General features: G+C 43.8%; 4 protein-coding genes and 1 long non-coding RNA gene across 13 annotated transcripts in view; 1 reads left to right on the forward strand and 4 right to left on the reverse strand.

Moving 5' to 3' along the window:
- Positions 1–11781: 11781 nt before the first annotated feature.
- cyld (cylindromatosis (turban tumor syndrome)) lies at positions 11782–24275 on the reverse strand. Of its 4 annotated transcripts, none has more exons than XM_085907842.1 (17): positions 23921–24275; positions 22841–23376; positions 21516–21827; positions 20527–20632; positions 19917–20018; positions 19547–19663; positions 17858–18246; positions 17469–17634; positions 17167–17308; positions 16713–16835; positions 16533–16624; positions 16396–16462; positions 16030–16162; positions 15500–15608; positions 15200–15318; positions 14279–14495; positions 11782–13270 (listed from the first exon to the last, which is right to left on the reverse strand). In XM_085907842.1, exons 2-17 carry the CDS (start codon positions 23330–23332, stop codon positions 13086–13088), a joined length of 2871 nt encoding a protein of 956 aa, XP_085763968.1. In that variant the 5' UTR covers positions 23333–23376; positions 23921–24275; the 3' UTR covers positions 11782–13085. The 4 variants fall into 4 exon arrangements, with proteins under 4 accessions (XP_085763968.1, XP_085763970.1, XP_085763969.1 ...); XM_085907844.1 differs by lacking the exon at positions 23921–24275 and adding an exon at positions 23867–23886; XM_085907843.1 differs by lacking the exon at positions 23921–24275 and adding an exon at positions 23561–23670.
- Positions 24276–24717: 442 nt separating this feature from the next.
- Positions 24718–29272, reverse strand: nod2 (nucleotide-binding oligomerization domain containing 2). The gene is made up of 10 exons (XM_085907291.1): positions 28720–29272; positions 28499–28622; positions 26599–28342; positions 26445–26528; positions 26277–26360; positions 26112–26195; positions 25964–26047; positions 25311–25394; positions 25152–25235; positions 24718–24837 (listed from the first exon to the last, which is right to left on the reverse strand). Exons 1-10 carry the CDS (start codon positions 29245–29247, stop codon positions 24765–24767), a joined length of 2973 nt encoding a protein of 990 aa, XP_085763417.1. The 5' UTR covers positions 29248–29272; the 3' UTR covers positions 24718–24764.
- A 5667-nt stretch (positions 29273–34939) lies between these two features.
- On the reverse strand, positions 34940–53085 carry nkd1 (NKD inhibitor of WNT signaling pathway 1). 2 transcript variants are annotated; one of them, XM_085908452.1, is made up of 10 exons: positions 52847–53085; positions 52713–52745; positions 52449–52552; positions 41574–41625; positions 39113–39201; positions 38737–38832; positions 37431–37578; positions 36774–36855; positions 36527–36675; positions 34940–36165 (listed from the first exon to the last, which is right to left on the reverse strand). In XM_085908452.1, the coding sequence occupies exons 1-10, from the start codon at positions 52869–52871 to the stop codon at positions 35630–35632; spliced, it is 1314 nt and encodes a 437-aa protein (XP_085764578.1). In that variant the 5' UTR covers positions 52872–53085; the 3' UTR covers positions 34940–35629. The 2 variants fall into 2 exon arrangements, with proteins under 2 accessions (XP_085764578.1, XP_085764579.1); XM_085908453.1 differs by having other exon boundaries at positions 36527–36660; positions 52847–53075.
- Positions 53086–66242: 13157 nt separating this feature from the next.
- On the reverse strand, positions 66243–69330 carry LOC147059535 (uncharacterized). Its single transcript, XR_015065616.1, has 3 exons — positions 69206–69330; positions 66866–66931; positions 66243–66612 (listed from the first exon to the last, which is right to left on the reverse strand). It is a non-coding gene; the product is annotated as an uncharacterized LOC147059535 (long non-coding RNA).
- Positions 69331–69710: 380 nt separating this feature from the next.
- Positions 69711–70250, forward strand: part of brd7 (bromodomain containing 7) — a 5379-nt gene continuing 4839 nt past the window's right edge. For all 5 annotated transcript variants that reach the window (XM_085907172.1, XM_085907173.1, XM_085907175.1 and 2 more), the window contains exon 1: positions 69711–69864. In XM_085907172.1, coding sequence (XP_085763298.1) covers positions 69816–69864 — 49 coding nt within the window. In that variant the 5' untranslated portion in view covers positions 69711–69815. The remainder of the gene's footprint in view (positions 69865–70250) is intronic.

The raw sequence follows: 70250 nt of genomic DNA on the forward strand, positions 1-70250 counted from the left end.
CCCGCCACCATCACTACCAGCCTTCCTTCCATCCCTCATGACATTTTGCAAAAAACGCAGTACAAAGAGGGGGGGGGGGGCTTGCGAGGGGGCTCCCGGGGTGCTTCCCATGATTGCCGCTGCTTAAAACGCTGTCAGCGCTGTCAGGAATAACAGTGATTTATCTCCATAGCACTTTATGGAACTTGGTGTTTTGTATCAAAAAAAAAAAAAAGGAGGGGGTACAAATGCTACACCCCAATCAATCATGTTTTGATTTTTATATAAAACACACACGGCAAAAGAAGATGGTGTAAATCACACCTGGATGGCGCATCCTGTCATCATAGTACTGATTGAAACAGAAAGCAGACTTCCACCAAAGACCTGTCGGCGGCGCTATTGAGGCCATCAAAAGAGCCAACTGTCATAATGATGGATGCTGAGGGAAATTTCACTTCATTGGCAGAAACGTCCTCACAAGATTTGAACTGCCAAGTGTTATCACTTTGTTACCCTTCTGACAAGTACAAATGAAGAAATTAGAAACGTGAGTTCTGACCGGTGAAATCTCGCTAGGATGTCTCACAAAAGTTTTAAAAAAAGAAAAGAAGAAGGTCAAGAAGGACAAGTTTAAAAAGCATTAAGAGTTTTTCTTGTCAACCTTTGAGTTTTAGCCTGATGAATTGCACACATATTAGGCGGCCTGTCAGCTGGAGTGGTCCTCTGAGCAAAATGAACCTTTTTTTTTTTTCTGTCCTCCTGTTTTTCCCCTTTTCAGCTTTGCAAACACTATTTGAGATTTAGTGCAAACATTTGAGCGTCGGCCTCGCTTGTATTGACTGCCCTTTGACAAGCGTAATCCTTTTCTTCTCTGCAGTCACTTCCACCGCGCGATCAATCAAGGGCGTCAATGATGCCCCCCGCGGGCCGCTATGAAGTGCAAGACGCCGAGCGTTCGATCGGCGGCGGCCAGCCACCTTGCCGACTTTCGCCATAATATCGTGATTGATTCATCTTCAAAGATATCTTAAGTGGTTGGCTGGATGGGCTGGTTTTTTTTTTTTTTTTTGGTCTACTGCAGCCCTTTTCATTACCCCCGCTCGCCATCCTTTAAAACTGCAACACGCATCAAAACTGGTAAATACACAGCTTTTGCTTTTCTTTTATTTATTTGATTTATTCCTCTGCTTTCAACTTTGAAAGACAATAAAGTAGAAAGGAAGTGCTCTTTGAACACCGATTGGGTTTCACCACTACAAAGTAGAAGGAGGATAAAAATGGAAAAGATTCATCTGCTAAGAAACAGACTTTTGTGCTGGCCGTATTCTTGATAAAAAATGTTTTTTTTTAAAAAAGACCAAACCAACTACATTAAATAGAATGGAAGATCTAAGGTCCATCACATAATGGACGCCTCACATTTGTTGGTTTAGAAAGAAAATATATGCACAAATTATCCTTCCATCATCCGAACTGCTCAATTTTTTTTCTATAAAAAGAAAACAACACAATTTTCCCAGTGGGAATACTTTTAATAAAATCTCATTATTATGTACATTTTTCAAAAATGAACAAAATTTATTTTTGTTAAATATTACATTAAAATAATTAAACATTTTTAATGTAAATCTATTTCAATGAAAAATAAATCTAAACATATTGGAATAAATTTGATTCCTAGGCAAACTTCCTACATTTGGAAATAATTATTTCAAATAATGTTTTCATTAACTTAAATTCAGTTTAAATCTAATTTTCAAAACATACATTCAATTAAATTGAATTACTTTGACTTCTAAAAACATTTCATGATAAATGCATTGAATAAAAATAAAATTTTAAGGAGCCACCTTGCACTTTATTTAGCACGTCCGTCTCACAGTTCAGAGGTTAGGTTTAGGGTTCAGAGGTTAGATTCTGGGTCCGGCCTTTCAGTGTGAGTTTGCATGGTCTCCCCGTGCCTACGTGTGTTTCCTCATTATTATCATCTATTGTTCTTACCATGACAAAAAGATATTTATTGAACAATGTCTATTAGTGTGCTGATAAAGCCTCCACTAGGAATCCAAATGATTCTGCCGCCACCTGACATTTAATGCGACTGTCACGCGTGTCAAGCGAGTAACACAGCTTCCATCCTGGTGCTCTTTTGTCAGCGAATATGAACGGGATGAGAGCATTACAAGGCACAAGTGAAGGCCACACAAAGGCGGCCCACGGTATGAAGGCAAGTGTAGTCATTACAGCAACAGGCGACGGTGTCACTGACCTCCGGATTGGACTATCTTGTCTCTTTTGTGTCGTCCCATTGCAGCGCGCTCATTGAATGAAATCTTTTCACTTGGCCTCTCTTAAAAAATGTCTGCGCTATTGAGAGCCACTGAAGCATAGTTCTTTTTTTTTTTAATGCCCCCACCCCAAGCTGCCCCCCCCCAGTCTTACTGGGAGGTATTTCATGAACAGCTGGGTCCCGGGAGAGGAGAGGTTAGTGAAAGAGGCGCACTGTGTATAATTCAATAATTATCAGGTGTGTGTGTGTGCTCCCCGAGTGCCCCCCCCCCCCCCCCCCCCCCGAGACCCCCACTATTGGCAGGTGTCAGGTGACAGACAGGCCGTGTCACTGGCTTTCTATTGGAGCGGTCACACTTGCTCCCGACATTAACATAAGCCGATGAGAAACACGTCTGCTGGAGACAAGCACAAACCTCAGCGAGCAATTGCAAAAATGAGGCGGAAACCGCAACAAAAAGATGACTTACACACGTACCGGTCCATTTTGTGCTAGCATCAGTATTATGTCAGCATGTCTGCGGCTCTTTATGCATCAAGCAGCCGTTGCACTGTGGTTACACTTGAATACATGACTGCACTCTTGAAGGTACATTACAGGTAAGTGGGACACTCGGAATTTGTCGTAAATGATGTCCACGCAATGTTGTAAACAAGAACTTAAGGATGGTCTGTAACACTTAGCTCCATGTTTAACATTCTACTTGGAAAATAGTTGAGTAAGCTTGTTGCGGTCTACTCACGTCTGCAAATGGGTTGGAGCATAATGCAGGAGGGCGAAGGAGAGAGAGATGCCAGTGCTTGGGGGGAGGTATCAGCGGTGGGAGGTGCGGTACGAGCCTGGCTCTGTCGGGCTGGGTGGCGGATTTTTTCCAGCTGTGCCCATCTGAGGGGAAAAGCAGACGTTAGTTTGCAGTCTCCACAGTCAATTGCTTCCCTGCAAGAGGTCACTGTGATCACAGACTCGTGATGGAACCTATGGAGAACTTGCTTTGTAAACACGGCTTGTTTGTTATGTGAAGAGATACTGGGGAATGAAAGTCATAGATTTTTAGAAGGGAAAACTTAATATTAAGAAATACTTAAGTTATGGTCGGGGGGGGGAAAAAAAATCAGGAGATGATGGAGTTATTATATTCTTAGAATAATTCACAATATAAAAAAAAGAACTAAAAAATGTTTGAATGAAAATGTATATTTTTTTTGTTTGTTTTGAAAAAATGTAATTTCACAACTATTGAGTCTATACTATGAGAACAAAGTATTTTCAGTGCTAATTTTGAATAGATAACATCAACAAAATGCTACAGCGCCATCCACTGGATGTGTTGGGGCACTGCTCCCTTTGCCCCTCATGCAAAATTACCACTGTGAAATCCAAATCATATGTTTGTCTGCTGGTGTGCAAAGTAAACCTCGTGCAGTCACAACTAAGGTGTCGCTTCGGTCCCCCGGAGCCAGAGGGGACCCCGAGGAGACGCGCTATTGATCGGCGGTGGCCAAGAAAGCCAGTCGCCATCAAAGTCGTGACGGTGGAACTGTACCTCATCGATCCCGCCCTATTATTAATGGAGGAGGGCTCCACCGTTAGACCCTCTTGACGCTTCCCACGCTGACATGACAATCAGGCAGATTATACCCAACACAATTATGATTGATATTATCCCATTACGCCTGCCACGACAAGTTCCCTTGTCGAATTCCTTCGCTGGGAACAAGGAAGTCAACAGGAAGTCAAATATCGGAAAGGATATCGCATGAAGTAAACTAAAATTGATATTAACCACACGTTTTATTGCCTCCCTCGTAACCTCGAAAAATCTTATGTCCTAAAGTCAGGACACTGTAGACTTAACACACTGTACCAAGAGTACTTAAGTGAGAGGCTAAGTGTAATTGCGAGTACATATTTCCTCATAAACCATGAGGAGAACATTAAAGCTCTAATAAGAATGTTAGTTTTGCTAATGAATTGGACATTAAAATGGAACTGTGGTGCAGATGCAGATTTAATCCAATTTGCTGCGATAATTGGAGACTGAAAAATTCCCCAGAAAAGACCCCTGGCAGCAGCTAGCCAGCCGAGCCATAAATCGCTGTCATCCTAACAAGACAAGACGGGAACCAATTGGAATGATTTTTCTTTTCCTCTGAGCAGATGATCACTGAGAACTGAGTGGAAAATGAATTTGACCGGGTTTGTTGTTACACTTTAAGCCTCATAAGGAGTGACTTCTTCCGTCACGCTAATCCAATTGGCAGTCACAATGATCTCCACAGAAGGGCACGACTTCGGAGCCGTAAAGGAGCCGTTCCGAGGGTGAGCCTCGCATGCGAGTCCAGGTCCAGATACGTCCCCGTAATTGAATAATAAACTATTCCCAAATCGCATTATAGTCCTTCGCTGTAATTGCGTTAGAGGAAACCACATAATAATAACAAAAATGGATTGAAAGCCGTATGTTGGTCACGGGCTTCGGTGTGCTACTTCAGCAGTGGACGCTTCTTAGTATACACGCAAACAAAAGTGTAAATGCAAACACGTGCACTTTTAGCGAATATTAGTGAAGCCTCGAGGTGTTTATACTGACGTAGGACAAGGTATGCCTGAAATATCAGTGAACTTTCACCTATTCACTACATTTCTTTGTATATCGTGTTAGTGAAATTACGTGGCTATAAAAAGCTCAAGCTAACAAAATTTGTCAACTGTGTTATTGACACCATCAGGCCGTAGCCAATGAGAACACACGAGAGAGGTTTTGGTAACGGAAATGAAAGTACTGCTAGAATGATTGACGTGGAAATGAAAAATGACTTGCAAAATTCAATCCAATCAACTGCAGTTTAAATATTTATTAAAGAAACAACACCCCCTCCTCTAAAAAAAAAAAAAAAACCATATCAAATGCCCGCATTGAAAAGCAAGGTTTGTGTTACAGCATTTACAATAATGGCTTCTCCTCATCGCTGCTATTTGATGACATTTTTTTTTGCCAACATTTATGCTCAACATATGGCACATATTACATTACCGTCATATTGTCTTTTGGCCATATCAGCTTCCTTGCGCTTGACGTGGCAACATATGCTCTCTCTCTTGACAAGTGCTCTTATCACACCAGACAAGTGGAAGACTCTCACTCGCAGCAATTAGCTTTCAGCAGGCGGCCTATAAATATGACAGAGAAGCATGACCTTTTTAATCAATTAGCCTATAATACGGTCAAGATACTTGATAGAAATACACAATACATACATTTTATAAATAGTTTAGATACGTTGTCACAAAGGATGAATGGGGATTATAGGAATTATCTATATAGAAATATATATATTTTTTTCTTTTTTTTTACTATAACCAGTGGGGGAAAAAAAAGTTTTGTCTGGAACTATTCCGCAATTGCTGGATGACATTTCTCCCCCTACTGGTGGGAGGTGGTACTGTCCAGCTGGATAGACATAAATAGCCCTTGTGGGCCTAACAAAAGGCACAACGCAGGCATTTCATTGCTCCATTGTGCGATTATGGCCGGCGGCCGCTGTGAATGTATTTATTAGTTTGCAATACATGTCTTTTCCTGTTGTCGCCAGGCTTGCCAGGATAATGTCGCTTTTTGTCCCCCCCCCCCCCCCCCCCCCTTGCCCAGTGTGAACGGCGCCTAGGCTGCCAGCTGTCAGGCCCGATACTGTCTCATTTGGATTCCCAGCCCGCTCACTGAATGCCTAATTAGATTTGCCGTTTTCAATGGGTTGATTGCTCTACAAAGGCGCCGACAGCATGTCGCGCTCACGTTTCACAACTGTAACAATTAATAACCGCGCTAATTAGCATTGCTCGGTCGCCGCAATTGATTATGATGCCATTCCATCAACACGTGCGGATTGTTATTAATAAAGTGCTCTTTGCCTGATCCGGAGGCCGGTTATTAATTACGTAAATTAGCAGGGTCGAGACGGTAATCGAGTAAATCGCCAATAATTGATCTAATTTTTAGTGACCGTTCCCACCGGGACGATGTCAGGCGTCCGTCCCCCGAGCGAAGAAAAATCACCTCATTAGTAAAAGTTTAATCCACATCATAGCCGTTAAACACGGGCCAGCTTTAAGGTCATATTTGAATGTCACAATCATTCGCCATTGATCGGCTGTAAATGGAATCAATGTCATGTTTGGAGAAAACAATAACGGCTAATGGATGGGGCCCGAGAACCAACAGCTTTATCGGATAAGAGACGTAACAGTGTGGACTCTTCCACTTTCATAACTCATTATGTCTATAGTTAGAAATGTCAGGACGTGGCCAGTAAGAAGCGATAAGCAGCAGCGGCAATTAGCAGAGATGGGATCAAGTCACACACGTGCAAGGCTCACAAAAAGTTAGCCAGAGTGGGCAGTCATGGCAGATTTTCTTTTTCTTTGGTATCGATGTCCGGTATCAACACGCTCCACGAATGCTCATTAGCTAAAATAATGAAGAAAGATGAGTATAAACATAGTTTCTGCCATTTTATTCTTCCAAAACAAATTAAAACCATCTTCCCACCTCCAAGTACCACCTCTTTGCACTTTAATACTCAGCACATTTCTCTTTGCAATCTACCTGGCAGCACAGCAACCACTTTCATCATCCGGTGCGTGTGAAATTTCACACTCATTGTTCACAACACGTCGTTTCATATGCAACACACCTCCGCCCCACCCCAAACTACATCTTCTTCATCCGGCATATGAAATCCTTTCCATTCTTATCCGCTAGCAAACAAAAGGTGCAGCCAATCATCTGCAAGCCATGGCAGATACAATTTTCTGGGAACAATTTGAGCGCGTTAAGAGGAAAATTGCTTTCAATATAGGTGTTTTTCTTTTTTGAAAGACAACAACAATAAAAAGATAGAAATGTAATACGTCTGTCAGCATTGGGAGAGGAGGAGGAGGAGATGGAGGAGGAGGGTGTTTTGGGGGGGGGGGGGGGGGGGGGGGGGCTAGGTGCTTACTTGTAATATCAGCATCTGTGCCAGACAGTCACGCCAAATGAATCCCACTTTCAACATAACAGCCAGGCGTCACACGAAAACGACTGCGGCCGACAGCGGTTGTCAGCCGGTGCTGACGGCGAATTGTCATTTATTACATGTCGCGCCTCGCCTCTTGTCAGCTTCTCTTGACTGTATTGATTTGCAAAGCGCCGTACGGACGCGGCGGGGAGGTCACGCCCAAGTACCGTCTCATGAAATGGCGCACTCGGGTGATGTTTTTGCGTGTGAACGAGAAAAGTCAAATCAATGAAAACGCTCCCACGGATCTGATGTACTAACTGTAGTCATTTTGCAACGCTAAAAGTTTCTTCAAGCTTTCATTTGTCAAGCCCTCTGTAATAATGAAGGTTTGAAATGTTGCGGCCCTAAGAGCATTCTCTGATTCATTAAGTAGCTACTGGCAATAATGAAGGCGTGGCAAGCGTGGCTCTTTAGTTTGACTGCGTTCTTGCAGATGAAGTACACGTCGCTGACTGGCGTTATTGCGCAGGAAGGCCCGTGCCGATGCCTGTCAAAGTCACGCGAGGATCACTTTATCATCGTTTGTCTGCGCCGTCTGACACCATCGAGCGGGGGGGGGGCAGCCCTCGGGGAACGTTTTTTTTGACTCATGTATCACATCGGCACCGAACGTAAGCCACAGCTGGCTAAAATTAATCATCAAAATACATTTGTTCTTCAATGTGTTTCAATAAAAAGAATTAAAAAGGACATCACGATAAGTTGCTTAACTCCCTGGAAGGATCGTGGAATCGTGATTAAAGTTAATATTGCACCGGAAACTTGTCGACAATGTCCGTTTGCGGCTAAACTTCGTAATAAGCTCCAACATGTATGATCAATAATTATGACGGATCTTTTAGAGTTGCTTTAATTGATGAAAGTTTGATGACAGTACCAGATCGTTTTGCCAATTACAGCCCCGCCCCCTCCCTTTAACTAACTAGAGCACAGGTATCAAACTCAAGGCCCGAGGGTCAGATACGGCTCGCCACATCATTTTATGTGGCCCGCAAAGACAAATTGTGCATCAAATCCGTGTGTCATTACTAGAATTGCAAATTGTCTTCACTTTTAATTAAAAAAGAATTTTGACTAGTCTAATTTGAAAACGAGTTATTTGTCTGTTTGTTTTGTAGCTTTTACTGTATATAATATGAGGTGCTCATACATTTATTTGTGTTGAGTCATAACGGCCCTCCGAAAGAAGCTATGATTACAATGCGGCCCGTTAAAAAAAAAATGAGTTAGACACCCCTGAACTAGAGTCTCGATTAAAAAGAAAACAGGACGCCAAATCTCAAGCTCTTTTAGCGCGACGATATGATGTTATGACGAGCAAACGATATCGGGCACAGACGGCCGGCGGGCAGGATATCGCCATATTATTCCGAGTCATTACACCAGAGTTGGAATGTGGGTCGGCTTCCTGTGACACTGAATGGTCAGGCCGGTGCGGTGCAGCGGAACCGGCTGAATGAGCTCTGACTTGTATGAACATTAACGCGTAAGCTGAAAATAAGAAACGTCTGCTTGACTCGATGACAGAGTTTGTTTTTATGAAAGATTATGAGAAGCTTAGGGGCCATTATCATCTCACATGTGACGCTCTTCAACTGGACTGTTTGGCATGATCGAGGTTGCCACATTACTGAAAAAATATTTCAATTGTAGATTTAAGAGTATAAGGTCACCGTCATTTATGAAAATAGGTGGAATTTAAGAACAATAAAATCATACTGGTGAGAAAAGTTTAAATGAAAAAATTATAATTTGCAACTTCATTTACCTATGAATGAATATGACTTCTTCTTCCTTTTGTACATTTGTAAGTCTCCACAACATTCTTCTCCTGATGGACAAATTCAGCCAAGCTCAACGCTCAATTGATTAATATTTGCTTTCAAAATGACACGGCGTGATGTATGAGGGGCTGGCCAAGTATAAACGGACGCATTCGAGGAGATGAATAGCCTCAGTAGAGGATTGTAAAGTTCAAGCGGCAGATTTGCATATTTATATTACACCTCGCTGATAATAAGACCAGGCCGGATGAGGTCCGGGACGCAATCATCAATTTGTCATTGTACGATTGTTACATGACAAGAGTGGTTCTTATTAGCTCGCCGCTACCACTGATATGTTCAATTACTTGCCACAATGGTTGCGTTGGAATCGTATTAAAGTAACTTTATACATTAAAAAAAAAAAACAATTTAGATGATGACAGTGACACCGAACCTGTCAACCGATGATTCATTCCAGACGCCGTGCAAAAAAAGAAATGTCTGAAACCGCTCGATATATTGAGTTCAGTTTTTGTCAAGTGACAAGATGATCTAAAAGTTTCTAGTTGGAGTTTGAGCAAATGCATTTGTGCATGTTGTGTGTCACATAACGAAGCGTCGGAGGCGGGAGTCAATAAAGGGCAAACAGGTGGATGAAACAAGCGCACCTTGCCACCCTTCCCACTCCAAAATTGTCTTAACACCACAGGGACTGGGCTCTGGCCCCCGGGGTTCATACTTAGAGCTGTGATGAGCCATAAAAAGCACTTTGCACCTTAAGTGAAAGATACAACTTTCAAATATTTGCTACGCGGATGCAATTTATGCACATCTGGCTTGCGAGGAGCGACAACATCTGCTGGATGGTACTTTCGAAAGCCGCTTAATTTGGTCACAGGCCTTAAAAGTTGGGAAGAACTTGACAAATATTTTGTAGGAAATGTGCGAATATTACTCAAAGTTGTCCATTTTAATTTATAAAAAGAAATATGATATTAATGTGGTTACCTGTCTCTCGCTAGCTTTGCATAAACATTCAAAGCTTCTCATTTAGGGCCGACGTGAAAGTTTAACCTTGCCAAAAAGTGACCCAGAGAAGACAATACTGTCTCCTTTCTTGCCAAATAGTGAGGCCACAGCTCTACTTCAATCTTAATTGCTTTATCATACCCAAGCAAGTCCCTTCTTGATTTTTAAATAATTTTCAAACTTTTCAAGATTGTTTACCAAACTTCAAATCACAAAAATCACAGACCTGTCACAAGTCATTTTGAAACATTCAAGTCCGTAAAAGCAAGAATCCTGTTGATTCGGATTCTCTCTAAGGAGGTTCCACTGCAGTCTTCTGTCAGGAAGGAGGTGTGTTAAGGTGTTTGACGGACAATGGTTGTACAGGCTGTTTATCATAAATACAGCCTTAGCCCAGAGAGGTCCATCTGCTTTGATTTTATTTAGTGAATCCCCCCAGGGACCCCCGAGCTGGAGCGAGAATAACAATACTCGGGCCCATCTGTTCGGGCAGAAGCGGCCCGGGCTAAATTACGGCACGCTACGAGCGGCGGGCATATGCCGTGGCATAAAGCTACAAGAGGGCATTGTGTGCCAGCTGTTGTGTTGACAAATACTTATCTGGCACTTCTGAAGTCAGCGCTAAAGCTAAGCTGCTAGGTGTGGCGCGGGGGTGGTGCCAATGTTGTTTTCTGCATGCATAATAACATGCTAATTTAACTTTGTTGGAGATTATCTGGGGATTTGGGTCACTAGATCCACAGTATTATGCGTGATCAAAGCAAGGCTATTGTAAAAATAAGGCGCTGTTGTTGATTAGGTTCATTACACTGACCTTTGGGGGAAAAAAAAAAAAAAAGCTATCGAGACAAACTGAACACAACAAAGTGGTAAACTCGATTACAAGTTGATTGACTTAAAAAACGTCTACTTATCTTTTCCCATGGGAATGACAACAAAAAACGACAAGGTACACGGTGGAGACTTTTTTTTTTTTTTTTCCCTTCCCGGGCAACGTGAGAACCACAACTAGGAAATGGAAGAAGACCGCACGACTTAATCTTTTGTCATCCTCTTGTAAGAATAACAATCTGCGCTTTATTATCGTTGTTTGTTTACAAGACGGAGGATGATCCCCGCTAAACGGGCTTTTCACCCCGCTCATCGGATTACCAATGATCTTGACAAAAACACTTGCTTTTGTTTGTGGTTCAACGTACACGATGAAATTCTCACATTAGTTTTGGAACAGCCGAGTCAGAACCCAGACCCAAAACCACCATCTGCACAAATTGTATTTACAATAAAGTGACAAACTCACCTTTCGTGTTCACCAAAAAGCCTGGTCAGAATCTATTTGCCGCCGCAACCTGTCATCCGATACAAGAACCGTGTCAAAAACTCAATGAAAAAAAAACGAAAGGAGTAAGACAAAAACTCACCTAACTGCAAAATATTCTCTGAGCATTTGTTGAAGTCTGCCACCACAACACGCCGCCGCCATGTTGCTCCCTTCCAAAACGGCATTTATTGAATGAAACATGTACAGCAATGTGACTGACATCAAACTCCACCTGTTACATTTGTGTACACGAGAGAGATTGGACAGAGGGAAATCAATGCAAAAAAATTTCAATTCTCAAGACGTCTCCTGAAGGGGAATCAGTGGCGGAACTCAGCAGTGCAGAAAGAGTCCCTGGAAAAGTGCAAACTACCAGAAAAGGCGCCTCGTCTTGAAACGGTTCTGGCACACACACGTTTCTCTGCATCCACTTCAAAAGCACCTCATTGAGTTGTTGTTTTCTTTTTTTTGTTTACTTAATTCATTTACAATAGTTTCAAGGTTACCACCCTTGTGTGTTAAAGAGAAAATGTGTGTGTGTGTGTGTGTGTGTGTGTGTGTGTGTGTGTGTGTGTGTGTGTGTGTGTGTGTGTGTGTGTGTGTGTGTGTGTCAGTAGTTAAAAACCTGACAGCATCATCAATATCATCATCAACCCTGTTTTTATTTCCTTAAAAAGGGACAAACATGATTAGTTTCAAATAAATAATATCAATATTTGATCACATCTCCTTTTTTTTTTTTGTATTAATCTGCTGCGTGTCACATCTTAGAGAAAGGCGGTGAGTCGTGGGCCCGGACTCTCAAAAAGGCTTCGTAAACATAAAAGATGTGCAGGGCAAATACTGTACATGTTAGAAGCAGACGTTCCGCCAGTAGCCGGAACACACCAAAAAAAAAAAAAAAAAAAATTAATAATAATAATAACTGCATCCCTTGACCAATAAATTAGCTCTCCCCCATTACTTCCACCTTAAGAGGACTCAGCACCAAAGTGCAGTTTTTCCCAGGGTGGAGGGAGTGGAACTTGAAGAGGGGGGGGGGGGACTGTGTAAATGTGCAGTCAAAGGGTTATAACAGCTACATTGTTTTCTGCAACACACAATCTGTGACCGAGGGTAAGACCGAACAGGGTCACGAGAGCACGAATCGTGTAGAGCGGACCGTGTCCGCCCGCCGCTTCTCTAACGAGGTGTTAGGAAGCGCTCCCGTCCTTCCCGGTTATTAAGACTAGCGGGACTCCTCTTCTTAAGGGTCCTCCCACTTGCCCCCCCACCCCCACCCCCGCCTCTCGGCTCCCTCCGTCTTTTAGATCCTTCTTGAGCTTTGCAAAGGCTCGGCTGAGAGATAAGGAGAAGCTACGTAGGACGACATGAAGAACACAATACTTCACCGAAAGCACAGTGCAAATAAAGCCCGCATCACTCCCCCCCCCCCCTCAGAACCTGACAAGAGTGGCGAGGGTTAACTCCAAACTAGGCAAGCCTTCCTTCGGTTTAGTTCTTTTTTTTTTTTTTTTTTTTCCATTGCGGGTCTTTCTGGGAAGTCCACAGCGATGAGGCAGGGAGGGGCGCCGCGTAGTGGCCGCGGGGCTAGAGGATGACGACGAAGAGGATGGAGGGTGTCGGCGCGTCAGGGGCTACTTGTACAGGCTCATGGTGGGGCTCTGGTACATGCACATGTAGGCGTCGCACAGCAGCCGTCGGGCCTGGCCTTGGATGCTCTTGGGGTCGAGCGTGTGCAGCTCCTCGGGCGTCATCTTCAGGTAGGCCTCCACCTCGGGGCACGGCGACACCTGCGGAATGTTGAAGCCATTCTGGCCTCCTGCCCAAGTGGGAACAGATTGAAGAACAACACAGTGTTAAACTTTCATCTCATTTCCTTCTTGGCACAGTTGTGATGGTGGGTCCCAAAAGCTGGGTCAACGACAACATGCAGACACGTTGCTCTTTGAACCAAATGTGACATGGAACAAAAAGATACTTCTTATTGATGGTAAAAAAATATATAAATATATAAATATATGTATTTTTTTTTTAGATTCATCTAATTTATTCTCTTTCCCCCATGATGTGATGACAACTGTTTGGTTTTTTTTTTTTTTCATTGCATGATTCTATTTATTTTTTTCATATATGCTTTTACTTATTAAATTTATTTTATTCAAGTGATTTTAATTAACAACAATAGTTACTTATTTTATCATATATATAACATAAGCCTAATGCCATAGCTGCTCATTTTTGAAAATCATTTGTATAAAGCCAATACTTTTCTTTTGATTGGGTTTAAAATTTAATTTAACTCATGGGCAATAATACATTACATTAACTAGGATTCTTAAGATTTCTAATTTAAGTATTATTTATATATTTCTATTTTGAATTTGACTTAGCAGAATTTAGTTTTCTTTTCCAGACTATATTTTCTGCACACACGTATAAAATACAATGCAAGTTTCAAAAAATAACAATATAAAAAAATTATATAAAAGACAGAGAAATTTGCTAGAGAAATATTTAAGTCATTTGTTTATTACTAATACTAAAAAAAAAAAAACTAAAATGTGATGACAATAGCAATAATAATAATAATTATTATTATAAATCTAATATTAATTCATAGTCACATACAACTTTTTGTTTGAGTCAAGAGTTTTAAAAAATATGTTGTTTTGGTATTTTAATAGATATATTTTATATATAAGTTTTACAGGAACACTAGTATTATATCAATTACTGTCATACTGCATTTTACCAACATTTTTTTAAAAAGCAAAAATTCACTCCAGCGTAACAAAAAAGGTTGAAAGGCATCAGAAGCGCAGCTTACCGTCTCGGTCAGCCATACTGTCGAAAAAGAGCCAGGCAGAGGCGTCACTGCCATACTTGACGAAGGCCACGTAGTGACTGGTCTCAATGCACAGCACGGCAAACAGCTCCATCGTCTGGCGTGGGAACGCGCCCTGGCGCCCGCCGCCTTCTTGAAGCTCCTTGGGGACGCACAGCTTGCCGTGCCGGTGACTTTTTCTTCTCGGGTGAAGATGAACCTGAAATATAAAACTTCTCATTTACTAATTTTTTTTCATGTTTTTTTTCTACAATATTTTCTATTTGCTCCAGCAGACCCGCCATCCACCCCTCCTCTTTCCAAAATAAATTGGATGGATGGGTGGTCAGTATTTAAAGACAATTAAGAACCTGTATTATACAAAATCAAATACAGTATAAAACGTTTAAGCATCAACGTGATTCAAGTTGTAGTTAAAGTCCCAATGATCATCGTCACACACACATCTGGGAGTGGTGAAATTAGAAATTAGAACACATTAACACCACATAAAAATGAAATCATTTAACTGATACTAATATGCTGTTCAAGTGGAAAGAACTTTTTGATCTGTGACGTCGACACTGCTCTCATTTCTTTGTATTTGGCGCCATCCCGTGGCCAAGCCATCTGTGCTTGCGCCTATTTAAGCCCTACATGCCAGTCTGTTTCCACGTACATTTCAAGTGTCATATATCCAATGTAGATTTGTTTACACACTGACAGGACATGCGAAAAAGCTCATACACAGCAACCAAAAAAAAAAAGTTATTTTTCTCTATTTTTCTCTTTCTCCATGACATATATTCCAATTGTGTCACTTGAGAGGAAAGAAATGGGAATTGGGTCACTTTAGGCATGCAGTGTTAAACCAACCTAAGAAGAGCGAGCGGCCTTGTGAGTATGGCAACGCATATTGTTTACCTGCGTATTGCACTTTTCACAGAATTGCTTAATCTTGCCCGCCGTGATGTCGCCGTCATCATAGCAGTCTCTGCACTCAAAAAGGGCCAGGCCTCCGCAGATGCGACATTCCCTGGGAGCTGGAAGGTAAGAAAGAAAAAAAAAAAAAAAGAGTCTTTGGCAAATGTATGTGCCTGTGTGTGTAGACTTGGTTTCGCTTGGGCCATGGTGACAACTCAGTGGAGTTTTATTACAAAGTAAAAAGACAGACAAGCAAGACACACACGCACGCACGCATAAAAGCAATCAGCTCCGACTCACTGTCTTCCAGAAGATCTGTGATGTCTAACTCCAGTGAGGGGAAAATCTTGTTGAACATTTTGAAGTCCTTGCCAAAGCGCGGCATCTGGATGATAAGGCAGGAGGGAGCCTGAGGGGCGAGAAAAACAGAGGCGAGGAAAAGCTTATTATCGTCCTGCACAAAAGCAACACGGACCAAAGTAGACGGGGTGTTTACAATTAAAACACGCAGGACCGAGCGATCTCGCACGCTCCGTTTCTTGTTCAGACTGGCTATCTGATCACTAAGGGGAGGCTGCTTTACATCTAGGATGTGTTGTGTAGGATTGCGGCTTGTTTTTTTTTTAGATCCGCCGGTGGGGAAACTGGACAGACGGTTTATCAGTCTGGAAACGTTTCCTACTCGCTACTCCGCACTGTTGCCTTGATGCTACCATGACTGATGGTTGCACGAGAAGTCGAAGACGATCACACTCTCTCAAGTTGATACACAAGTCCAAAAGAGTTGCGTAACACTGAGGCAACTCAGTCAAAACCTTTGGAAGACTCACCTCGGCAAACTTGAGGTCGCTGTTGATGAACGACCACTCCAGGAGCTGCTGGATGGTGGGAACACCAACCTTGTCTTTTTTGTCCATGAAGATCTGGTAAAAGTAACAGTCTTGCACCTTCTGTCCCGCGGACCTGCACAATTAATTTGATAGGACTAAGATTCTTTATTTCCCTTTATACTGTGTTTAAAACGACTGATAAACAGATCCATGTCTATTTAAATCACTGATATCTCAGATTTAATGAGTTTGATCATTTCCTTCCAGATAAACCTAATAACAGAAGTTATGCTGAGATGACTTCGACTGTGATTTTGCATTTCCTCGTTGGGCCACTAGGTGGAGGTCAAGTTTAGCAACATTTACCTTAGTTTGAGCAAAGGGTCCACCCGCAATATGTGATGAAATAGTATATTGAGGAACTCCTCAGGATCTGCAGCACAAGATGTGACTCAATTAGTAAGCGGGCAATCAGAAGGATAACAGATGTTAAAGATCTTTACCCTTTTCTTCAGAGGTGAAGCCAGACGCAGCTTCAACTTTTTCCAGGATCCTCCTGAGTTTCATCACTTTGGTGGCGCACACATACCCGTGTCTGAGTGAAAGCCAGAAGCATTGTGGGAGGTGATTGTCTGGATTACAATAGGCAAAAAAAAAAAGAAACTTTTGTTGATTACACTCACATGCGCAGGGGGTTGACTATCTCAGTGCGTAACAGTTCTTGGGTCTCTCTGTAATACTCCACGTCTGTCTTTGAGCGCGGCCTCAGCAGAACTGTGTCCAGTACGGAGCTGAAGGAAAAGAGACTGCACGACAAGGGAAAGTTTGATATCGTTGTTTGAACAAGTAGGTGATTATCAATACTGACGCTCATGAAAACATGTGACACCACATTGATCTTGACCCAAACAGACATGCGTTCTCTTCAGAATCGAATCTTATTTCTGTACAGAAATAATTCAAACCAAAAGCGAGCCCTCTGGCGGGTTAGCGAGCCAAAGTCAACACCATTCACTTAATCAGGCTCTGCCTCAGGGCAGCACGCTTGAACAAGGAAAGTCCGCCATCTTTGATCAATACGGCAGAAATGCAAAGAATAAATGGTTAGTTTGAAATACAGCAAAAAAAAGCGCTGACCAGAAGAGGGTTGAATCCAAGTAGCACGAGTTGTAGTGGCCCTGGATGCCTTTCTTCTTGCCGACCATGATGTCGAGACCATCCGTCTCGCTACGGGGCGGCGTGTTCTCGTGTACTACCTCGCTTAAATAGCCCCCGAAAGCTGTGTGAAGGGACACAGTTCGCTCAGAGCTCCCGCATCGTTCTACTGTCTTTTCTCTGCCGGTCCAAAATAGAACGGGTGCGCGGCTTTACGACAGAAAATTACTCTGTCGGCTGAAAACAGCTCCGAGCGGCGTTGAAGATGACGACGGAGGACTCACCGATAGAGTTGCAGCGCTCGATGGGGTTGGAGGAGTGGTGCAGCGACGGGAAGCGGGAGTCGGGCCGACAGCACTTGAGCTTCACGAAGAGGGCCTTCTTGGGCGGGCAGTTGAAGTAGCGCGTACCTTTGAAGGTGCCATCGGTGCAACCCGGGCACTCCTCTTCCTGAAATATGCCACGCCCGTAAATATTTTGGGAAAACTGGTGCGACACGGGATTTTAAAAAAAAAAAAAACATACACAGACTCGTTCATGGATGAGGTTAAAAAGAATATCTCGACAAAATGTATGGAGTGATTTGAATTGATCCAATTTTGCACACTCCTTCATCACTTGCACACTATTAGCTTACACTAGGCCCACCCTTGGTGTTGTGGTGTGTTCTCACCAGTTCCAGCCCAGCCAGTGGCTCCAACAAGCCTGGTGGCAGACCCACCCAGCGAATGACACCACACAGAGGGGGATTCTCTTTCACCTCCACCAGGGAGCCCACCTCAAGACCCGGCTGCCCTCTGGTAGGGGTTGCAGGCCGCGGCGACGAGGGGGCGGTGGGCGACGGCGCCTCGGCGTGCTCCCCCATTACCGACTGGACAGACAGGGAGAGCGGTCCGTGGCTCATGTTGTCGACGGGCCCGCTCTTGCGGTTCAGGCTGAAGGGGAGGGAGTGGAATTTGTTGTCGCTAGCCAACGAGGCGGGCGGCGGCGCCCTAATGGGTGGGGGGGATTGGTTGAAGTCGGGGGGAGTTTCGGTGAGCGACTTTGCTGGGTCCTCCCCAACTGAAGGACAGACAGAAGACAAGACATGTAAAAGGAGGCAAAAAAAACGTCGGACACATTTTACAAATGACAACAAATATTTAAATGGAACATGAGGATGAGTAAGTCCATGTCAAGATGGGTTGTCATTATTTTTCACGCCATCTAGAGGATGCCTGGAGAACGTCATGCACCCTGGCAGCTGGTTTGTATGACATGCTGAGGACATCTGCCAGGTTTGAGGTTGCACTCTCAACTCATGGCCTTCCTGTGTGGTGCTTGCATGTTCTCCAGAAGCTTATGTGGCTTTTCTCTGGCTTCCTCTCAAATTACAACATGCAAAATTGGGTCATTGACTCTAAATTGTTCACCAAATTATCATTCGGTCTGTTGACACTTTTGTGTATTTTTACAGCATTAAGCAGAAATAAATTTGAATGAAAAAAAATCCCCTGCTGTATGCATATAAATAAAGAGCATCTGCAAGATGTTCAGATATGGTCATGAAAACACGCCCGATAAGTCACTAAACTGTGATTCACAATTCAAATCAACACCTCGAGGTCACCACCTGTTTATGAGTCACTGCTGACATTCACATTACAGGTCTGCTTTCTAATGTTGGTGTGAATGAATGCAAAGAAAAAAAAAAAAAATACTGCTACATTGATACACGGCATTTATGAAAATGAAAAACATGTTCTCTAATAAACACATGACATCAAGACATAGGGAGTGAAATTCTCTGGCAAGTACAGGTCAGGTAATATATGACAAAAATGATTCTCAACACCAATGGAAATATATTAAAAAAAAGAAACAATGTGCACCTCTGACATCAGACTTTTACAAATGCTTTGGCCACAAATTACTTTCTAATTTATCAAATGCTTCTGTACTTAATTTTAGAGCGCTACGCATGAATAAAAGCCTGTACATCAACACCGATAGCACCATGCAAGTCGAACGTGACGCGAACAATGGTGAATAAGGGGACGGGACTGCTGGAGAATGTCTTGGTGGCAAGCCGCAGCGACTGACTGAGCATGTTGCTGGCTATGTGATGATTTCATGTTACAAGAACAAAAATATTGGGCAAAGTCCACAAAATTATTGAAGAGCCCCACGTTTATCATGACATTCATATCAAATGTTATGATTTTAACTATTTGCAAAAAGATATTTACAAATAGTCAATCAACCAGAAAAAAATTTGAGAAATATTACACGGAGCATTCCGGAAAAAGCCAAAAAGATGCTAATTCGGAAGCAGGAGCTTGCCAGCAAGACGGTGGGCGTTCAACGAGTGGCCACGTGTTACCTTCGTCAATGTACCATGTGCTTTTGGATTTGGACTGCACTGGGGGGTCAACAGAGCTGCCATTTAAAGTATAGTAAAACTCTGACTTGCTCCTACTGCTGCACTGATGAGCTAACCCTGGAAATAACACCACAACACAGATGCAGAATAAATTGGAAAGTGTACGTGTGGGTGTGTGTGTTGCACATGTGACATTGTGTTTGAGATTCCACAGCATTTTTGATGTGGCTGTTTAGGATGCCTTGTTAGCGTAGCTAAAAAAAAAAAGATTACATCACAGAGATAAAGTCCAACTGTTGTTGTTGTTGTTGTTGACAAGGAGCTAAAATGTTCATTTCAGAGGAAAAACATGTTTTCTATTTTGGAGTACCTTTGCTCTTTGGTTTACTTTGGCCAGAAGATGACTTGTCGTTGTTGTTGCCTCTGGAAGCAAAAGTGTGCTTTTGCAGCCTTTGGTCCTGCATGGAATATTCTGTACCAACCAAATTAAACATTGGACATTAGTCGCCATTTAAAATGAAGTTGTCGTTTTTGGGCAACAATATTCTGTGACAAGACAATTTGGCAAAATTCAGACTCAAAAGAGTTTCTTGAGTCTTAAAGTTGATGGCTGGGCACGAACTAAAAATAAACGGAGCCTTTGGAAACTAGCTTTAAATTTGAGTGACAGGAGATACAAGTAGAACATTTACTGTTTGTTTGTTTGTTTTTAAGTCTCTACGTGGTTGCAAAGCTTAGTTTTTATAGCCTGTTTACTTGTTGACTGAAGGCGGGAGATGTAAAACAGTTGTGGCAGCTTTCTGGTGCACATGAACACATCAATATGCCAATATGGCAAACAAAGAGCTCGAGTATTTGCTCTGAGAAAACAAACAGGGCACCGAGACAAAAGACTCTCTCTGTTGCCAACGTGGATAAAAAAAAAAAAGAAGAAAGCAGATGAGAAAAAGACATCTCTCACGAAAGGAGGCGCAGCTCACCTGGCATTACGTCACAGATGGGGACAAGTCGCGTGTGCTCCAAACTGGCAAAGTTACACAGCAGCTTGCCGTCAAACATTCCGTCCCACTCGCCGATCGGATTGTCCTGTAAGAGTCGAAGCCATGAGAAGCGCGTAACCCTTCCAGGTCGTGGCACTTTATCTAACACGCTGGCATGGTGATAACCCAGTTGTTCATCATCCCCACATAAGCAACCCCCTCTGATTCAGATCCTCCTTAGAGCCGTAATCCCTCTTGCTAGTACAACCGAGCTATTCTTCCCCCTGGCAGTTTGCAATCCAATGCAGCGCAAACGCGAGATGGCGAGAAGGCGAGGCGAGGCTGGGCAAAAGCAGCGATCCTCCCAATTAGTTGCCTGCTTGCCCCCTCGTCACACTATCGGGTCATACCACTCGGAGAACCCCCACCCCCCCCTTGGAGCGTGACTGCCTCCTCGTCTTGGTGTGGGCAGTGGATGCGATGCGCGGCGTGGGCTTGCCGCCGCCGCTAACCATCAGCAGTCAAATGCCGCCGCTACAATCTCTCTCCGACCACAACAGCACTCCCGACCTGACAACAGTCGTCATAGCTACCGGCTACGCTGATCCTTGGCAACAAGAACATATTGCCTAATGAACAGCGATACAGAAGAAGGGATAACACGATAAAAGCATCGAACAATTGCTTCTGGGAAAATCTTACATTTAAAAATTAATGATCTGTAAATGAGTTAAAAACAAATGAATAAAGTGTGAATGTAAAAAGTTGTTTCAAACAATAATTAATACAAATTAGAAATAAGAATGATTTGTTTGTAGTTCAACTATAATTAATCTATCTAAATTCATTTATAAAAAGTACATGGCTTTGGATCTAAGATTTTTATGACATCATTCACAATAAATCACATACAATAACTGATTATTTATTTAGATAAAGTAACGAAATCTCTTATATTACAAATATATTTGAATGAACCAATCACTTACCATGTCAACACCCACGTAGTAGCCCAGGCTCTCGTTACCCGGAAGCAAGTCACAAAAAATGATGGTGCCTCTCTCAGGTCCCTCACGAGTCTGTACCAGGACTCTGGAGTTGATCTCTAGCGGTGGGTAGTCCTGGTCCTCCTCCACCAGGGTGACATGATCTAACTCCAGATCGCCCATGTCGTCGTCGTCGTCGTCCTCCCATAGCTCCAGCTTGTCCAGGGCCACGAACACGCCACATTCGTCCTCGCAGCGGAAAAGCTGGCGGCCCTGGAAGGAACCCTCCGTGAATCCCTGGCCTCGGCCCTCCTCCTGAAAATGTCAAAACCAGAGCTGACTGAAGAAGCTGGGATATGTAAAACCTTTATATGTGCCTACAAAACTTGACATACAAATTATTAGAGAGTAAAATCTATTTCAAATAGCGTGTATACAAATGATTGGTTCTGGTTAACCATCAAGTGCAAAATTAAACAACCAAATCAATACTTGGTGAGCTGCTTATTTCTCAACAACTGTACCAAAGCACGCAACAACGCTCTACAAAAGTGTCACAAAAAATCTGCACCAAAAAAAAGTGCAAAAAAAGTGCACTGATGACATCACACATTATGATGGCTGAAAATATAAGCCATATTTTTTGAATGTTTTGTCAAACTCCAAATTTTCTACTTGCAGAATTCAAGTTCAGTAAGTCAGTCAGTATTTGTCAAAGTGTGTCAAGTTTGAACCCTAGAAGATGAAGTAAGGTGTTTATTTACATTGAGCTGCAGCCCGAGCGCCCGAGCGCTGCCGTCAGCCAACTCAGCTGAGCGCCGCAGAATAGAAACATTGTGCTGAAATAAGCAAAGCTTTGTGCGTTGCGTGCGTGTGTGTTGCTTCTGCGGACATGTGGCGCAGTGCAAGCGGCGAGTTGCGTTGGTGTTGTGGAAATGTTCTCATTGCTGTCAGTCAACAAACTACAGCTTTATGTCATGCTCAGTTTGTTTATCGTGTTAAAAATTCCACTTCGGGATGCTGTGTCAAATTTTACTTCTTGAAAAAGAAAGGTGAAATTGAAAAATATTAAACTTTCATCATTAAATAAATGAACATTTACTTCCACAAGCACATACAAAAGTCGTGAAAATTGGTACCGGTACCGATTCCCAGAAGCGAACCCGATCAAGTGTGAAAAGGTCATTAGAATGGTCTCGTGGCACCAAATGCTTCAGAGTCGATAGGCATGGATTTTTTGTGTATGTATTTCAAACTGTTCTAAAATTGACGAATTGGAACCAGAGTAGATGTGATAGGTGAGAAACATAAATGGCGGTGCTTCTTACCAATAACTCCACTCCAAAGAGGATTCCCGAGAGGGCTCTGTCGGGCAGCAACGAACCCTTGAAGCGCACCACGCCGGGCAGAGGCTCATCCCCGGAACGCAACTGGACACGCACTTTGGAGCCGCAGTCGATGTCACGTACGCGGTCCAGCCGGGACTTATTCCAGAGCAGGGCGTAACGCTCCTCACAGTTGGTGATGGGGAAGAGCAGCTCGGCCAGCTTCTCGTCGATCTCCAGGACGTCGCGCTCGTCCAGGCTCAGCACCACGTTGGTCTGGTCCAGAATGCGCAAGCTCCTCTTGCCCTTGCACGGTGGCAGCGTGCGTCCCAGGTTGTTGCGCTCCTGGCACGCCTGGCCGAGGCTGCCGCGTGGGATCCACAGGGTCTTCTGGGGGGGCTTCTCCACCGTGCACTCCTTCACCACCATGTAGAAACGCCAGTCCTCCCTGAAGCCCCCGCTGGGCTTCTCCTGGCTCCACAGGACTGAGCTCATGGCTTCATCCTAGACATCAAGGGTAGCATCACAGCAACTGGAGTCTGTGAGACAGAAAATAAAGTTTCCTTAATTTTTTGGGGGGGTTTTTAAAGGCCTTGCCTGGAATGAACGCCATCACGCAGTCAGTAGAAATCACGCTGTTATGTTACGTTATTTTGAATAATTAAATGAATGTAATGATGACTTCCCACTTTCATCGAAACAATTAAGCCGCCTGCAATTTACTGCAGTTAAGTATATAAAATGGGTTCTGCCTTTCTTTAATTGCTCGGATTTGCTCATTTGATTACAAACAAAAATGCACAGGGCGCATGGTGCGACGCATGGACTTCCCCTCAGGCAAATGAAACCCATCGTGAGCATACTATATCCGGTTGTAGACTTTATTTTACGATGATTAAACCCCGCAAATGTGCTATAAAAGCTTCACGATATTATCTCACTTCATGTAAAATGACACCAGGTTAGTTCACCGAGATGACAGCCTGGCCCCCCCCAGCTTCGCAAGCGTTAGCCCAGCACAGCACTCACCTACCGCGGGTCATTCTCACCAAAGCAAACGTCATTGACCACGGCCTGCCTTACCTTTGTTTTGGTGTTAGTCGAGAAGATTTCGGGTGACGTGTCACGTCACCACCACCATTATTATTCCAATTTGGCGCGAGGTCTCCAAAATTAAGCCCAAACGCCGCTGTGGTCACCTCTGCTTACCTAAACGGCAAGCTAATGCTAATATGCTAAGAGCTACCCAACCGGCTATGCGGTGTGTAATCAGGCTACAGTGAGGTAAACTGGCAACCCGACAGCGAGGATGTCGACGGGGGACCGTCGCGATCTAGGAAATAAGAGCAACATTTAGATAAATATATATTTCAAAATTCATACAGTGTAAGGTTGCGTTGTACTTCAGCTATATTATTTACATGACGACCTCACGAATAGCTGGTGTGATACGTAATCAAAAGGAGGCTCGCTCATTGGCGGAGCATGTCTTACACGTGATTCCGATTGGCTGTTTGTTTCTATACGGGTTTCCCATTGAAAGTGGAACTGCGTAGTTAGGGTGCATCGCAGCTTGACAGTCGTTTGAGCTGGTGGGGTAAAGTTTGCTTTACCCTTTTTATCCTAAATAAAAGTTTTCTTTACAACAAATATCTGCATCTGTAAAACTTAGTCAAGACATTTCTTCAATATGAAGAAAAAATTCTCCACAGATAATGATAAAAAAAAACAAATCTGGCAATATAGTAGTTACTATCAAGAGTGAAAACATCTCTCTTGATATTGATGATGATAAATACAGTATGACATGGTGAACCACTTATATTTATAACAGAAAAGCAATACCACAAGTGTTTGTGAACAATGGGCATGCAAAGTTACCACAGTTGTCATTTTAATAAATATTTATTTAAAAAAAAAAAAAGCATCAGAAGATGAGTCTTGATTCACGTCGTGTCATCTCTTCTACTTCCTCGGGGCTTAGGGGATTGTTCCTCAACCTGCAAAATGAATGTATCATCAATTGCAAGGAGTTTGTATTGACTGCAAGGATGGGGGGCAAGGTTAATTAATCTATTTATTATAAAAAGTACATTCAAGAACTAGTAAAACAAACTAAAACAAAACATTCATTACCCAGCCACTGCCAGTTCCAAGTCCAAAGAAAAAGGCTTCATTTTGTCAATAAGCATTTAGTATACAAAATCATATCATTGTTACCTCATCTACCAGTGATCCCTCTATTTTAAAAATCAAACATCTTGAACACCAAAGCTCACCCCTCCAGATCGAGGCCAAAGTACAAAGTGCTCACCATACTGACTTGATACGTGTGTTACGCTCCAAGGCTTGAACCAAACACTCCACTCCCTCTCTGGTGATGCAGTTTTCAGTCAACCTTGTACAGAGAAGAGGAAGAAAAAGAGGAATAAGTTGGAGGGTGGGAGCACTTGTGCAACAAAGCTGAACTGACCATAATTCCTCCAGTGATGTGCCACTCTCAAGCATCGTGGCCAAAGCACAAGCTCCGGCACTGCCCACACCGTTGCCCACCAAGCTGTCATTAAAATACAACAAATAGTTCCAATACATCAATGATTTTCAACCGGTGGTCCGTGGCGGTATTGTGGGTCGTCCGCGAAATTGGAAATGGAAAATAACTGTAACATTTAAAAAAAAAAGAAATTGATTTATTATTTAGACTGGATTTATTTACCAGCTAATTTTGTGAATCATTTATTAAATTATTTTCCTCTAGAGGTCCGTGGCGGTATTGTGGGTCGTCCGCGAAATTGGAAATGGAAAATAACTGTAACATTTAAAAAAAATGAAATTGATTTATTATTTAGACTGGATTTATTTACCAGCTAATTTTGTGAATCATTTATTAAATTATTTTCCTCTAGAGGTCCGTGGCGGTATTGTGGGTCGTCCGCGAAATTGGAAATGGAAAATAACTGTAACATTTGAAAAAAAATGAAATAGATTTATTATTTAGACTGTATTTATTTACCAGCTAATTTTGTGAATCATTTATTAAATGATGTCAAATGTTGACAACATTCCCAAAATCGATGCAAATAAATAAATATGTATTTTAATTTACCTGATCAGCAAAAATATTACCTTAGCCATACTAGCGTTTTGCTGCCTTCCAGGGCACCGGCAATGGCCTCTGCACCAGAATCGCCAATCTTATTACCCCAAAGCCTGAACAACAGTAATATTTCACACTTAAGATACATCGTTTTGCATTTAATTTAACATAACGTACCCTAAATGCATCAACGAATGGTTGAGCTCCAGCCCTTCAGCTAGCTGTTTGGCTCCTTCCGATGTAATATTGTTGTTGCCCAGCCTGAAACGAAAGGCAGTTTTTCTTCTACAACAATAAAGGTCTGCTGAGTTTTCAAACTCCAAGAAAACCAGTTGTTCTAACCTCAATGAAAGAAAATTCTTCTTGGTCTTCAGTAGATGAGAAATGTGTTGCGTGCAAGCGTCAGTCAGCCTGTTGTTGAAGAGTCTAAAAAGGGAACACAAGTGGGCAAAGAGAGCTACAATAGGACTTAAACCAAAGACTTCATAATATCATTTCAAGAAGACTTACGCAATTTTCTGGAAGTTGTCACACTGGATTCCCTTTGCCATCAGTTTTCGAAGCCCCTCGTCTGTGATGTTATTATTTCTGAGACTGTTCAACGGGAGGAGATACGTTAATTACATGAGGACAACAATGAGGTCTGGAAGTTTTCTCTACTCACTAGAGGGACTTGCAAATATGCAAACAGGGAAGCAGCTGCTCCACGCCTACATCTCCCACCGAGTTGTTGTCCAGCTCGATTCCCACGGGACTCCTCAGGTGCTGGAGCACATAGGCCAGAGCGGTGCACTCCACTGGTCCGATGTTGCAGTAGGTCATCTTCAGGTGGTCCACCTCCAGCTTTCTCAAGACATCCTGGGCCATATTGCTCTCCCGCATTTCATAGATGCACTTGATGAGCCAGACAAAACCCGGCATAGCGTGCATGCTCTTTTTTTCCCCTTCAACGGGCTGGGGGATGGACTTGAAGTGCTTCTGCATGCCTTTGTGGAGGCAGCGGACCACCTGTCGCGCTTTCCTCTCCACGGTGGATGTCGGGGCGCAGTGCAACCACAGGTGTCTGTGTCTCTGAGATAGGAGACCGGACACAAAAGTGGCCGCGATTTGTATATTGGGGCTTTCGGACAGTCCCTGTTGAAGGTCCGCGGACGAGCGGGTGCCAAAGCAGGAGCTACTGAAGTCTGCTGCCTTTAGCTCGAAAAGCTTAGCGACAGTGGAGCGGTCCGTATTGTTGGACAAAACGATGTAAAGCGCGGCAAAGAAACACTGCATGGTCACGTGAAGGAATTCGTACCGGAGACTCTGGTGATGTGACATTTCCTTGCTTTGGGTTAGGAAGCCCGCACAGATTTCTTTGTCCGTAACACAGCAGGTTTCCAGGTCAGCGCCATTGAAGACGTAACAGGAAGCTTCCACACCCTGGAAAGCAAGCTGACCCAGATGCAAGATGCCGACCAGGTGCTCCTGAATCCAACTGGTGCCCGCGGAAGACTTCGAGGGGCTTTGGTGCTGCAAAAAGTGCTGCAGGATCATGAGGTACACGTCTGTTATGGTCTGCGGTGTCCCATCTCCGCAACCTAGCAGCTCCTTGTGACACTGCGAGACTATCCAGCAGAGGACGGGACTGTGGCAGAGTCCCAATAAAGCCGTGTTGGCCTGGATGGACGCCAAGACTTTAGAGGCCACCGACAAGTCGCTGTGTTGTTTCTTGACAAAAGAATTTATCCCATCGGGGGAAAAGCCTTTCAGGAAGAGTTCTTTGCGCAGATGCTTCCTCAATGTGGGACCAACAGCTTCCGGACGACTGGTCACCACCTTCCGAACCCCTTTCAGGAGGGACCCCTGGAGTAAGTTGAATAATAGTTCGTGTACGGGGGCGGGCTGCGTGGGGCAGCAGATTCTGCGCTCATCCGAGAAGCTCTGCTTGAGCTCGTCGAGGCCGTCAAACGTGATGACCACAAGGTGCGGGTGGTCTAGGATGAAGCGGAAGATCTCATCCTGGTCACGGTCGGGCCAGCAGCAATGGCGGAAGAGCAGTTCTTGTACTGACAGCTCATTGAGTTCCGAATTCAGTTTGCGACAGCTGAAAGGGAACAGGAGGACGAACTCGGGGAGGCTGGCGCCTCGAGCCCAGAGAAGATGCAGCCTTTGGAGTAAGGTGCTCTTACCGCTACCCGCATCCCCGGATACCAGGACCGTATCCGCCTCCTCATTCGCAGTGCCTGGCGGTCCTACAATATCCTCCAGGTCCAGATGTGCTTGATCCTTACAGTCGTGCGCCAGCTCCAATTGACCTTGGGTGTAGATGTCATCAAGCGACATGTGGTCAGTTCCTCCATACGTACTGAGGAAGATGGACTGGGCCGACACAGAACTGCGCAACTTTTTCTGATAGATAAGAAGTTCTGTCATGGAGAAAGAAACACAAGGCTATTTGAACTCTGTGGCAAATACATAAACAACCTTGTTGGGGAAGTGCACAGTCACTGTACGCTTACTCAAGTCTGACCAACACGTGGATGATAAAATGCTGATATGTACGGAATAAAATGATAGGAAACCTTTGGGTGTGGTCTTCTCTACTGTCAGGTCGCACCCCTGCTGTTGCTTTTGCTCAATGTAGCGTAGCACTACGTTAGTTGCCGACTCCCCTTTGGAGCTCACATGATCCAGCAAGCGTCTGGCCTGAGTGGGACAAAGGCATGTTTATTTACGCCAGAGGAACTTGTATGACAGCTTAAGACGATGTTGATGCATCTAAAAGAATGAGAGATAAAGTTACCTGCTGCGCGGGTGTGTGCAAAGGCAAGCGTACGTCTCCACAGTCCTCGTGGGTGAAGCATCCTGATTCCAGAAGAGCTTCCAGAGCTCCGTCCACACAGTCTTGGAGCTCTCCCACCAGGCTGGGTCTTTGCGTCAGAAGCGTCCCAGTGACAAGGCCCGGAGATTCGGGCCGGACCTGCCGGACAGCCTCCGTCAAGGCCTGGCACGCTGCCTCCCCCTTGGCATAGACCAGATCCAGCAGATGCCTGGCGTTGGCATGAAGCGGCCTCCCCTGCACTCGTACATTGAGGTAATCTTCCCACGAAAACTCCCCACGGGCCAGGAGGACATCCAGAACCCTCTCGAGGGGCTCGGACGACCCGCTGGAGCACAGACCGCAGAGGATCTCGCTACGTTGCTTGAGCACCAGATCCTGGGCCATGGTCACCACCTCACAGCACGGTCCAGTGGATATCATCAAGGTGTCATGGTGGAAGGTCTGAACTTGATGCACATGACGCGGCTTTTCGTCTCCTCCATCCCTCATGCCTGGTTGCAAACATGGGACGTCGTCTTCTTCATTCCGCAACAAAGTGAAACTTTGGCCAAGTCACGTGACCACAGTAGAGAGAGAGAGAGAGAGAGAGAGAGAGAGAGAGAGAGAGAGAGAGAGAGAGAGAGAGAGAGAGAGAGAGAGAGAGAGAGAGAGAGAGAGAGAGAGAGAGAGAGAGAGAGAGATTCACTCAGTGTGTGCGTACATGCATGAATGTGTGCCCACAATGAGTTGAGGAGTCAACAATTCACTTCCTCTTTCTAAATCCTCTCTGGGCAAACGGTCTTTTGCATTCAGGAAGTGCTTTTACACATAAGAAGATCATATTGATACCATACAAGTTGATAGGTTTTAAGGGGATTGTTTAGTGATTTAAACGTTAGATTTTATTCATTTTTTTTTCATTCAAATCGAGTAAATGGTATTCATTTTTTGTATTGTATGATGCGAATACACGTTTTTTTTTAAATAAATAATACAAATAATCACTTGCCAATATTTTCCCCTCGATAATGAAATACAAACAAAACAAACTCTTTCCTACATTCATTTATGGATTCCGATTATGTCTCGGTGTGCAGAAAATGTTAGATGCAATATAGCTTTCCGGCCACTTGGTAGCGCTGTTGCATTACTGGTCAACAATTGCATCTATGGCGCTCACTCTTCACGTCATGTTCCAAAATGTATGTATAGCACCACTAGCTACAGTGTTAGAGCAACATTTAACAATTAACTCAACCTGTCAAACAAATAAAAAGTAACACTTCTCACCATTATTTTACGCTATTGTGTAATCCTGCATGTCCTGATCAACACTTGCTCTATGGTTATCTGCACACTTTTTACAGTTCTATGGTTATCATCACACGCTTTATTAACTGTTGGAATTTCAGGTTTCTGTTTCTGTCAGTGGTACTTTTCTGTAGTGACATAACCCTCAAAACAAACCCCTTTAGCTGCTGACTAAACCGAAGTCTCACGAGATTTGTCTCGCGTGATGTCACGACAGATTTGCTCCACCACTCCTGCGATCTGAAAAGTCATCACTCGGGCCTTTGCCTTCAAGGTCACGTTCAGATTCCCTTTGACCTTCAATGTGTTACGGCTTGAGACTTGTCGGACATTCACGACCGCGCCTCGACTGCGCAGGCCGTGCTTTCAAGTGCGGCCCCCCCGTGCTACAGAGGCACCTTGCAGCTCGACATCCCCCCGCGTTCACTTTGTACCTTCGACAGCACGGCGCCACATCAAAGCGCCGCCGCCTCCAGCTTTGATGTTTTGCCGAAATAGAGAAAGCGAGAGAGCGAGTGCGAGAGACTCAAAGAAAGAAGGAGGCAGTCGTGATATGAGGGACTGTCAGGGACATAATTCAGGATTACCTCTCATATACAATGCTAAAACTCTCAGGCACGCACAACTGAAATTTCTTTTGCTCACATTCGTCTCAACTCCATTTCTAGAGCACTTCTAAAACCATCACCGTATACAAGGCAGGCTAGTATATACAGGGGCCACCAAGACCAAACACGAAAACAGCAGGGGCCCCAAAATTGAACCCTGTGGAACACCATCGGAAATTAGGGCTGAGCAGGGCTCAGAGCAACCGAGACTACTACAGTTGTTGACGTGTTGTTCTTGTTAACTGATTTCTCCCAAAACAAATCAATCAAACTATAAATGTGAGCTAACACGTTTTTGAGGGGAAAAATGGCACATTTCAGATGGCCGTTTGAGTGTTAAGAATGCATAGTCTCCTTTCATATTAATATTTCATATGACCTGCTCACCTCACCTCATGTGCAGTTGAGTTCACAAACCACCATTGATTTTAACACCTTACACTAGCAGTTCATTGAACTCACCCGACAACAGTCTTAAGTGTTTTTATTTCTTGCCCCATCTCGGCACACATAAAAGGCAAGCCCCTGCCAATTAGCATTAACCCCACCTCACCACCATCACAGAGCTTTGGTTTCCCGCTCTTGGCTCTTGAGTAAGCGGCGAATTGCCATCATTTGCATTATCCGTGGCACATCGGCTTTGAAGTCGGAAGGATTGGGGGGGGGGGGGAGAATAAGGCTCCGCTTATTATCCGGCGTGGAAAAAAATAGTGTTCAAAGGCCATAGATTGAGTGGAACAGATGTACATTAGCATTGCTCTTGCGTTGCTAACATTTTAGCATCTTGACTGTGTGCTTTTTTTCGGAGTGAATTTTGCACCCCGCTGAGTTCAATTCACACATCAAAGCTGCAACGAGTGAGACCTGCTCTCATTTACATGTACACACATTTAAGTCAACGGCATTTGACAAAACGACCTTACCAGCATACTAGTAGCTAGCTAACTGACCGACTAGCTAGTTAACCAATTGACTTGCTTGCAAGCAAACTATTTAACTGACTGATCCAGCGAACTCATCAGCTAAGGATGAACCAAAGGAGTCAAATTGCTTACTAAAAGCCTCGTTGAATGGCCTGGCTAGACTCCAATTTGTATTATTTTATTTTTGTACTTCAACTTCTACTACAAAAAAAAACTAACAGCATGGTGTTGCTTCACTTTGGACCATTTTGAATGCACTTTTACATTGAGTGAAGCTCAAGCCAGGCCTGTGAAATTGAAAAATGTCAAGATTGACATGCTCCTGAGATCCTCTCGTCACTTTAAAAAAAACATGCATTTATGCTTACAATTGAGCATAAATCCATCACAAAAGAGGAAGTTGTGTAACCTATCTCATTTCTTCAGTTTAACGGCTAACAAATGTATCATGGCTGTAGGGGGGGGAAAAAAGCTGTGAAACGGTTTGGTCTTGCTTTAAAAATCTCCATATTTTGTCATCTTTGTCGAGGTGGGGGAGACCAATCTTATGGCCCGGAGCCGGGCACTCTGCGGTGGCCCAAGCCGGAGATAAGACGCTACATGAAAGCAGCGAATGCTGAGCAGCTGTGCTCACACATTTGGAACCACAACAGCTTTAGATGCTGTAAATCCACAGGGGATTTTCACATTACCAACCACACTTAGAGCGGGATCTGAATTTCTTCTTGAATTTTATCCCTGTCGTGATGTCACCACAGGGGCACCATTTTGACAATGAGCATGAGGTCATGCTCGGAGGTATCTTGGCTTAAACGCCGTTACTGACAATTCGGCCCGTACTTCCGAACTGGCTCGGAAAGGACCCCAGATATGGAATTTGAAGAAGACATCAAGTCCCCAACTGGACTATGGCATCCGTCATATGTGATGATTACGCAAAGCAAATCTTACACACAGACACACAAAAACGAGCGAGTCAATTTCCCCCAAGGTTGACAATTAAAGGGACATTCTTCTTTCTTATTCTTTTAGATGTGAGCACATGAAAGCATTTGCCTGAAACCAAATGCAAGGGGAAGAAAGTTTGCAACAATGAGAATCATTGTCTCTTTTGGGAAAGGGGGTGGGGGGGTTGCATTTGGACTCTAGAGGGCAGTAGAGGGTGTCACATGTGCATAGTTAGAACTTGAAATTGACGAGGATCCAAATCGGGACCACCGTGAATAACCCTTAATTCATAAATAAATATGGATCAATATATTACATATTATATTGCAAACAGAAAACAACATGGGCAGAATTATTAATAACAGGTTGATACTTTAATAAACAGGTAGGTGTCCCCTAAAACTCTAAAGCACCCCCTCGGCACAGATACGCTGTTCAATAAATAAAGTCAGCTACATGAGTTAGAGATGCTAAACAAAAGTCATGGTATAAAAGAGTTGAGTAAAGGTCCTTCTTTTAAATGGGAAGTCAAGCGCCCCCCACTGGTCTAAACACATTATTCTGATGAGTATTGCATGTGTGGAATAGGAATTATCCATTCATCCAGTGCGCCACCGTGCTGCCAGAATATGAATTGAGTAGACAATAAATTCACCTGTTTTTATCCATCTCAGGCGGCGGCCATTTTGTTACTTGAAAATGACGTCACAATGCCAAAGGGCTCAGGGAACAACCAATCACGGCTAACCCGTCTTCTGGGTTTGGTCATGTGACGTTTGCAAGCTGAGCTCTTATGGCATAAGGTAATGCAAAAAAAAAAAAAAAAAATCACTTGACTTCCCCTTTAAAATGGGAAAAGTGGCTGATTAGCAAGGAGGAAAGTGGACTGAAATAACAGGAGTGCCCAAAAAAAACGAAATAAAAAAACCTTAAGACCAAAAGACTTTAAGAAATAACTTATCCCAATTCTCAACAGATACTCAAACAAAGAACCAACACGTAAGAATGTGCTGTCGGGTAACAAAGTGAGGATGCACTTTTCTAAAATAAGTTGCTGCCTGGTTTTGGGCGTGACCGATCGCCTCACCCTAAATTCCTCAAGAGCGGCGACCAATCAGACCACGTTATGACCATTTCTAAGCTATGATGACGTACGCGACGACAAAAAAAAAAAAAAGGGAAAAACTGGGTGGAGGAGGTCAACGTATGGAACCCAGCTGTAAAGCCTCGCCCCCTTTTTCTGGGAACGTTGGTGCCTCACTCTGCTTTAGGCCTGTAGCTGAGAGGAACGTGTTGCTCAGCATTCCTGAACCGAAGCAGATACACCAAATATGGAAAATGCCAATTGATGTAAAGACTTAACTGCTTTGAGGAGAGTCGCACACCATGTGGTCACTCCGCAGTGTTGTATATTTGTGACCCTTGCCTGCAACCAGGGTGGGCTGCCGGATAGTGTGACCCCCCCCCCCCCCCCCCTCAGCCTGGGGAATGAAGACACCCGAGGAATGGAGACAGCTGGGAGAGCAACAACACAAACAAACTGTTGTTGGCGCAGAGCACATGGTGAAACGCGCCATGGCGTTGGGAGGACGGGGGAAGGCTGAAAGCGAGGTTGCAATAGAAAGTGGCCAAAAAGTGAAGAAGAAAAAAAACCCGAATTGTGAAGGGATGCAAAAAACCCAAGACGTTTTGTACTCACGCAATTAAACCTGAAACAATGACAACAGGCATCTGGGGGGGAAAAAAAAAAGCTTGGCTTTCGCTCGACGTCATTGGTCACGCCGCCTAAAGCGGATCGCACATCTGAGCTCTAACGTGATTGATCGCGAGCTTTGTCTTTGTGCAAGTCACGTGTCGACGGCGGCTTCAAAGGATTGTTTGATTATTATTATTATCTCATCTTGAGCACGGATGCCACGGGGTGAGCCGTCGTTAACAATTGACCGATTCACTATCGACGTGTCTAAATTCGTACAATGTGACTTCAGTTGTGGGAATTAAATGGCTCCGTCTGCTTGATAAATTCAATATATTATTATGACGATAGCAGTGAAAAGGAGGAGTTGGGATTGTAAGTCATTTGGTCATGAAAAATAAAAATAAAAAAAGGGATCATTTGGTACAAAAGTGTAACGAGATGGGCATGCAAGGTCAAAGCAGATAAAGACAGTCACTGTCATACAAAAAAGGGGCTTTGCACAGTCGTAAAAAAGTGGAAGCAAAAAAAAAAAAAAACCAAAACAGTTTTAAAGCGTTGATACAAAGTTGTCACATTATCAATAAAGCTTATAAAATTCATAATATATATATATATATAATATATATGTACCTTATATACAGTCAGTTAGTCAATGTAAGGAACGCTACTGCAGAGTGAAAAAATACATGAAAAAAGTGAAAATTAGGATTAAATTAGAGGTAGCAGCAGATTCGGGATTTTATTTTTATTTTTTTCCTCAACATCTTCCTTCCAACATTAAGGGATACTCAAATTGGATTCTTCATTTTCCACTTTAAATACTTGCACGGCCACAGAATGTTTTTTTTTTTTTTTTCGGACAGACACAGTGTCATACATAACAGGCGCACACGCACGCCGCTTCCTTCGTAAGTGTTCATCTTTCCATCATAGTCCAACTTCGGTCTCGTTGCTTAGTGGTCTGGAAAGGTTCTGGTGGGTGGTACCAAACCAGCATCGGCACCAGAACCGTGTAAGAAGGGGTGCTATGGATGATGGGTCCAACTCTTATGATCCTCAAGTAGTCCTGAATCCTCCAAGCTGTCCATAACACTGATTTATCTTCGATCAGCTTTTCATGACAAGTAGTGGTAGTGGCGGCGGCACTCTTGTGGGTCCACCTATGTTCCTGTGTATCAAAAAATGTGAGGTGGCCGTTCAGAGTTTCTGCGTCCAGGAAGTCCATAAATGGGCAGAAATTCAGGAGTGGCTGGTGACTCCTAAAGGGTCCCAAGGTAGAGTGGATGTGGTGACAATGGACAGGAAATCGGGCCTCGTAGAAGAGAGGGTGGTAGTGGTGGTTCGCTAATCGCAGCTCACCCACTTTCTGTGTCAAAGAATCTCAAAGAGGCTCTCAGAGTGGTTCAGGACTGGTAGATGTGGTGGTAGTGGTGGTGGTGTTCATGGTGGTGGTGGTGCTCGTGACGCTGTACCACCTGCGCCAGCCGGCCCTCATAGAGCAGAACCCCGGGCAGGTCCCTCACCTGCTCCCTCTCCGTCCCGGCCCCCAGCAGGGTGCCGAGCGCCCGGCACGCCTGCTGCTCCTTGGAGCGCTGCTTGTGCTTGCGGTAAGGGGCGGCCGACTGGTGGGGGGGGGTCTGGCTGGGGAGGGCCGGAGGGGCCGGGAGACCCCTGCTCCGCATCACCCGCCCGCTGAGCTGAGCGGGGGGAGTGCGGCTGTGGGTCTTGGGGGAGCGGACGGCGGATTTGCCGGGTTCTTGGCCTCGTGTCCGAGCGGGGTGGAGACCCTCGGGAGGGCCGGCGTCCGTGACGGCTTGCAAACGCCGATGGTGGTGAGGCGGCGGATGGTGGGAGTGGCCGTTTTCTGGCTCGTGGGATCGAGAGCGCGTCTGATTGGACGAGCGGGTCTGGGGTTCCGCCTTGGGTTGCTCCGCAGTCGCTTTGAGACAAATACAAGATTGTTATTTGAGGCATCGTGTTCTTTTTCTTTTCTCCTCCTTTTTGTCATTGCAATAACTTTTTCACACGGCGTAGAAGTTTGCTTCATATATTTCAAAACAAGATTTTGATTTTTTTTGAAACTTCAGTGACTTACTTCACTGACTCTTGATTATCATTTTTAAAGCCCCTTCAAGATTTTGGCAACATATAGAAAATAACTTGTAATTTATTAACTCGTTAGTGATTCAAATAAATAATAATAATAACTTTTTTTTTTCACTACCCACATTGACAACCAAAGGACTTGGTTCCTATCACTGTACCGATTAAACTAATAGCTCCAGAGCACATTCACTCACCGGCTCCAAAGCGGGATGTGTAGTTCTCGATACCGGCCAGGTCCAAGTAGTGGTTCCGTCGCTCCAGGTTCTCATCCACGCAATGGCGCTGGCAGCCCGGCTGGGTGTGGTTGTGCTGGTCGCTGTGGTGGCGCCTGCCATTCAAGCACCTCTCATTTAGAGCAAGGTAAAACGCGTCGTAATTTGAGCAGAAGCAAAAAAAAAAAAAAAAAAAAAGTAGAACCGAGAGTAAAAAGTTCCGATTTACCTTATCAGCGCTCGACTTTTTTTGTCTGCACTCTTGGGGTCTTCGGCGCACTTGTCGTTTCTCTCCCTTGGGTGGGATGCATCTGTGTGTCGGGGAGGGCGGGGGACAGAAGGCTATTATCAATGAGAACGGCGCATACACACACACACACACACACACACACACACACACACACACACACACGCGCAACAACAACAGTCGCGCAAGAAGAAAGCAACCTTTATTTCTGGATTTTTACTTTGAAGATCTACAGAGGAGCGGGAAGAAGAAAAACAAAAAGGAAAAAAAAAAAAAACCCCCAACAACGCTTCATTTATTCAATGTTCAACTCCCAGCATCTTCTCAATTAAAGATGGGAAGAACAGAGTTAGAAGAGACTTGAGAAAGAGTTTAACAATAAAGACAGCAGATCTGACGCAGGCTGAAATTAGCATAAAGGCGAACGGGCGATGTCGGATTTCCCTCGAGGTGTGTTAAAAACAGGACGGCGGCGGGTAACAATACAAGGATGTATATTTTTGTGCTACTTTTCCCCCCTCATGAGTCGTCATAGAGAAAGGTGAAGTTTTTTGACAGCTTATTTTGACTTTTTTTTTTTTTTTTTTTAACAGTTTTATACTTCTCTTCATTTCTGGTGAACTACTTGATTTGTCGTACCTGCGCCGCCCTGCGTGCAAGTTCTCCATCTCTGGCTGGAGTCCGGCGCGACCGACAGCTTGACCCGCAAGGTCTTACTGCTGCTGGGAGAATGGTTGACGGAGGCGTCCACCACCTCGTAGATGGTGTGCAGGAGGCTTGTGATGTCCTGAAGGTCACAAAGACGGACGGCCATTACTGTACCTTTCAGAACAAACCCGCCATTTTTGGAAATGCAAGGCCATCTTAATTTAGGTCAGGGGTGTCAAAGTCATTTTTGTGGCGGGCTGCATCGTATTCATAATATCCTTGGGAGGTCCATTATGACTGTCAACCCAAATAAATGTATGAACGTCTCATATTAGTCTACAAAACAAACTGATGAAAAACTAATTTTGAAATCAGAGACAAGTAAAAAATGTTCCAAAAGATGAATGGTAATAAAAATTGCGAGAAACATCTGTATTTTTTAAAAGTGAAGGCAATTTGCAATTTTTGTATTGACACATAAAGTCGATGCACAATTTGTCTTTGCGGGCCATTTAGAATTACACTGCGGGCCAAATTTGGCCCACGGGCCACAGTTTGACCCCCGTAATTTTAGGTTATTCCCCCAAAATATATAACCAGAATTTGACAACTACCTTCCATTTGTTAAAGCGTGAGTTCCTGTTCGTGTTAACTCAAGATTCCGCTGTACAATCTGCCAAACGGGGCTCCATTGTAAACTGCTGAGAATTTGTCAGATTATCCCTCCCTCTAACAACAAAAGAAAGCTCAATATGCGGGAACGGATGCACACTTCGGTTTCAGGTGCAGACACCAAGGAGGAAAAAACATCTTCTGTGGCGTGACAGCATGAAAAGAAGCTGGAGAAGAAAGCGGCTGCCGTCTCGTGAGTCGAGCGGCCGCCGGCTACGGCTCCACATACGCGACGACACGGAACTTTCCGGGTGTTCTCTTGGATCTCTACTGGCACTGAGCACGCCTTGGCTGGCAGGAAGGGAAAGACTAAAAAGAGGCTTTTTTTTTTTTTTTTTTTTTTGACGGTAGAATTTTCGTTTCAGAGCGGCGGCTCACAATCGGACTGTTTGATTTCATTTGATTTATTTGCCATTATTTTGGTGTCGTTGTCTCGTTCCCCCTGAAATTTTGTTTTGAGGTATGCGCTCATTCTTTGATGTTTAATTTGTGAAATAAGATGACTTGAAGAACTGCGGCTTGATTAATAAAAGAAAATTCCAGATGTTCATATGGGCGGGGATGTCTCGGCAGATGTGTGTCGTTGACTTGTTCATTCATCGATCAAAGGCTTGCGATAATTTACCTCTCGGGTAACTTTCCCGTTGTTGTCAAAGTCGTAGAGGGTGAACGTCCACTCTTGTCTGTTGTCCTCCTCCATGGACACGGCGCACTCCAGCTCCTGAGACGGCACGAGACAGTACGTGTGTGTCTTTGTCTGGCCTAGTTTCCACTTACCGTATTTTCCAGACTATAAGTCGCAGTTTTTTTCATAATTTGACTGGGAGTGCGACTTATACTCTGGAGTGACTTATATGTGAAATTATATTGTCAAATAGATTTTTCCCAAAAATGCAACTTGTGTTTTTTCCCCTTTATTGTGCATTTTATGGCTGGTGCGACTTATACTCTGGAAAAAAACGGTAGTTAATAGAGGTCGTGTTCAGTGTGGACAGATTTACTTCAAACTGGAGCTGCTTGCCATCGCGCTGCAGCATGGTCTTGTCCTCCGAGCAGCAGCCGCCGGATGTCTTCTCCGGGGGCAGAGCCACTTCAAACACATAAAAAAAAAAAATGTCAGCCTCAAATGGTGGGCACCGCCCTGACCTGAGGATAGGTTGGCCCTTGGATTATAGCCAAATAGCTGTAATTACACAAAAGTAATATGGTCGTTACACAGTTATATAGCCGTGGGCAAAATAGCTCCAGACATCAAGGAAGACCTGCTTCGTTTCCGAGAAAGTTAAATAGATTGTAAATAAGACTCGTGCGTACATTTGTTTGCATTATTTGGGAGGCATTCAAAGTTTTATGGGGAATTTAGTAGCAGCGGCAAATTAACAGAAGAGAGGTGTGTTTTTTTGTATTTTTTTTATATTTTATTGGTATTTCATTTACAAGATCATAAAACCAGTGAAGAAGAAATTCTATAGAGCCTTTTGGGCCAGGGGGCTTTTTTTTTTTTTTTTCCAACTACAGCAGGACAAAATTTTTCAGTCCATTTGAGTTGTCAATTCCTGTCTCTTGACTTCTTTTGGATGAGCAAAATATTAGGAACAGCACTCAGTACAAGGCTGCGCAGTTGTACATCAGTTCAAACTACGAGCACATACACTGTAAATAAAAGCTGTGTCTTGTGCCAGCCTTAAAACCACAAACCTCCGCTATTCAAAAATTCTCAACTGGGGTGGAAAAAAAAAACATACTCGGGTAAGAAAATTGTTTTTTATACTTTGCTATTTCAGTCCTGATTATCCCGTCAGAATTTCGCAAAACTGTGATTGATTTTTTTCTTTTTTCTCTCTCAGTACGAGCACTGTGAACATTTTACAAGCAAACTATTTTGTGTGCATTTTCTTCAACTCGTATTTTCTTACCCAGGTATATTCTACCCTTCTACTTAAGTTACTTTCGAGTTGAGTTTGCCCACCTCTACAGACCACACCCCCTTCTCCCTCTCTTTTTCGCCTCTCCTCCCATCCGCACTTTGAAGTCCCCCATCCTCCACCCTTCTGGAAGAGGATCAGTCCGGCCGGTGGAATAAAAACAGAATCACTAATTAATTAAGCCGAGTCAAATCGGAAACACTGTTTGTTTGCGCGCCAGCCGGGGCAGCAGACACAACACGACGGCCCACTTTCTTCCCGCGCCATCCGAAAGCGGATCAAAGCCGAAGCGTCTGATCATCCCCTCCTCGTTGGGAGGAAGCCGGAAATGAAAGGCGACATCCCGGGGAACTTTTTTTTTCTGGATATTGAGAGAGGAGGGGGCTCCCGCTGTTTGATCGCGTGTGAGGGGGCAAATCTGTTCGGCGGCAGGCTCAATATGGCGGAGAGATAGCTAATGAAACGCCGGGAGGAGAAACAGTAATGCAGGATCACTGACCTCCCCCCCCCCCCCCCCCCACACACACACACCCGCCCTTTTAGAAGTCTATACGCCAGGAAGCTGCCGTGGGATTGGCTCCGAGGGGCACGGCGAGGGCAATCCGAGTCTCGCAGGTTGGGAACGCTGCCACGCTCGAGCTCATCCAGCTTGGCTGCTGTATTACACATATCTGCTGCCTCCTGTCCTTCTTCCAAGGCTAAATGCATGGGGATCAGTAGGATGACTCTGCCTTTGTGGCTAGGAGAAGTCACATTTTCTTCATCTGGTGATCAAGTGACTTAATCCTACTCTTAGCAGCCTAATTGCTAGCCAGCGCACATGTAAACAAAAAAAGGCATCTCGGGTTACTTTTCAAATGAGATTATGCATTATTAAAATTACTATTAGAAGCAGACTACCTGCTAAAAGAACGTTTTTTTCCCCCAGCAGAAAGAAAAAAAAGAAATCTAGCTTTATCTGTTTTTTGGCAATCGGTAGTAGAACTTCGGTTGGTTTCACCCAAAAACCCTCATTTCTGACCAAAAGGCGGAGAAAACAAGCTTTTAAGGAGAAATGGCTTTGACACTCGTATTTTTTTTGCTTTTGAGACTTGAATTAGATTAATGTTTTGTTCAAAGACGTTTGTTCAAACAGACTGAGCTACTTTAAAATCAACAGGATCCTTGGAGAAAGGATAAGAGTGCCTGAACTCGTGCAAAGTTTGCCAATTTTCCCATTTCCATCACCTTTCTGCATTCCGTGTGGGTGTAGGCAGCTCTCGTGCGAGTCCCACTTTGAGCAGAGAAGGAGAGGCTTCCAAATCCGAGGATCATGTCACACTAGGGGGCAATCTTTGCATTGGGGAAGGGAGGGGGGGAGTAAAGGGGACCTCATCAGCACATTGCTGGGGTTTAGAGAGTGATGGGGGTGGACGGGGACCTTGGGGAGTGGACGGGGACCTTGGAGGATGCCAGCACAATATATGGCATTTTCTTCATCTTAAAGATCAATGCTGGCATTAAAAAAAAAAAAAAAAAAGGTTGGTTGATAGCTTACCTTCTAAGCGGTAGTGCTCATCACCTATCTGCTGAGCTTCATTTATGGAGTCCTGAAAGAGAACAAAAAAAGAAAGAAAAGAACATTGAGTCATGCCCGTATATCAGCGAGTCTTTCATTTCTGGCACATAAAAAACAAACAGCGCGACATTCCGACACAGAGTGGCAAGCCGACATCTAACCGCGGGCAGTCAGATGTCCATACGCAAACAAAGTTTGACATCAGCAACGGGAGGGATAATTGCAGGGCCACAAAAGACTGGCAGTCGGGGCCGAAGCGACGGCGCAGCGAGGGGGAACGCTAACACAACTATTTCAAACAGCTCAGTCTTTTTAGTCAGGATAACAGTTTTATGTCAGCAGTAAATATTGAACATTTTTTTGGGGATACATATTTCATGGATGAAAATGAAGATCAAAGTTCTTATGACTTATGTGTGACGATTATTTTTCGGATTTGGTCAATTAGATACACATGAGATGTCAAAATGTACTAAGACACCAGACAGATATATTATTGATCCAACATAATTTGTCCCAGACATGGATTTAAAAGAAAGAAAAAAAAAGCACATCTCCATCACCAAGTGATTGCTTGTTTTCCTTTTTTCTTTTAAACTTGATGAAATAATTCGCAACTGGCTTTCATTCCATTCCAAACGACTCCATGGTCAACATCACACTAATTCCTCTAATCCATAAACACTAAGATCGAGACTCTTGGATGTTTTTTTGTTGTTGTTGTTGATGATGAATGGTGCAAAATGATTGCAGGGAAAGTCAACAGCATGAGAAACAGGAGATGCAGGAATGTGCTAATTGGTTGCTGTCTGTGGTGATGGATGGAAACCATTTTATTAAGTCTACTAGAGGTGACCGCTGGAATTGTTCTGGATAGTGTTAAAATGAGAAATATATCACAAGGCTTTTGATAGTTTTACGCGAAAACAAGCACGTCCATTTCCAAGTTCTTAAATCTAAAACGAAAATAACCACCCTACATACTATCATGACAATGTTTGGAGGAATATTTAAACTATTTTTCCAGTCTGGGAAAGCCCCACCAAAATTAGGATTTGGTTGGCCCACAAATAACTTTTTAATCGGTCTTAATTGTCCGCCCTTATGTTCAGTTCACTTTTGCTATTGCGTATTTAGCATCCCTTGGTACTTTATTATGATTTTTCTTTTTGCTTTTACAGAGGAGTAGTTAGAAAATGTGAAAAAGCCTTTGGCCACCAGAAGATGGCCTCTGGCACCTTACTAACTTTGGCACTGCTGACATGGACTTACTGCCCCCCCCCCCTTGTGTTTGGGGGGGGGAAGGCTACGTTAAATTATACCTACTATGTACTTCTATGTGATTGTGGGAAAGTCCCACAAGGCCTCTTTGGTCTGCGAGCTTTCTGCCTCGGTGAGCCGCCACACAAGCTGACAATTTATGCGGCCGTCGACAGCTCCCCCTGATCGAGGGCCAGGGCCCCGGTCGAAGCGGGCCTCTGGAACTGCGGCGACGGCGGCTACTGGCGCTCTATCAAAACGCGGAAAAAAAAATCTCATTAAGGCCGCGACTGGGTGCTTCCGACTCGGCCCCTCAACCGGAGCATGGAAACGCCTTCAGAAGTACTTTTTGTGTGTGTGTGTGTAAAAATAATGAGGGGAACCACAATGATAGATTGTCACTCAGTCGAACGCACAGCACAGCCAAGGTTGAACTGTTGTCCTATTAGCAAGATGATTCCTGGTTCCCAGAGAATGATCAACCAGATCATGTTTTGCCATAACGACTTGAGGATGTTGGATGCTTCCGAGGCAAAGTTAAGTTTATTTGTCCCTTGATCATAAACATTGGAAAGATTTTTCTAGTTTTAATATGACATCATTGTATAACAGCTCATTCAATATTATGGAAAATTCGCTTTTCAGAGCCTCTACAGATAGTTGAGTAAATATTTTTACGTCATTTTCTGAAAATGTGTCCATGAGCAAACTGTTGCATAACACCTGATATCAGGAATGCAACATATTAATGATGATAGAAAAAAGAGTTTGAGAGAACTGAATAAAAGTATTTGAGTGAGAATAGATTCTACTGAAAATAAAAGTCAATTATTCAATTTGTGAATAGTCGAATGAAAAGAACAGCTGTGCGGCGTTCAGATTCTCGACAAAGCGCTTATCCAGCTGTAAAACAACGATGCCAAAACTGATAATTAGCGTCAAGGTGTAGTGTTACTTTACAAAAAAAAAAAACTTCCAGAGGAAATACCTTTGCTTTTCCACCGAGTGTAAGTTGAAGCGATTTCAAAAGGCCGAGAACCCGAAACGGCGCCCATCCTCCCAATTTACATCCCGAAAACAAAAACAAACCACCGTCATTAAACACCGCAGGGTCTTTTTGCTTTCCCACCCTCAGAGTGCTCCTGAGATGAAGCCGAGATTGAGGGTGTTGATATGAGCCACAGCAGTTCGCGTCGGCCTTCAAAGGAGATCCGTTTTCCGCACATGAAATAACGATCTCAGATAAACACGTTGCAAAGCAAAGCTGATGCAAGCCGTGCGCGGAGGGAGGGAGGGAGGGAGGGAGGAAGGGAGGGAAGACTGATCGTTATGGCAAATAAATGTCTCCGTGTTACTCCACGGTCCGAAAGATGAATCTGTTACTGACGCTTATTACGGTACGTTGAACCGGTTTCGGGAAACAGCGGGGATACAAGCGAGATGTCAAAGTTGATACAAAGCAGAGATAAGCAGGAAGGCAGTCCCAAGAGGAAGTTTTTTTTTTTAATCTACTTGATAAGGAGGTCTTCAAAGTTGAGTCATTTTTTGGGGGAGTCATTAGCCTGGTGGAGCTACCACTGCAAGTCCATTTAGCTTTTTGGCTTTGACGTAATTGTCCTTCCAAATTCCGTCCGCCATTTTGCCAATTCGAGACAGACACCTTCTCTGGAACAAACTTTGAGGCCCCACGCTTGACATCCTTTCCGTCACGGCACACCCGCCTTCTCTTCCTGTGCCCCCGGGAAGCAAATTATAGCCACGGAGTCACCGTCCGTTGGCATCCGGGCGGGCAGTTCTGAGGAAGCTGCGCTGTGATTAAAAGGAGGCGCACGCTGAGCGACACCGGAGGCTGGACGTGCCAGAAGGGTTACCATCGCGACGCAGGTCGGTTTGGGGAAGTTTCTCCACGCAGAACCGCACACAGAGGAGACGTTTGAAGTCACGCTTAGGGTTCAGCACGTTTGTGTTTACGTTATGTTCTTATACAGTAAAAAAAAAAAAAAAAATAATGACGCCCCACTAAACCGGTTTATACGCTAATTGCCCATATCTTAAAATGCCCCAAATGTGTTCCAACCCAAAACGCAAACATTTTTTTTCTACGTGTACTAATAGTGGAGATTTACGAGCCTCATTTGAGTGTCTGGCAAACATGCCGATCTCAAGTAATGTGCCGCTCACTCTCCATCCCAACCCCCCCCCCCCCCTTTTGTGTTTCATGTGTGAAGTTGGCCAACATTTTAATGACCCGTTTAGAAAACTTCTACACCTGCAAAGATAAGCTTTTATACTCTTTTCTTTTACAAGGCAGTCATCCCCTGGGGGGTTGCGAACCCCACCTGTTAGCACAAGGTAGGCGTCGTTATTAGCGCTTGAAAAACATACAGGCGCTGCAATTAACATTTATCACACTGTTTATCAAAGCGCTACCACAGCACAGGGGAGGAGCGGGTTGATACGATACGTCAAGATCAAGAGTTGAACCGCATGATTGCCCCTGCAGCAAATTTAGATGAACCGTAACTCTCAGTTCATGCGCAAGACAGCGTAACAGAAGCACCTTTCATTGCCATAAAAGCGTCTGCATCAACAGTAAAGAGGAGGATGCGCTCAACGGAATTCCCGGGATTGATGCTTGGAATTTTTCGGATTTTCTTCCCAATGAATTGTTGACTTAATTAGCTAATTTTTATTTATTTATTATTTTATATTATTTTAGTTAACTTACTTAGCTGAATTATTTCTTTTAATATTGTGTTATATAATTATTATTTTATTTATGTTATTTTTTTTATTTATTATTTTACATTATTTCAGTTGACATAATTCGCTGAATTATTTTTTTGAAATATTTTGTTATAAATTTTATACTATTTAATTTCAAATTTTTTAATAGATTTTTTTTTAAATCACAGCTTAAAATGTGTATGTTGTCAATTGAGATTTTTTTAAAAGGGCATCCTTCTGGGATAGACGGGACATAAACTTCGAGAAAGGTCCCTCCGAATTGTTTCCTTCTCTCAGTGGCAACCCGTTAAGGCAGCAAAATGTGATTCTGCATGACGCGCAAAGCTAAGGGTGTGGGCTAGCGAGGCGACAGACTGTCGCTTGGCCCCGAATTACAGGTGCCCCAAGCCTGCCAAAAGTGACAAATGAGAAAATTGCTGCCCTCTGTGAATATTCACAGTAAAATCGACTTCCAAAAGAATGACGAAAAGAAAAGACGGCGAGGGTGAAACGACACGTCTCATTTCCACAAGCTAGTTTGGATCTTGTTTGGATTTCGTCGGGTGTCCTCAAAAGGAAATGAGTCATCTCTGGAACTGTCCCGCTGCGAGGCGCCACGCTTACACGTGTCACACTCGCTAATGGAAAGCAGGACGGATTATAAGAGCCCAGACGACTCTGTGGCAACCTCGCTGATCTTTAAGTGCGGCGGAGCGCGCTTAGACGGAGTCTGGAGGGCTCTCACAATTAGTTCTTCGTCTGACGCCAGACTTGAGTGGCGCGATGAGGAAGTCTTACCTTAAGGGTGCAGAGGAAGTGACAGGTACTTCAACCTTTCAGCGCACCAGACGGATGAAAGGAAACACTTGGCTGTGTCAAAGTCAAAGGATTTCCTCTTTTAACGCACGCTTATTCCTCACGAGACAGGAGGCTCCTCTCAAATCGTTGCTATTTTTGTTGTTCCTTGAGTGTCACGGTTTCGCTACGCATTAAGGATGCGCATAATAATTCATTAACTGTTAAGACTTTGCTCGATTGTGCAGATTTGGCACGAGTTACACCTGCAAAGACCTTCGCTCCTTGGTATCAGATCGGGTCTCTTCGACATATCAATAAAAATCGGATGTCCTTGATACGTGTCAATTATGTTGCAGCATAAACACACAGTGCAAATATAAAACTAAACTACATTAAAATTGTAAACAGTTAAAAACACTACATGTGCTATGTATGTATGCTAGGGGGGAGGGGGCGAAGCTTCAAATTTGCTTCATGAACCAGTTGTATTTTTTTTTCAATCCTCCAGATGGCACTCACTGTTCCATATTGTGCCGACTTACAATTTCATAAATCCCTTGATTGAAACTAACGGTGCCATGTAGAGGAGTCAAAAAAAATCAACAATTCACAAATCGTTCCAACCGTACAAGTGGTCCTCAAGTTCCTACAGAGTTCTATTGATACGGTTGCAACTTGGTATCTCAAATTTGCATCCCAATGTGCCATATATCACTAACAATCAAACTCATTTATCATTTATCATTTATCACACACTCTTTGTATCCTTGAAAAAGTCTTATGCAATCGTCTAAAACTGAGGAAATCTCAAATATTTCAATCAATTAAATTCTCTGTAAATTTAAAACAGAATCAGGATGCTTAACGGTAACATGCGATCTGATACCATTCAACGAGTTAAACGCTAACTATGATTTACAAGCAGCTCATCTTATCTTAACTCATATTTCCCACACCTTGTAAACCTCTCAAGTGTTCATGTTCGACAAATCAGAGCCAACTTGGCCAGAGTCTTTTTTTTTTTTTTTTTCCCCTACTGTGTCCAAGACGGTCCTGCCAGCCGCCACCTCTATAAACATCCCTCACATCTGACATTTTAACGGTGCGCCTAAAATCTCTAATTACAAAGACAGCGCAAGCTAGGCGAGTAAATGCCGGCGTTCGAAATAGACACTGGAAGTACTGTACGCGAGCGCGGCCATTTGCGAGTGGCGCGTTTCTATTCATAGTCGGCTTGGAATTAATGGCTTGTCTATAATGAACTTGGAGCACGACGCATGACTGAAAGTTGCAACGTGTCATTAAATCACACACACTGTTTTATGAGTTCCAAACATGAACTTTGAAAATGCGCTAGGTAGCAACCCCGGGGGAAAAAAAAAAAAAAAAAAAACACAACATGGGAAGGGAAAAAGTCTCAAGTAACCATGCCAGGACCCGTTTGCGTTACTTGAATGTATTGGTATATCTGTTTTGTTTTTTTCTCCTATTCAAGCTAGCTGGCTAACTTTGCACTACAATGTATTGTCATGTGTGCTTTAAGCTGCTTTCGGGAAAATGGCTGCTGCTTTCATATTCTTGTAGTTGTCTTTGAGTCATTTCAACACTCAATTATGGGCTCTGTGTAGCATATTGTGTAATATAGGGTGCAATTACGCGCTAACTTTAGCACTAACTATACTGCGTATAACGTAAACTATAGACACAACCACCACAAAATGATTCTGAGCTTGTTTTTTTTTTGTTTTGTTTTTTTTAAATACAATATGTGTCAGAGAGTCATGATCCAACCGTAAAATTAACGAAGACCAGAATCACATCTGTCTTCCAGTTGCCCCTCAAATTCCGCCTGGCAACAAGTGATGTGACGAGTGCAAAAAAAAAATTTAAAAAAATTGAGCAATCCAAAAACAAGACAACCACAATGCAACCGCCGATTGTTTAAAATATTGAATATGATTGGATCAACAATTGGTATGAACTCATGTGAGATCTGTTGATGTCCCATCAAGAGTTTCGCTATATCAGGAAATAGAACATGGCAACTTGGGGGTCCTTCTCATCGTTGAGTAAGGGGAGGTGAATTCAAAGGTCTTCAAGTGCACACACAGGGTGAGGGTCCTCCCTGGGCACCCGTGGAGCATAAACACCAGAGGAGAAGATGGTCTGTTTGTCTTTTCCCGCCTCCCAAAACACATTCCTCCAGACATGGCGGCACAGGAAGAGCAGAGGAGACCCTTTGGAAGCGCCGCCACAATGCTCTCCCCAATGTTTACCTTCGCCCGCTTCCTTGACTCCATCTACCTCGGGTAGCCTTTTGGCCTCCGTTACCGGCGTTCTCTCACACGTGGAGGACAAACACTCCAGCTGAGCCTACGGAACTTGAAGAGTGCGTGCGTGCAACTATGCTGCTTTCTTCTCTCTGCCAGCATATTGACAAAATTGTTTGGCTTAAAATAAATTCCCAATAAATGATTTTTAGACTGAGGTTATATGTGGGCGACAATGATGCTAATAATGACCACGAGTTAGTATAATAGTGCTAATTAGACCTGAGAGATAAACGAGCTAAGCACTAACTAGGATGAGAAAATGAGAAAATTCAAAATCACATGACTTCATTATTACGACACAGATCTTGTCCTATTTGAGAGCCACTTTATAGCGCTCAAGTGAAATTATTCAGCATTTACATTACGGGCCAGAGAGTAATCCGCAAGGGAAGGTGGAGGGGTAGGGGAGAGAATGCGATAAACAAACACGAGAGAATTATTCAGGGTTTAAAGACTTAAACACCCACTCGAGTGCTGCCTTTTAAGTGGGTGATTAAAACGAGAACAACGCGAGACTCAAGAGGAGCATTCGGCGCATTCGCGGAACGCCGCTCACCTCTAGTTTGCCACCTTCCCCAAACTAAGACACCAAGAAGCGGTCAAGAAGGGGATAGTAAGAAGATTACTTAACCGCTGCCCACATTGCCAAATGCAGATGTGGGCGAGGGGGCAAAGCACAATCCCCTAGCTGCTAATCCCCGGAGATTCCACGCACATTCCACAAAGCAGACTTTGATCTCTAGTGTGTATCCGGATATCCGACTCCACACAGGACAAAATAAAGAACACGCAGACATTAACATAAAGCATCGTTTTGAATCTGATCGAACGACCATGACGTGCGGAGTACCACAAGTGTCAGTCGTCGGACCACTTTAATTCAAACTGAGATTGGAACTGTGAAGACAGATGTTCCAACCGCTTCCTTCAAATCAATCATTCCAGGGAATACTCTCGAAAAGTTACTTTCCCACCGTGCGACATTAACGTGACCACCACATCGCCCCGGGCAACATCTTTTCCACTCATCCTCTCATGGGAACACTTCTTTAAAAAATCACATGGCCTCCACTCCAGCCAGGTGCTACCCCTCAACCCCCCCGACTCCTCCCTAAAAGCCTGAAGCTTTTCTTTCCTTTAGAATGTGCCTCCAAAATTGCGCCCCCCCCCCCCTTGCAGCCACTTCAAAGAGCAAACAACAGGCTCTCGTCCCATGGGATCACAGAAGGGGTAAAGCCTGCTGGGAGTTGGCCGTACGTCACACAAGAGGCCAGCCGGCGGTGGTGGAAGAAGGGTGGCGGGGCGAGGGTCACAAAAGCGCACAAAAAGAAGAGGAGCCCGCCCGGCCGCCCGCCCGCCCGCGTGTGAAAGGTACTTTCAGCATCCAGACCAAAGCTCTCAAAAACACAACGGCCAATCACATCCTGTCTTTTATCGCACTCGGAGGGCGAGGGAACGGGTCGGAACTGTACCGAGCGTCGACGCTTGGCGGAAACGCAGCTTTAAGATACGGGAAAATTGGAAAAGCAAGGTGGATCCTCGACTGTCAATAGGGAACAGCGCCCCGCGAGGGCCCCCTTTCATACGGCGTCTCGTTTCATCCGGCAACACAAGGCCACCGGGTAAACGTAGCAAACAGATGGAGTCTACCAGGGCAGAAGGGAGCACCAGTTGGGAGATGGAAACGGTGGGGGGGGGGGGGGGGGGATTTTAAAGATGTCCCCTTTTTTTGCGGTAATATGAAATTCATCCGAACTAAGCGGCACACAAAATTGAAATGGGGCTGTGCATGTTGTAAAATGTTCAATGACTACACGAGGACATGCTTAAGGCACAACGTGATATTTATGGGGACGCTTCCCGGGGTCCACGACAGGCTGGACACGGGGTATCACATGACCCCAATGTCATATGTCAAGACCCACCTGCCAATAACACTCATTCACTGGCGCACCATTGCCACATAGCTGGCGGTGAGTCCCCAAAAAAAAAAAAAAAAAATCTGCATCAACAATGATCATTTTGTTCCAGTGGCCAAAGTGTTTGGGAAGGTTTACATTTTTTTTGTTCTCACTATCCGACAACAAAGGGGAGTCCTTGGTTATGAGTCTTCTGGCATTCTTTATTACCGCCATAAAGCGTGGAAGCCTGTGTATCTAAATTGTTATTTCCTAGCCTAACAATCCAGCGTTCTTAATGACGGTGTCAACAACGCCGATAACGACGCAACGTTGAAAGACAAGCATAACGAAACACCTCAAAGGACTTTAGACTGAGCGGATTAGTTTGTCTTCTTGCCGGCACATCAATAAACACTCTTATCGCGAGGGCTAATTTTTAAAAGCAACTATTGTGACCTTTGCAAACCGTGGCGTGTCTCAGAAGGGTTTGGATTCCTTCTCATTGGCAAAAAATAAAGCCGCTCTGGCAAGCTGCATTCAGTAGATAGACAAGTGTGGGTGGTGGTTGAACCCTATTCTGGTTTTCCTTCACAACGACCACCGATTTCCCCCGTTTGAGGACGACACCGCCAACCAAAGAGGCTTAAAACGCCTCTGAAGCAATTCCAAAGGATTTCCCCCTTCACTTGACGACAACAACAACAACAACACTGTGTGTGTCGACGGCAATTCCAAAAGACAAAAACATTGCAGAGCCTGACCAACATTCCTCGGCTTCTACCAAACTCACATCACCGGGCTGTCAGCCCATCATGCTTTCAAAAACGGCTTGATCTATTGTTGCCTTTTTAAAATAAAAAATAAAGAAGAAACATCAACTGGGCTGAAAACCAACATTTGATTCTCCCTCAGAGACCAAACAAGTGTTGAAATTCCCATTGTCATCATCAAACAACAAATCAGATCGGATCTCAGAGCTGGATCCAAAATGTTGTCGCTTGTGATTGACGCTCTCAGACATTATGGCACATTTACACAGATGATTGTTTATGAGCGCGGTTAGCCAAAATGCTACTTCACCTATTCCCACGACACTTCAAGTTGAAAGGAGTGAGGCAATTAAGGGCTAAGGAAGACTCGATTGAATTTAGACGAGGATCTGGACAAATCATATTGTATCATATTGCATGTAATTTCATTTAAATGTGTGACTGTAATGTAATTTAAAACATTGATACAATTTTTGTAGAGTGCTTTCTTAAAATATATTTGTTATATTTTAATATATCACTTAATCATTATCAAATGAATGTATTTAATAATAATATTTAGTTAATTATTCTAAATAATTGTTATTGTGTATTAAATATAAAATGTATTAAAATTGGAATGAATACATTATATGTTACGTATTTATTTTTTTGTATTAAATGTAATAAATAATGATTGTATAAATATTTTTTATTGTGGTTGTAGTGCACCGCATGATACCAAAAGTCATTTCTGATCTTTTTAAGCTCTTATTTAAAGTATAATGCAGTGCTGTTCAAAAGCAGGTATCTAAAATTTTCACGAATTTTTACCATCTTTTGTTATATTGTACCATATTTTTCTTCTCTCAACCTTAATGGCTGAATATCGATCATTTAAATCGTCATGAATTGGAATATTTTGGACGATATACCTCGTGGACCACATGCAGCCCTCATTTATGTCCAGTGAAGGTTTAAAAAAAAAAAAAACGTTCATTCAGGCAGGGTGAGAAAGAGAAACTCTGGTAGACTGGGATGGGGCGTTGAGGGGAGGTTAGGGGGGGACCCTCGGGAGAGACTCACCCGAGTGGTCAACGCGCACTTGGTCTTTAGATGACAATCCTGCTTCACCAGCCAGTCGTCCAGTCCCTTCCGAGCCAAACAGGCATTAACTACAAAGCTGTCGCCTGAAACAAAACACGGCTTTATTATTGTGTATTTTATATGGGGGAACAGTGAAGGGGGGCGGCGGGGGGGTCCGTGCACATGTTCACACCACTAGCACTCTCCCCAACTCTGTTCAAAAAAAGTGCCTCAAATGTTCTCTAAAAAAATCATGCTGCTCACCTTCCGGGCTCTCCCTTGCTTTACAAATAGCGGCTTGCAGTGGATGGAGACCGAGAAAAAAAGAAGAAAGTAGACAATGAATACACACAAATACGACTCCTACGATAGTTTTAACAATACAAAACAAGCCTCACCATGTTTCGAGTGCAGTTTACCCATCTCTCGGCATCGGTGCACACCATCAGACGGAGTAATATAGTCCGAAAAGAACCGTCAAAGTGGGTGGGCGAAGACAGCGGGAGATATCCGAAAAAGAGTCCGCGGAGAGAGCGGAGCAACGGTCGTATACTCAAACACGTCTGCACGCTTGGAGAGCAAACAAGCGTCTGAGCTGACTGTGGGGTTCGCTAGGGTGAGTCCAAAGATGCTAGCAGCATGGCAATAGGCAACGTCCGCTTAAGCCCTTTCACAATAAAAGACATTATAATACATATTCCGACTCATAACAAAACTACTTCCGCTTGATAGATACACCCGTTGACTGTGGCCCTGAATAGGATAAGTGGTGTATAAAATGGATGGATGGGGATGTAATGTAATTTAAATTCAAATTTTAATGTACCCAAGAGGAAAAAAAAAAAGGCAGTTTGAGTGGTTACTAAGAAAGCATTTAGCATAAAAGGTCAGGCTCCCAGGGGACGAGAGGGCTGTCTCGGAGGAGGGGGGTTGTGGTCACTGCACATCTGCTCTTTGACATGAAAAGCTCTTTTGGGAAAATCTACAGTTTTTTAAATTTTATTCTTTTCGGGTGGCTGCGGCAGCAGATGAAAGGCGGCGAGATGTTCTTTTGAAGTCATCACTAATCCATAATGAAAGACAGACGTCACAAAGACGGACGGCAAAGGTGCAATATGATAGACTGACACAAATATGACACGGATGCTTCTTGTCCCATTTCTGTCAGATCCCCTCGATATAGCAGGTGCCATTATTTATTTCACTTAGTTAAAAAAAGTGTGTCACATAATATTCTTCTTCATTCATTTTTTACATTTACACAGTGTTTCCTGTCATGGCTGATAGATCCTACATGTTAGATCGTAAATGAAAGATGAATTGAGGGGCTTGTTTTGTATAGCTTTGAAATAGTAAATCAACGTCAACTTAACTTGATTCATAAAGCACTCAAAATACGATGTATGTTTCCAACCCGTTGTTTTACGTCTAAAAAAAGAAATCCATTAAAAGTAGCAAAATATGCCAACAAAATATTCCACTAAAAGTATTACGGGCACCGAAATTTCTCATTTATTTTTGGCCCTTTACTTAAGAAAAACACCCATGCCCCAAAAAAGTATCCAATGCCAAACTCAATGGACCCAAAGAGTTTTGTTTTCTCACTGAGGTACCAAGTCCATTCAAGATGTTTCACATGGTACAAAAGAGGATAGGCCACATGTTGTCCTCCCGGGGAGGCGACATGGGGGATGCCACTCAGTGTTTTCCCACATCCTGACTCTATCATCACATGTTGTACCAAGAGGAACTAGGCTGCCCTTTGAACTAGACACACAGATGAGATGTTGTTATTCCAGGAATGGGCCGGAATATTTGTGGGGAAAAAAAAAAAAAAATCGTGTCCATGTGACACACTTCCTGTCCTTTGAAAAGAGGGCCAATGAAGGAGCGGCCTCACGGGTCCATATATCCATCTTTGAAGCCCAAAGACTCCAGTTATGATGAATCACCAGACTCGCCGGAAGCCATTCTTGGGCTCGCACGTCATGATTTTCTGGACATTATTTGAACGACTGAATTGGTATTTGTTAACCTCACTGCTACATTATAGAACTAAGTATCCCTTGTACTGTCCCACGACTTAAAATTCAAACTCTACAGATTATTTGGCCATAAATGTCAATCAATAAATTATATTTTTTAAGTTGTTGGAACTTAAAAGCGAGGTTTTTTTTGTTTTTTTTTACACTTTCATAGTTGGGTTTTGCCTCGGAAGCGGAAATATTTACTAGTTAGAATTAAAACCAACATAAAACCCAAATAAACCAAACTTCAAAATTCCGAGACAAAGTTCTATAACCTTAAAAGACAGGAGCGGGCCTTTCTTGTGACCAAGAGGCTAAAGCTTTGATGAAAAACAGAATCTGCTTATAGTAAGTCCAATTTTTTTTTTTTTAAAACTACATCGGCGCCACAGTGTAAAACCAGCCTAATGGTTAGTCCATATAACATCGTAGGAGGCTGACGCATTGGGGGTGATGGGGGGGGGGTCGGGCCGAGCCGGGGAGAGGATGTGGAGAGCAGCTGCCGGGCGCTTAAAAAGCTCCGACATGTCGCTTTTATCCACGGGAACAAAAGATGTTGTAAAGGACACAAGACAATCGGCACTGGAGTACAGTGTCGGTTCCTGACTCGGGGCCCCATTGTGTCCACCCAGCGTGTGGCGTGTTAGGCGGACGGTCCGCATGGAAGGGAAAAGCTCGCCTGGCGTGCGTGGGTCCATCAGCGTGCCAGAAAATGGTGACAACAACATTTAATAATATGACAATACCTACAAATCACACAAATGATTTATATTATACCCAATAGGAAAAAAAAATATTGCAACCGAGTGTCAAATTACAACGCATTACATCTTTGGCTGGATTTTTATGTATACTACTTGTGCAGCAAATATTCAGTAGCATCATTTGCAGTTCAAAGAGTTACAGTAAGCCGCTTTAAGCCTGTTCTGGCCTTAATTTGTTTTGTCACGTTGAGCGGGAAAATCATTAAGCTGTGGCAAAGGACAGTGAAGGTGGTGAGAGGATTTTAATTGATGCAAACATCAAAAAGTAAAGCAAAAAAAAACAAAAAACTTGTGTATGTGTACGGGATTAGTCGGCAAATTGTACCGTTAATATCGCCGCTTTGTAAAGATGAGCATGAAACGTGCTTAATATTTACATCTCAATGTATTTGTGTATTTTTAATCTTGGGAATAAAACGCCTAATCAGGCCTGATTGGTGGCAACGTGTAACTCAGCGCAGTGGTTGGCAGAAGTGAAGTCTGAAATTTAAAAGTCTCCTTGAATATCGTGCAAAAAAAAAAAAAATGTAGCATGTATTGGTACTTGCCATCACTTTTGGTTAGTAATGGTGGCAAATGCTGCCGCAAACTCTGCAAATGTAGGCTGACAGAATCGATGTTTGGCGACTATTAGCCTTCAGCGCTGGCTGGCTTTTTGAAGCGGCGGGTTGTGGGGGGGGTTGTGGGCCCATCCAGAACGAGGACACAATTAGTGTATTCATCCCAAAACAGCGGGGTGCCCCCTTTGATGTGGGGATCAAATGAAGGAGCTGTGTGTTTTTGTCCAAAATGACAGCCTTGCCAGGTTTACTAATGGCGAGCTAATAGAAAAGAGAGGCTTTATGATGCTCATTAATTACACAGGCTGTCATGTGTTGCGGGGGTGACGATACGGAAGGCGGAACGGGGATGGGGGCAAGGAGAAGCTCTCCAAAAAAAAAAAAAAAGCTTGCCAGGCCATAAAAGCTGACTCCAGTGAAAGAAAAGAAAGGGAGATCAACTAATGGCTTCCTGAGATAAGAGCAGCCACCAGGACTGAGAGGCTTCAAAGAGACTCTCAGTGGAACGAGGGGTTAAAAAGGAGAAGAAAAAAAACCTTGGCCATTATCTTCATAGCAAAATTCACACCCAACAAAGCTTTGGTGGATATTTGAGGCCTTGACATGCAGGTGGCGACAGAAACAGATTTTTTTTTTTTTTTTTAAATACCCCAAAGATTTACATCATCCGTCATAATCTATAATTGCCTCACTGAAATCGGACAGTTTTGAGGAGGACCATCCTGTCTCCTCCCAAGCCCACCTAGAACAGGGCTATTGCAACCATGACAACCAGGGGGCGGAGCTAGGGAGTTTTCACAAAGTGAGCAGCATTGGCCAGGTCACCTTCCATCACCTATACACTTCCACAAGTGGTTATAGGTACATGTAGACTTTATAAAAAAATGCCTCAACTTGTTTTATTTATGTATTTATGTATTTATGTATTTATTTATTTGTTTGTTTGTTTGTTTGTTTGTTTGTTTGTTTGTTTGTTTGTTTGCTGGGTTTTTTTCTTTTGCGTACTGCAGTGACAATAAAATCATTCTATTTATTTTTTAAAACATTTTTGTTCATGTTTCATGTTTTGTTTAATGTTTTGTTGTTGTTGTGTTTTTATGTTCTTTGGAGAGCTGGAACAAATTAATGGCATTTTATTGGGCAAAAATAATTTGGAATACGAGTAAGTTACTAGCTCGTTCATGAAACGAATTAAACACTGAATTCAAGATAGCACTGTATTTCAAAATGACGCAGTTGCTGATAGAAAGTCGGCCATATTCATATACGGTACACATGCATGTTTAGGGCCTTCATATATACGCTATATTTTCCCTCTGGGGAAGCTAGAACAATGTAATAAAAAAAATAACAAAAATCTCCAGTGGTTGCTTTGAGCGAGAGACGCCAGCTGGAGGAAGAAAAGTGACGCCGCCAACATCTTTGTTGTGTTATTAATGTCTTATTCTTCAAGGCCGGCTCTCCACTTGTGCCAGAAAGAGTGCCGTAAAAGGAAACATGTGCTTTATTATTTATTTGTTCATTGTAAGAGGCATTTTCACAGCCGCTGAAGAAAATGTCGTTTTTATTGCTTTTATTCCAAAATACTTTTTTGGGGGGGGTTGTTGTTGCCAAGCAGCTACAGGCACAAATCTGTGGGGTGGCCAAAAACACACACACAAACACACACATACATAAATGTTGTTTTTTGTTGCATTGGAATTGTTTTAAGTCTTTACAGTGTGCATGCCTGTTTGCACGCTAACGCTAGTCGCACTTAAATGGAGAACTTAGCAGAAAACTAAAAGGTTGACCCCCCCCCCCCGCCAAATCCGTGGATTGCTTTTCACAAATTTACCTATTACAGTTTTTTTCAGCCTATAAAAGCTACTCGTTAAAAAAAAAAAAAAACATTGGCTTTTTTCTGTAATTCTTTCAGCTACCACAAGAATGCGCCAAAGCCATGTCTGCATAGGGAACTAGTAATCACTATCAAATAGATATGGTGAAGTGATTCAATGTGCTGATCTCCAAACTTCTTGAGAGTCTGCATCCAATGTATTATCCAGGTGTCTCGGCTCAATGCTCATGAGAAATACGATACGGTCCCATTTCGGTTGAACTAATGTGTTGACATGTAACCTGAACGTCAAGGCAATCATTAAATTTTCTGTTACGCCGTGTCAACACGCTGCCTGTGGAAATACGTGATCCAACACCGGCTGCAATACGAACGAGGTGCCTCTGCGACCGGGTTGCGGTCGAACGTGATATCAAAGGCGGCTCAAAGTATTCCAAACATCAACGACCGTTAACGGCCCGCGGGTAATGAATTCCACGGCGGGCCCACGTCTCGGGGCTTAAGCTAAATAAACTGTTGTCTGGTTGAGGGACCCGGCAGCCGGGGTGTGGGTGAAAAAACCATGACCTGGTTTACCCGGGATGTATCCAACCGATGACGTTTGCAGTGACATTCAAGCACAAAGTCCTCCACCAAAGCTGCACCTGATAAAAGAATCCAATGTGTCCTCTGAGCGAGGTCAAACACATGGCTGCCATCAAAGACTGTGCCCGTGAATGACCATCAGTGAAGTCCTTTTATTGTCTGGGGTCACACTCAATATGGAGGGCGTGCAGTACAGTCCAACAGGAAAGTATCCAGAGTGCTTCACTTATCCAAGAATAGCTTAAGAGTGTCAAAGTGTCAGGGTGCAAGGAAGAAACTAAAAGTCTTCAGCGTTGCATTGTTTGGAATTGAAATGACCATTGAAGGGGTATGAAGTTTGCCGTTCGTGTCCCTCGTGTCGCTGGCGTGGCTACGAGAGGGCCCTCGACTCAGAGGAGCCGGCCAGTCAGCCCAGCGATGCGTTACGTGAGATGTTTTCCAAACAGAGGGTGTACTGACCCCTGAAGCTGGGTCACCGAATGATTCCCCCCCCCAATGTCCAGCACCAACTCCGCCAGAGCTTTTCACAATAAGGCAATTCATCTCCACGTAATGAAGTGGTGTTCCCACAGACAAGGGAGGCAGGTCGGGGCCACCAAGGTGGGAGGAGGCAAGGGGGGGGGGGGGGGGGGGGGGCAATGGTGATGTCATCTTGCATCAGGCGCATATACATTCAGCACGCCATTAATACGTGCCTTGTTAGGATGTAGCGGGATTGAATTAGCCAATTTATTCAACTCCGAATATATGTATTTAATAATTTATATAAACTATTGTTCATACCAGTCTTGTTCTTGGCTTTACCGACTGACTGATCGAGCTAGCTAACTTGCTAACAAGCTCGCGGACGGCTAACAGTTTACCTACAGATTACCCATGTAACCTGCTAACAAATGCACAGACTAACTAAAAAATGGAGTGACCAGAAGGTGAAAAAGTCAGCCCCAGTTTGGTTTTTAGGCACAGGTGCTTCTAATGAACCGAGGCGGCAGGTAAACGACAATGTGTTCTGGCCACGTGCACCCCGTCCTCGCTCAGCGTCTCCTCGCCACCATGTGTTTCCCTCAGCCGGGTTGACATCAGCGTGGAGGCACGCAGGGGCCTCCTCATCTGCTCCCAATTACAGCTCAACCCGTCGGCTGGGCGAAAAGGACTGGTGGGAAAATGGCGAGGAGCGAGCGGAAGACCTACTCCGTGTCAACCATCAAGACCCGACGACCCCCCTCCCCCCCACGAACAATCATCTCACCACCCTTCCCTTGTGGCCTCAAAGAGTTTCCAAGTTGACTTTGTCCCCTGCCTATTCCGTGCCGGCTTGTCCTCCCACCATTTTGTTTGAGAGACAAAACAGGACACTTGCGTGGATTCATCTCCATGGATGTCTCCAGTGTTGCCTGTGCCAAGTGCATATGTTTCTTACGTTACTGTACCATATATCTCTTGACATATTTATCTAGCATTTCAAAATGACTTGATTGATGGCTATTTTGTACTTGGTGCCTAATCTTGGGGAAAAAAAAACCTTGCAGTTTTATCAGTCAGAAAAAAAAACAGCAGCCATTTATTTATTTTGACAGCTAATGCGATTGGAAAAAAAATGAAGGAAAAAATGTTTGGCGAGTATGCTAATGTGTAAACGTAGCCTTGTATGCTCTTTTTAGCATTATTGTAACGACACGTGAACTTTACATTCGCTAAGCACTCCACTTTGCACATGCTAAAGCCGATCGCTCCCTTGACCCGGTAGTCGACGCATGTAGGACATTTGCATGGAAGAACCGGACCAGCCAAACCCCCCCCCCCATTCCAAAATAAACATCAATTAAAGCCGCCAAACACCAGGAGGGGGGGAGTGAAAAAAAAACAGCTGCAGCTTTGAAACGAGGCGACCGGCAGGCTTCAAACGCGTCTTTTAAGAGGGGCGCCTCACATGGACCCAAGGCCGGGCTCAAATTAGCAAGGGCACAAATTACAACACTCACTGATGGAGTGCGGAAAGATGATGTACGTCAATATATCCCGACATTTTGCTCGTGAAGTCAAAAGAGAGGCACGCAAAGAAGCCGGAAGGGCGAAAACAATAGTAAGTTTAGCCTTGGAATCTTTATTGTCGAAACTGTCCCACATTGGTGCAGAACACAAACCAAAAGATTTTTGATTCAATGACAACGCTCATATGGCAAATCAACTTTTCCTATTGAAGTTAATAGAAATAACATTCGAGTACTCGTAAAGTGCCGACACGTGAAAATTCCACTACAGTAACAAATGACAGTATTTGTGTTTCCAAGCACTGGCATCCGTTTGAGAGGAAGAGAAATAGAAACAGCGGGGGAAAAAAAAAAGGCTTTGATCTAATGACTTTGGGGTGGAATCTTCTTTGTAAAATGTTAATCTGCTCTCTACATTGCAGATTACCCGCCGCCCCCGCCTCTGGAAATCTGACTGCTCTCAGACGGTCAAGGTAATTTTGACCCACTTAGGCCTTCTTTGATCCCGAAGCCTCTTTTAACAGATCCACCGCACAAGAAACTGATTTTGTCATCCCCTCCTCCACCAGCCCCCAGACCGCCGCCTCTCTCGCGAAGCTGCCGAGTCGAAGCTAAAGCTGCCTAAGAGCTGCCAGAGTTGCTGACAGCCGGCGGGAGTTGAAAGCGCCTTCTAATGCTGACGATCAGTGCGAGCGACTTGCTGCTAATGGCGCGCTCGCCCACTTCAGGGGTGGAGGGTAAGGGGGTGGCATTCTGTCAATTTACTTCCAGACGGCAGAGTCTTCTTCTTTTTTTTTTCCCCCGTCGACAAGGAAATTATTGAGTTAGCAAAAATGATCCTGTTTGCGCTCACTTTGCCGTCAGACCACAGATGACACATCTCGTAACGGAAAACGGTCATCACCGAATTCAATCTCACATTTACACCTCCGGACCAGATCATGATTATTTAATCATGTTCCAAAAATATACAAATAACAATAAACGCCTCCCATCGGCATCTGCAGTTGACTAAAACGTATGAGAAAAAGTGAAAAAGCCCGCCTTACATTTCTCCTCTGGGTCACATTTGTAGCTCATAAAAAACAATTTGCCACGCTCCCTACCAATAATTAATTGATTCATATAACGCTCCTCGTGGCAATTACGCCGACGCTACTTCTTCTTCCTTCTGTCGAGGGAGAAATGAAAGCCGGCGCCGACACGCGGCGCATTAATAGCTAAAATCGGCAATGGCGCGCAGTGGGGGAGCTCGAAAAGAAAACATGTTGACAGGTTATTAATGAAGTCCTCGGCCTTGTTATTCCCGTTAGGTAACAGTAAGAAAACAGGAAGACTAAGGATTGGCCGGGGAACACTGTTCATTGCCACTCTTACAAAAAAAAAAAACAGTTTTATGCTAATGTCAAGCTTAATTGGCGGTGAGGAAAATTGGCATAGCGCGGCGAGGAACGACGAGATTAGCCAGAAGAGAAAGAACAAGATAGAGTCTTCAAAAGGCTCGTTTCTGGAGGAATTATAGTTCCCTTTGAACGCCGTCCAACTTTTAAATGCATTAAAAGGCCTGTTGGCATACATGTAAATGAAGAGCTCAAAGGATTCGCATTGCACATCGAGAGAGAGAGAGAGAGAGAGACAGAGAGAGTGCGAGGATGAAGTGGCGAGAGTTCCCGCTCGGCCTCCTTTTCTTCTTTGTGTCGTTCTCGACACCGCCTCGGGCCAAGTGGCTTAACGGGGATGAAAAGAACAACGGCTCGCAGCTCGTTTGGCACCAGAACCCCTCGCCGGCCCATCCAAAAGTGCCAGTGATGGAGCTTTGTACGGTCGCCAGATGGAAGATGGAAGGGGGTAGAGGGGGGGGGGAAGCCTGTTGAGCACCAACGCGGGACCAGGACCGACTGGAATGTCTTTGCCATGTCAACAAAGAGTATGGAAAGTGAGGGTTAGACTGAGTGCGAGTTTCAGAGTAAGGTTTATGGTTAGGGCAATGGCGAGGTGAAGGTTGGGTTAAGGGGAGGGGTGAGGGTTACTCAACTTTAGTTCACAAGCACGTGAGAAAAAAAACAGCGCCATAAATATAAAAATGACAAAATAATAATAAATGAATGTAATTCTTTTTTTTTTTTTTGTCCCAGTTGTGGATATGGTAAAGTTCAAGTTCAAAGTCAGTGGGGTCAAGAAAGTGAAATGACCAGTGTGAGAATGCCAGGAGGCAAAAAATTGATGTTGCGGCAACTCAAGGTTGAATGTAAACAAACAACTGTAATTTTCGAACAACCGTTAGCTTGTTTGTTGGCCAGTAACCTCACATTCCCCATGATGAGTAATGGAAGGAACGATTCAAATCTCCCGTCACATTTAGTTCTCTCTCTCTCTCTCTCTTCCATCTCGTAGAAAAAAATGTCGTGATACTTACAAGTCGGAGCTGAGTTAGCGTTAGTTTTATAGTTAGGACTGAGTTTAGGTTGAGCGCGAGTGATGGTTGACGGTTAGCTTTGTGAAAAGTTGTTTTTGCCAATGGAAGCGCTTTTAGTCGTTCTTTTGACTTTGTTCAGTCAGTTTGAATCCAAATGAACGGACGGACAGTCTTCTCAACCCTTTCATCTCAGCGAGTCCTGCGTCCTACGCGGCTGTGAACTTGTGCAGCTTAGCACCGTGAAGGCTACATGTTTTTTTTCTTCACCCCTTCCCCGTCCTGTGAGCGTATTTTTTTTCCTCCCCTCCCTTTCTAACCTTTTGATCTAAATCTTCTTAAGTTTAAACGAAGAACTTCAAACTCTCGAGGATTCACTGCTTTCATGTCGTCTGCGCACGTAAATCCTCTTGAGGGGCGCGGTGGCTTGACCGCACTGATCAAATGCGCTCGCCGTTTACTTTCAGACTCAAACTCGCATTATTTGGCCACATTGAAAACAAGAAAACAAAGTTGTCGGAGCTTCACCTTTGAGAACATAATCAAACGTCGTTGTTGTTGGATGTTTGGGGTTTGATCTGGAGTTATACAACCAGTCCACTTTTAAGAGTAAAACTTTCTTTGAAATATTTCTCGGTTAGGCCTAGACAAAAAAATATATATGATCACATAGCTTAGCTTGTTAGCTCGTTAGCTTAGCTAGCGTCATGGTGACCAGTCCCGGGTGTACCCAAAGGTCAGCTCGGATAAGCTCCGGCTCACCTTAATGAGGACGAGCGCGTATTAAAAATGGATGGACGACGGCTTGAGAAACATTTTGCAGATATTTGAACAGAGTAAGTCAGCAAAAGGACGATGTGTGTCTAACGCGACACAGTTGAAAGCATGTTGTCAGCGCGGTCTGGTTTGAGGATCACACACATTCCAAAGCTTTTGGCTCGACGGCGAGCTTTTGAAAGCGGTCTCTGATAAGTTAGCGGCGTTCTGTCTTGTGATGCCGTGCCTCAAAGTGATCTACAACTAACTGGAGCGCCTCCTGCTTGCGAGTAAACAATAATAGGAAACAATATTTGATCAGACTACACATCACAGAGACTTTTGTGCCATCCTCAGCGTTTCAAAAAAAATGCGCGATGGCTTTAATTGACACGGGCCGCTTCATCTTCAAACCCGGCGTCGACGTCGGCAGGCGTCGTAATGACATGAATAAAACATGACGATCAAAGCCCCGCTGCGATTCGTTTGATGGAAGACGACGGCGACGGGCGCCATCTTCCTCTCCACGCCGCCAATTAGCTTACCGATCGCTTTTTACGCTCGGACAAGCGAGACCGGCGCTCAGACAGGCGGGACCGGCGCTCAGACGCACCCCGAGGGACGCCTGGCAAAGGAGGCGAGACCCGCTTCTGAGAAAGCATTGATGTTTAACGCAAAGGAGCAAAATATGTGTCTTTAGAGGAGCCATGTTTGGAGGGTAAAATGCTGTGCAACAAGCAAAAACACTGTTACAGCAAAGTCGAGACTATGGAGTCAAATACAGGCGCGTCCAATGCTAACACATTTGATGAAAAACTAAGGTACCTAAAGGGAAATGTGCTCATACCGTATTTTTCCAGACTATAGGGCGCACCTTCAATGAATGACTCATTTTAAAACGTTGTCCTTATATAAGGCGCACTGGACTATAAGGCGCACCATTAATGCATTATGTCAGATTTTTAATCCAAATCAAATCATTCTCCATTTTATCTTTTTTATTTCAACTTCAGATGCAACAAATTACTTCATAATCACAAAATAATGATCCATAGTCTTCACCGGGCCACTTATGATTGATTTCATGACACAGTGCTTCGGGCTAGTTTAATTTTAGGAATTTGCTCCATATATAAGGCGCACCAGACTTTAAGCACTGCCGGCTTTTGAGAAAACTTTAGGTTTTTAGGTGCGCCTTATCGTCAGGAAAATACGGTACATCCACAAGACGAGCGAAAGTTAATGTGTAGTGATTTGTTGTTGTATATCTACAATCAAGACCAGAGTACAAAGTTTTGTCATTTAACAATTATCTAATTCGATCAGACAAGTTGCGTAAGCCGTTTAAAGGGACACGCGCACACAAATTTGCGTCGTGAAAGGGGCTTATGTTTGCTACTGCACGTGTCATCGCTCGCTCGCACATCATCCCTGTTTTCACTCTTCGTTCACGCGCACTCGCCAACATACTGAAGACATCTGCGAAGCAAAGGCGCCGCCAAGAGATGGAGACAGACGACATCAATCAAACGTAGCATTCCTGGCATTGTTCAGACGAGGGAGAAGTGGAAGAAGAAGAAGGCCAACCGGAGTTCATTGTTAGTATTTGGCCTTGGCCACTGCTGGTGTGCCTCTTAAAGAAGTTTGGCATTAGCATGTTTGCTAGCATTAGCATGTTGGCTTGGTGTGTGTTTTTGGAGAGATATTTTCCTTATCCAAACAGTTTTTATCTTTACTTTCCTCCTTTTGAAATCCTTTTAAATATTCCACACAGTGGGAGAAGACATATTAGCTAGCTCACCAAGCAGGGAGCATCTTTAACAAGGTAAAAGCATCAGTTACGTTACAAGTTAACAGCGGGCGGCCCCGTCACCCATCGAGGTGGCGTCAGGAGGCTTTGCTCAGTGCTGTGGCGTTTTCAAGACATCAGAAGCCACTTCTTTCATGTCGAGATCCCATAAAAATTGGCCCATCATGGTCGAAGAAAATCAGAAGAAGCTAGTATTCAGTATGCATGGCTGTAAACACATGCAAACGCTATTTGCTCTCCATGTTGCAGTTTGAAACTCTGCAGTCTCCAATTTGCTATCTTGCTCTAGTTTCTTGAAGCCCGCTCTCTTCATTTGAATGATTGAAAGGGTGTGCGTGTGTCATTGCAATATTCAGTAAATAAAGACAGAAAGGAGCTCCAGGATTCCCCCCCCCCACCTGGAGCTTTATAGTGACACCAACGCTCCCGGTGGACTATCCAAAGGCGACCATTGAATGCCAGATCCGCTAAATATGGACTTTGAGTCCAATATGTCTTCAAAAGGGGCTAAAAGGGCTCATTATGTGGGCTCGGCTCTTTCAAGACTATTAGAAAGAGAGACGTTAGTCACGGCTGCTTATCTCGCAACCTTATGAGCGGGCGGATTAAAAGATCAAAGGCTGCCTTCGCTTTTAATTTTATAGAAAATGTAAGCTTTTTTTTTTTTTTTACGGATGTGCCTCGGACTACGATGTAGGCCTGAAGCTTGCACGCTCTCATTCAAAATTACAAAATTCAGACTTTTGATTGTGAAGGTCATCGAATCAAGAGGCCCTGTTTTCAGTGCAGATAGAAGAGGGTGTTTGCGCCGTTGTGAGAGCGAACTATTTGTGTGCAGCGTAACAGCTAAATGCTGCTTCGCCATGTTTGCTTCTTTTCTCTGTGAAGAGGAGCTCATATGTACTTTAGACAGGCTCATTTCAGCTAGACAAGAAAAAATGTCTTTTTCTATCCTAAGAGTATTTTGTCGGATGCAATTCGCAGACATGTGACACCTGGTGGTAGTCTTTGACTCTTCGAGTGCACCCGAGCCTGAAGATTTGTCAGATTTGCGTATTAAATAAAACATGTGTGTTTGAATGTCAGCACATAGCAGCAGCGCTTCTCTTGTGTGCTCCTCGCCCGCTTCACTATTCAAATGTTCGTTTTGATGTCGGCTCTATAACGAGCGTCGTCTGGAAAATGCTGATGGTCTCGAGAAAACGACGACAAGGCCTCCCCGTCGCGGGGATGCTGTTTGGATTGTCGGGTGTCAACAATCAAAGTGCTCCTCCAGCGACTCTTTTTGCTCCCTTTCAGCCATTTTCTTTTCATGACACTTTTGCAAACACTGTTTTTCTGTGGAATGCTGTGTTCAATAGTCAGCACTGATGCAATATGAATGCTGGACTCAAATTGGGCTATCAAGCGCAGTGGTACTGAAATACAAAGAAAAAAAAAACTAGCTGAATTGACTTTTTATGTTTATAAAACTAACTGAAACTAAAACCAACAAACAAAACTAACAAAGCGAAATAGAAACTGCATTAAAAAAATGAAATTTGTAAAATTATCCGGTAAGCTTAACACTTTCTGTATTTTGCTTTTATTCTGAAAGACAACGAGCACCACTTCCGGCTTACTTGATGATTGTTGCACTAAATTGTGGCATTCATGTGTGTGATTACTCACTTTTGGGTTGATGGGCACAGCCAGACAAACCTTTGTCGCACTCGCAGATGCTTGAACTACATAAATCTGAAATAACACCCACAAATGAAGACCAAATTAATCAATGTTTTAATAAACATATTTCCATGAACGATAAATTACTTTGGCCCGATCTGACCTAATCAAAATACACAATAAAGTGAAAATTTTTCAATCAGGATGCATTAACAATAGACATATTGCATCCTACTTGCAGGTGTACCTAATGGTGTGTCCATCAGACAAAGAAATGAAGCATTAGCAATTTAGCACCATCAAAAGTGTGAATGTTTCACATGGATGACTGACTCTATGACAGCGGGTGGTGACAGCTTGGTGATCTGTGGTGATGGTGCATGGGTGGCTTTGGGGGGGTGAGGCGGAAGGGGGGCTCACTACTATACAGTTGAACTGGTTCAGTGGAGCGATAGTGGAGACTGCACAGAGCCCCCCCGCCCGCCCCCCCTCTCCTAGCTGAGAGATTTGTTAGCCCCTCTATAATAAGCAAGAGCACTCTTCATTTCAACACCTTTGCCCCCCCCACACACACACACACTCCTTCACAAGCCACTAGACTGTGCAAGCCTGTCAACACGGCTGCTGCACCTATTTAAAATGTTTCATGAACTGCTTCACAAAAACATTTCAGTTTGCCAGATTGAAATAGAAAACATCCGAATTTGGGGTATGTTTTTTTTTTAGATAAATATGTATGCGACCAGAAAACATCCTATTTTTTTTTACAGAATGAAATTATCATTTGACTTGTAAAACAAATGGTAACGGTTTAGAAGCCTGATGGAGGTTTGTGTGTCTGTGAGCGCGTGTGCTTTCTTGTTCAATCACTCTAATGTATATTTCACTTTTATCGTGTTGTATAGATACGACATCATGCTCTACTTTTTGTAATGTATTATTCTGTTTCTGCACACTCAATTATCACGAATGGGTCCTTAAAAGGAGGCGGGCGTCATGTCACACACAACAGAGAGACGCGTATGTGTGTGAGAGAGAAAGGTGTGTGTGTGTGTGTGTGTGTGTGTGTGTGTGTGTGTGTGTGTGTGTGTGTGTGTGTGTGTGTGTGTGTTTAAGACCAGGGATTTTTGACAATCACAGCCTCAATTTTCCTCCTGAGAATCAGAAGACAGATGGGGGGGGGCTTGGGGTTGGGGGGGGGGGTGATGTTCAAAGCGCAAGCGTGGTAACGACGGTGCATCAGATCCTTTTGCGTTTGAAATTTTGATTTGAGGGCAGAAGAAAGCCCGAATGAAAAAAGTCCAAATGTGCTGCCTTTAAAAAAAAACAAAAAACCACTTCCTTCAAAGAGACGACCTCAATCTTTTGCAAACATTTCATGGAGCCACATACAAAATATTACATCTTAGAATTAAAAGAATGTTGAAGTCTTACAGAATTAAGATGTAATTTTGAAGGAAAATAAACATCTTCCCCAGTAATTATGTATTTGTTGTCATGTTACGTCTTAATTCACGTAACTTCTTTTGACAACAATACAAAACTGTCTGCTATGACCCCACGGGCACTGACATCCTCCCTGCCGGTCAAAATAAAAGAAGCTATGTGAAACTGAAATTCCATTACGGGAGGAAATGGTACATCAACGCCACGGGATGACAATAATTGTCCGCTTTGGGCTGAGCGAGGCCCGGCCGGCGGCTAAAGCTCAATTACCATCGACCATTATTGTACTGTGCCTGCGGCGTGCGGTAATGGCATCACAAAAGGTACGACTGGACAAAAGCAAGGATCGGGAGGTTGGAGCCCCCGTCACGCTGCTTTTTGCCATCAGCCCTGACAGATGGCGAAGGCCCCGTGTGAGGCCGCAGCTAAGAGTGTCTTCAAAGGGTCGGCGTAATGTGATGCTGCATCGTAGCCGCAAAAAACACACGTATGCAAAAAAACAAACAAATAAAAGAAAGATCAGGTAGGCTTGCTGGTTTGGCTTCTCATCCTTTGAAATGATCAAAGTGATAAATGTTCCTTTTATCGCTGCTGAAACACAATGTCTGTCCTGTTTTAAATCCCTTTTAGTCTCTATCTACGAGTCTTGGTGGCAAAGTTTTCGGGTCCCTATCTCCCCAAAACTAGCGGTGGTCGACTCTCTTCACGTGCCAACAGTCACAGATATGCCACGTCCTGTGCGGAATCGGAATCAAAGGTTGTGGGAATCGTGTGGCATCAAAGATACTTTTTCAGAAAGAAGATAGGAGGAGGAATCAGAGAGAGGAGGGGGGGGTGACTTCAAACCCTCACTTGAAAAGGAATGAATAATTGCATGCGCTGTTGTTTTTTGGTGCTTACGATTGAGTTTGGCGGAGCCGGAAAGCTTTGATTACACCTCACGTGAGTCCACTGAGAGTGGCTAGGTAGGGGTTCTCCTCGCCTCCCAGGAATCCCTCATTCCTGTTCAAAATGTGGAGAGCTGACAATAATGAAAAGGATGTGCATTAAAGAATTGCTTGATGTCTTTCTGACAGGAAGAAACTTTAGTTCAAACTCCACAAACTGTGTTAAGGGTTATGATTGGGGGACTATATTTTAGGGTTCGAGTTAGTGGTTAAGAAAAAAAAAAAAAAAGGCAAACAAACAAACAAACAAACAAATGCATGCTTGAGCTTAGAGGAATTCCAAAAATGCGCATAGTTGCTAACATCTGGCATGTGACGCAGACGTCTACATATCAAGAAACTTACCTGATTATTTGAAGGCCCAAGTCATACGCGTCGCCGATTGATGGCAAACAAAAGAATTTTTAGAGTGATTCTGCTCCCTGCCGGCGAGAAAAGCTTCAAAGTGCAATGCCACCGCCTCGCCTCTAAGCAGCGCTCGAGGGCTCACAGCTTCCTGTTTGTTGTCGTCAGAGGAAGTTGTTGATATGTGGTGACGAAATTGCCTGAGCAAAATACAAACAATGGGAAAGAAACACAAGAAGCACAAGTCGAATAAACACGCATATGAAGGTATTTAACCAATCTTTGTATTTAACTCATAACGACTCGTCAACAGCCTTTTAGGCTTTTTTTTCTTCCCAACTACTACTATGACACGGTCCCTGACGACTTAGCTTCGATGCTAATATCATAGCTGGACTATCTTTCTTAAAATCAGGTTTATATTATTGTATTAAATTCAAAGTGGACAAGACGATTCTCAATGGAAAAATTCCGGTGTTTATCTTATACACGGTATAAATACACATGCGTAGCTGCCACTAGACTGTTTTTGCTAGCAGGTAGCATTACAATTGTCTTTTTACGTCACTTTGCCAGCTAGCCAGTTCTTAAGTCTCTACGGGCTTTTGCCGTTTTACTATCCAGGGTTTTTGCAAGTCGTAGTGATCCTGTTA

Source organism: Syngnathus leptorhynchus, chromosome 3, assembly GCF_054491065.1.
Source record: "Syngnathus leptorhynchus isolate UIUO chromosome 3, UIUO_Slep, whole genome shotgun sequence".
Lineage (NCBI taxonomy): Eukaryota > Metazoa > Chordata > Actinopteri > Syngnathiformes > Syngnathidae > Syngnathus > Syngnathus leptorhynchus.

Excerpts from the sequence above, each read along its gene's own strand:
- nod2 (XM_085907291.1), bottom strand. The coding sequence starts at position 29,247 with ATGAGGGATGGAGGAGACGAAAAGCCGCGTCATGTGCATCAAGTTCAG. Across the intron at positions 28,343-28,498 it reads AGAGAAGACCACACCCAAAG|AACTTCTTATCTATCAGAAA; the intron begins GTTTCCTATCAT and ends TCTCCATGACAG. Across the intron at positions 25,236-25,310 it reads ACATCACTGGAGGAATTATG|GTTGACTGAAAACTGCATCA; the intron begins GTCAGTTCAGCT and ends TCTCTGTACAAG.
- nkd1 (XM_085908452.1), bottom strand. The coding sequence starts at position 52,871 with ATGGGTAAACTGCACTCGAAACATG. Across the intron at positions 52,746-52,846 it reads TAAACTGCACTCGAAACATG|CCGCTATTTGTAAAGCAAGG; the intron begins GTGAGGCTTGTT and ends ATCCACTGCAAG. Across the intron at positions 52,553-52,712 it reads AGCAAGGGAGAGCCCGGAAG|GCGACAGCTTTGTAGTTAAT; the intron begins GTGAGCAGCATG and ends GTTTTGTTTCAG.
- cyld (XM_085907842.1), bottom strand. The coding sequence starts at position 23,332 with ATGAGCTCAGTCCTGTGGAGCCAGGAGAAGCCCAGCGGGGGCTTCAGG. Across the intron at positions 21,828-22,840 it reads TCTTTGGAGTGGAGTTATTG|GAGGAGGGCCGAGGCCAGGG; the intron begins GTAAGAAGCACC and ends TGACATTTTCAG. Across the intron at positions 16,463-16,532 it reads CTTCACCTCTGAAGAAAAGG|ATCCTGAGGAGTTCCTCAAT; the intron begins GTAAAGATCTTT and ends CTTGTGCTGCAG.